At 44.1% G+C, this 72,089-nt stretch overlaps 2 protein-coding genes across 5 annotated transcripts in view; one reads left to right on the top strand and one right to left on the bottom strand.

The window, feature by feature from the left end:
- The window catches only part of SVOP (SV2 related protein), a 44,742-nt gene extending 21,720 nt beyond the window's left edge, over window positions 1–23,022 (top strand). The window contains exons 3-16 of the mRNA XM_066603851.1: window positions 3,943–4,028; window positions 5,048–5,146; window positions 6,550–6,621; window positions 6,754–6,878; window positions 7,725–7,788; window positions 8,596–8,721; window positions 11,511–11,639; window positions 14,524–14,597; window positions 14,834–14,910; window positions 16,131–16,238; window positions 17,592–17,703; window positions 17,900–17,981; window positions 20,776–20,865; window positions 22,191–23,022. Of these exons, the coding sequence (XP_066459948.1) occupies window positions 3,943–4,028; window positions 5,048–5,146; window positions 6,550–6,621; window positions 6,754–6,878; window positions 7,725–7,788; window positions 8,596–8,721; window positions 11,511–11,639; window positions 14,524–14,597; window positions 14,834–14,910; window positions 16,131–16,238; window positions 17,592–17,703; window positions 17,900–17,981; window positions 20,776–20,865; window positions 22,191–22,397 (1,451 nt within the window). The 3' untranslated portion in view covers window positions 22,398–23,022. The remainder of the gene's footprint in view (window positions 1–3,942; window positions 4,029–5,047; window positions 5,147–6,549; window positions 6,622–6,753; window positions 6,879–7,724; window positions 7,789–8,595; window positions 8,722–11,510; window positions 11,640–14,523; window positions 14,598–14,833; window positions 14,911–16,130; window positions 16,239–17,591; window positions 17,704–17,899; window positions 17,982–20,775; window positions 20,866–22,190) is intronic.
- Window positions 23,023–29,603: 6,581 nt separating this feature from the next.
- DAO (D-amino acid oxidase) lies at window positions 29,604–70,366 on the bottom strand. 4 transcript variants are annotated; one of them, XM_066603850.1, is made up of 11 exons: window positions 70,252–70,366; window positions 44,170–44,382; window positions 40,758–40,872; window positions 39,507–39,583; window positions 36,865–36,930; window positions 36,220–36,274; window positions 36,026–36,130; window positions 33,649–33,731; window positions 33,393–33,510; window positions 32,535–32,633; window positions 29,604–30,010 (listed from the first exon to the last, which is right to left on the bottom strand). In XM_066603850.1, the coding sequence occupies exons 2-11, from the start codon at window positions 44,361–44,363 to the stop codon at window positions 29,882–29,884; spliced, it is 1,041 nt and encodes a 346-aa protein (XP_066459947.1). In that variant the 5' UTR covers window positions 44,364–44,382; window positions 70,252–70,366; the 3' UTR covers window positions 29,604–29,881. The 4 variants fall into 4 exon arrangements, with proteins under 4 accessions (XP_066459947.1, XP_066459945.1, XP_066459944.1 ...); XM_066603848.1 differs by lacking the exon at window positions 70,252–70,366 and adding an exon at window positions 70,058–70,230; XM_066603847.1 differs by lacking the exon at window positions 70,252–70,366 and adding an exon at window positions 56,715–56,833.
- Window positions 70,367–72,089: the final 1,723 nt, after the last annotated feature.

Below are 72,089 nucleotides of genomic sequence, written 5' to 3'. Positions count from 1 at the left end.
CCTACCCACCCCCAGAATTGCGGGCCCCAGCTCGGTGCTGGTATCTGCGGCGGTGTATGCTTTCTCCACCAAACCACCCTCCTCCTCCTCCTACGCAACCTCTGTCTCGCAATCAAGATGTGTCAGCAGCAGCACGTCGCCAGCAGTCGGTGTCGCGCGGCGTGGCAGCACAGCGGTGGGCAAGCGTCAGCAGGCCGTGCTGAAACTACTCAGCTTAGGAGAGAAGAGGCACACGGCCCACGAACTGCTGCAGGGTCTGACAGAGCAGACCGACCGCTGGCTTGCGCCGCTGAGCCTCCAACCGGGCATGGTCGTGTGTGACAACAGCCGTAACCTGGTGGCAGCTCTGCAGCTCGGCAGCCTCACGCACGTGCCATGCCTGGCCCACGTCTTTAATTTGGTGGTTCAGCGCTTTCTGAAAAGCTACCCACACTTGTCAGACCTGCTCGAAAAGGTGCGCCGCCTCTGCGCACATTTCCGCAAGTCCCACACGGACGCTGCCACCCTGCGCACCCTGCAACATTGGTTTAATCTGCCAGTGCACCGACTGCTGTGCGACATGCCCACACGGTGGAACTCTACGCTCCACATGTTGGCCAGGCTCTATGAGCAGCGTAGAGCTATAGTGGAATACCAACTCCAACATGGGCGGCGCAGTGGGAGTCAGCCTCCTCAATTCTTTACAGAAGAGTGGGCCTGGTTGGCAGGCATCTGCCAGGTCCTTGGAAACTTTGAGGAGTCTACCCAGGTGGTGAGCGGCGATGCTGCAATCATTAGCGTCACCATTCCTCTGCTATGCCTCTTGAGAAGTTAGCATAAAGGCAGACGCATTGCGCTCGGAAACAGAGGCAGGGGAAGACAGTATGTCGCTGGATAGTCATAGCACCCTCCTGTCTATATCTCAGTGCGTTGAGGAGGAGGAGCATGAGGAGGAGGGGGAAGAGACAGCTTGGCCCACTGCTGAGGGTACCCATGCTGCTTCCCTGTCATCCTTTCAGCGTGTATGGCCTGAGGTGGAGGAGGAAGACGAGGAGGAGGATCCTGAAAGTCATCTTCCTAGTGAGGATAGCCATGTGTTGCGTACAGGTACCCTGGCACACATGGCTGACTTCATGTTAGGATGCCTTTCTCATGACCCTCGCGTTACACGCATTCTGGCCACTACGGATTACTGGGTGTACACACTGCTCGACCCACGGTATAAGGAGAACCTTTCCACTCTCATACCCGAAGAGGAAAGGGGTTCGAGAGTGATGCTATACCACAGGACCCTGGCGGACAAACTGATGGTAAAATTCCCATCCGACAGCGCTAGTGGCAGAAGGCGCAGTTCCGAGGGCCAGGTAGCAGGGGAGGTGCAGAGATAAGGCAGCATGTACAGCGCAGGCAGGGGAACACTCTCCAAGGCCTTTGACAGCTTTCTGGCTCCCCAGCAAGACTGTGTCACCGCTTCCCAGTCAAGGCTGAGTCGGCGGGAGCACTGTAAAAGGATGGTGAGGGAGTACGTAGCCGATCGCAAGACCGTTCTCCGTGACGCCTCTGCCCCCTACAATTACTGGGTGTCGAAGCTGGACACGTGGCCTGAACTCGCGCTGTATGCCCTGGAGGTGCTTGCTTGTCCTGCGGCTAGCGTCTTGTCAGAGAGGGTGTTTAGTGTGGCTGGGGGAATCATCACAGATAAGCGTACCCGCCTGTCAACCGACAGTGCCGACAGGCTTACACTCATCAAGATGAACAAAGCCTGGATTTCCCCAGACTTCTCTTCTCCACCAGCAGACAGCAGCGATACCTAAGCAATACGTAGGCTGCACCCGCGGATGGAAGCATCGTTCTCTATCACCATCAAAAACGGGGACCTTTTAGCTTCATCAATCTGTGTATTCTATTCATCCTCCTCCTCCTGAAACCTGACGTAATCACGCCGAACGGGCAATTTTTCTTAGGCCCACAAGGCTCAGTCATATAATTTTTGTAAACAATTTTTATACGTTTCAATGCTCATTAAAGCGTTGAAACTTGCACCTGAACCAATTTTTATTTTAACTGGGCTGCCTCCAGGCCTAGTTACAAATTTAGCAACATTAACCAAAGCGATTAATGGGTTTCACCTGCCCTCTTGGTTGGGCATGGACAATTTTTCTGAGGTACATTAGTACTGTTGGTACACCAATTTTTTTGGGCCCTCGCCTACAGTGTAATCCAATTAATTTTTTGCCCACCTGCATTAAAGCTGACGTTACATCAGCTGTGCTGGGCACTGCAATGGGATATATTTATGTACCGCCGGTGGGTTCCAGGGAGCCACCCATGCTGTCGGTCCACACAGAGTTGTAACTGCATGTGTCCACTTCTAAAGAACCCCAGTCTGACTGGGGCATGCAGTGTGGGCCGAAGCCCACCTGCATTAAACATGACATTACCTCAGCTGTGCTGGACACTGCAATGGGATATATTTATGTACCGCCGGTGGCTTCCTGGCACCCACCCATGCTGTCGGTCCACACGGACTTCACAATAGGGAGTTGTACCTGCCTGTGTCTATGAATTAAAAACCCCGGTCAGGTTGGGGCATGCAGTGTGGGCCGAAGCCCACCTGCATTTAATCTGACATTAGCTCTGCTGTCCAGGGCACTGCAATGGGATACATTTATGTACAGCCGGTGGGTTCCAGGGAGCCGCCCATGCTGTGGGTGCACACGGAATTCCCATTGCGGAGTTGTACCTGCCTGTGACTATGTATAAAAAACTGCGGTCTGACTGGGGCATGCAGACACCTTGACAGAATGAATAGTGTGTGGCACATAGGTTCCCCATTGCTATGCCCACGTGTGCAGCTCCAGATGGAGGTGGCACTGGATTGGATTTCTCATTGCTTCTGTACAGCATTGTGGGCTATCGCCCCGCCCCTTTTAAAGAGGGTCGCTGCCTAGCCATGCCAACCCTCTGCAGTGTGTGCCTGCGGTTCCTCCTCATGGCAGACGCACTTATAAATAGACATGAGGGTGGTGTGGCATGAGGGCAGCTGAAGGCTGCACAGGGACACTTTGGTGTGTGCTGTGGACACTGCGTCATGCGGGGGGGGGGGGGTGTTGGGCAGCATGTAACCCAGGAGAAGTGGCAGCGGAGTGTCATGCAGGCAGTGACTGTGCTTTGTTGGAGGTAGTGTGGTGCTTAGCTAAGGTATGCATTGCTAATGAGGGCTTTTCAGAAGTAAAAATTGTTGGGAGGGGGGGGGCACTCTTGCCGCTATTGTGGCTTAATAGTGGAACCTGGGAACTTGAGATGCAGCCCAACATGTAGCCCCTCGCCTGCCCTATCCGTTGCTGTGTCGTTCCCATCACTTTCTTGAATTGCCCAGATTTTCACAAATGGAAACCTTAGCGAGCATCGGCGAAATACAAAAATGCTCGGGTCGCCCATTGACTTCAATGGGGTTTGTTACTCGAAACGAACCCTCGAGCATCGCGATAATTTCGTCCTGAGTAACGAGCACCCGAGCATTTTGGTGCTCGCTCATCTCTAGTTAAAACCAATTACACATTTTTACTACTAATTTTTTATTAGTGGGCTAAGTGTGCAAACAAGGTTTTTGTTCTTTTTACTTTTTTAATTCACAATTTTTTGTTCTTTATTTGTTTTTCTCTGTCCCAGTAAGAGACTTGAATGAGTGATCTTCTAATTGCTCATGTAATACAGTGCTATACTTCTTTATTGCCACTGATACAGTCAGGAAAGATTGAATTGTCAGAGCATGTACTAGTAAGGACTTCAGTTGAAAATGCACAGAAACATGTTATTAGATTACAGAAGACATGATTAATGCTATTTAACCAACGTCTTCTGTGAAAGACTTATCTAATCATTTGACAGTGATGAATTATTTCAACCTCCGATTTAATTGTCAATGTGTTTGCTCAGAGTCTTCTTTATTCTGCTTTACAGACACATTTATGGTGGAAGATGCTGTGGAAGCAATTGGATTTGGGAAATTCCAGTGGAAACTATCAATCCTTACTGGACTGGCCTGGGCAAGTAACTCAGTTATGAAACAATGTAGAATTTAACAGCATTTAAAGAACCCACACACTACTACACAATATTATACATTGTAAATGCATGCTATTTTCTGCATCACAGAAGGGGAAATAAAAAATTAAAAACAATCACTATTTTCTGTCCCTGCCTATTTTAATGTCTACGATTTATTATTATTTTTAAGTAATAGAAAAAAAACTATCAAAACTGAATGTGAAGATCACTGCATTTTGGACACTGCGTTATTGAAACTTCAGTGCATCTGAGCCGGTCTACAGCTGAATAATTGTATTTAGAGGAATAGTTGGTTTGGGGCTTGGAGATGTTTCTCAGTGTGGCAACACTGCACATAGATACCATGTTTTCCTGAAAGTAAGTCCTACCCCGAAAATAAGACCTAGAATGATTTTTCATGATTTTTGAGGATGCTTGAAATACAAGCCCTACTCTAAAATAAGCCTTTAGTTACAGTTAATAAAAAAAGTCAATTTAAATAGTATCCAGGCAGCTATACATGTAAAAAAGTAAAATCTTTTGGAGCAAAAATTAATATAAGACCCTGTCTTATTTTCGGGGAAACCGGGTGTGTTCCAGTCACAATAGGGCCCATACTATTAGAATAATACGAGGTGCATTCAAGTTCTCCTAACTTTTTTCAAAAAAAATACTTACCCCAGAAAGCTGAAAGTAATGTCACTTCTCAACATAATCTCCCTCTTGACATACATATTTTTCACAATGTCAATGCCATAATCACATGGCTGCTGTGATTCCTTCTTTACGAGTCTGTTTTGCACGACTTGAAAACGCGCAACCACAGAGATTGTCCTTCATCGTTGAAGAAAAACTGAAAATCACTAGGTGTAAGATCAGGTGATTAGAGAGCATGAGGAACCACTTCAAAGTTGTTAAGATCATTAGGCTGTTGTTACTTTCTCTCGGTGATCTCCATTCTTTCCTTCTTGAGTTAAGCGATTTCCCTCTTTAATCCTTTACCTCTTGATTTGCTTAGATGGCAGATGCAATGGAAATGATGATTCTTAGCATCCTAGCTCCTCAGCTACATTGTGAATGGAGACTACCCAGTTGGCAGGTTGCTTTGCTCACGTCGGTAAGCAGTTGCACTGTCCAGTTCTTAGCCTGTGTTCCAGGTGTTGCATTGACGTACTGTGTGCCCAAGGACTTGCACTTATCCTGTGTAAGCACAAAGCTTTGCTGGCACAGTTATTGAATATGAAATTGTTAGCTGCAGCAGCTCTGTGATAAATGTATACCACAATGCCCTTGGTAATTGAATGTTTAGAGTTACCATGAAAGATTAATTTTTCACTGTGTCTTCAGACATTGTTATAAAAAATACAATATCAAGTTGTTCTTTCTACCTTGTGTCAGCCTTAGAGCTATAGGAAGCTAAACCTGTCACATACCTCCATAATTGGAGAGGAAAAAACGGAATTACCTGTGGCAAAACATTTTTGTGGTCACGGACACAGCATAGAGTAGATGAGACTTATTATACTGAAGGGCAACTTCAAATCATAGCATCACAGAAGAATTTGAGAGTATAAGTTTATGGCCATGTTTGACACCCTCAAGAATGGAATGAACCTCAGTCCGGGTTTCTTGCATAAGTGGGGAATATGAAAGGTCTGAAGGAGGTCAAGATGGGTATCCACTTCCCAACTTTTTGTTTTTCTCATAAGAATTCAGAAATTGATTGTAAGAATGTTTCCATCCAATAGGTGGTGCTGTTGAGGTAGTATTTCCATCTTCTTAGGCCGCCTGCAGATGGGCAGAAATTCCGCGGCGGGATTTCCGCCGCTGGAAGCCTGCATAGGATTGCGTTAACAAACGCAATCCTATGCAGACGGCCGCGGTTTGGCCGCGCAACATCTCGCGCGGCAAACAAACAGCGGCATGTTCTATTTCTGTGCGGGGTTCGCAGCTGGCACATGAAAGATCCGGAGCTGCGGGGCGCGGGTGAGTACGCGCTGCTCTCTGCAGGTGCTTGGGTCGGGTCCCGCGGCGAGAATTCTCGCTGCTGGATCCGACCCGGCTGTCTGCAGGCGGCCTTATGTGTGCATTAGTGATAGGAGACATCATAAAACTGTTGCATTCCTCAGCTTAGTGAACTGATTTAGTGTTTGTCTCTCTGCTCAGACTGTCTTGTGTTTTTTCAAGCCTCAAATTTCTGTGTGTGAACATTTATTTAGACCAAGAGGAATGTGTTCCCATCCCCTCTTCATCTGTATGTTATAATTATGTGCCATCCAAACTAGTTTCATTCATTAGCCTGATGAAGGGGGCGAGATATCCTGAAAGCTCGCTGCAACATCATATACTTTTGTTAGCCATTAAAAGGTATCATATCCACAAGAACAAGAACAATCACAGATTAGCAAATAAACAGCTGCTTCTTGTTTTCAGATCTTCAGTGGAAGGATGCCATCTTTAGGGACTGAAGGACACTGCGACACAGAGATTGCTGATGTTTCTGTTCTGTTTTCCCAACAGGTTGTATTTATTGGGATGATGTCCAGCTCCTCCCTTTGGGGGAATCTCTCAGATCAGTATGGTAGGAAAATGGTAAGTGATACAATGTCATGTCATTTAATCCTGCATGTATTGGATGCCTTGTATAACCCTTTTGGATTACAGTGCGTCACATTTTATTGACATTTGCTTCCTTTCACATCTACTGTTGCAATATCTTTCCAGGGTCTGAAGATCAGTGTATTTTGGACATTGTATTATGGAATCCTCAGCGCATTTGCACCAGTCTACAGCTGGATCATTGTGCTTAGAGGTCTAGTTGGTTTTGGAATTGGAGGTGTCCCTCAGTCGTAAGTTTCTTATTAATTTGTTTTCTACTTCTTATATATAATTCATGTTTGTTTATGGCGTGCATGTTATTTAGTAGAGATGAGCGAACCTACTCGTTTCGAGTAATTACTCAATCGAGCACCGCGATTTTCGAGTACTTTCGTACTCGGGTGAAAAGATTCGGGGGGCGCCGGGGGGCAGCGTGGCGGCGCGGGGGGTAGCAGCGGGGAACAGGTGGGAGCCCTCTCTCTCTCCCTCTCCCCCCCCACTCACCCACGGCGCCCCCCGAATCTTTTCGTCCGAGTACGGAAGTACTCGAAAATCGCGGTGCTCGGGCGAAAAAGGGGCGTGGCCGAGTAGGCTCGCTCATCTCTATTATTTAGCCCTTCATGATCTCCTTTTTGTTCGGAGGATTAGTCTACTATGAATTCAGACACGCAGCCAATGGTGTATCTGCTCGCTCACGTGGTTCTCATAGTTTCCTATATTTTTGTCAGTCGGAGAGCAAGCTTTATGGCATTCAGCTCCTCTTTGTCTGAATTTCCAGGTAAACATTCTTTTTAGACAGCCATGTCCTGGCCTATCAGAAGGGCAATAACCAAGGTTGTGAAATGACCCATGAGATCCAGCATCATATAATCCTATCTGCAAAGTTAATCAAATCACTTGATGATGAGGTTTTTCGATTTTGTATGTAAACCCCATGGGGTATATGCTATGTCTTAGGGGTACTCACACTGACTTCATCCTGTGCTTTAAATCAGCTGCACCCTGTACAGTCATAAACTGAGGGGTGATTTGGCCTAAATCTAGGCCTCACATGTACTATTATTTGCAGTGAATGTTTTTTCTTATTGTTTGTTTAGAGTGACCCTGTATGCAGAGTTTCTTCCTATGAAAGCCCGAGCAAAGTGCATACTTTTGATAGAGGTAAGACCATGCATTTGATTCTGACCTTTTCATTTTGAAGTTCTTCGAATTTAGGGCAACTTGAAAACTGTTGACTACTTCCAAGATTCACTCAAGTATACTCCAATCAGGGATGTGTTTTTTTTTAAATTATAATGCCCTGGTGAGTGTATGGTAGGCTTTCTGCTTCTATCTGAACATACAGAACTGCAGTAGGAAAGAGGAGCCGCCTGAGCGCTGATGAGAAGGGAGGCGCTCCAGCTAAGAGCCCAGTTACATGGGCCAAAAATCAACCCACTGTAATCATCAAAGCACGTCAATGAATGCTCACTGCCGTTCATATGCGGTATATGAATGGCTGAATGTATTTTCTGTGACAAGTTATATTAGCTCAAGCCATTGAAAAGCTATTGTTATCCTAACACCATACAACTGATGATAAAGCTACTGAAAAGGTAAACAAATGGTGGCACAAACAGTTACACGTTAAGAATCAAATTAAATTGGCTGCATCTGTAGCAGGAACATTTCCTTGCTTTATACGTGGTATAAACATGGCATTATACATTATCAATAAGTTATTTTTGAAAGTTATTCAGAGAGGAAGATCCTTTAGGGTCTGACCGCAAATATGTAAAAATGGCAAGTATATATAAAAAAAGTATGATTTTATGACAGATAAAGGTGAAATAATTTTAGAGTGATTTCCCATTATCAATTTGGCTTTATTATAAGAGTATATAAAGTTGAGGGATCTGTTTATGGATGATAGAGGGGTCATCACTTTTGCATATTTCCCAGACTCAATCATTTTTTTCTTATTGTCAGATATTCTGGGCAGTGGGCACAGTGTTTGAAGTTCTGCTGGCGATCTTTGTGATGCCCACATTAGGATGGCGTTGGCTCCTGATCCTTTCTGCCATGCCACTTATGTTGTTTGCGATTTTATGTTTTGTAAGTATTTAGCTCATATGTACTATCATTTTCATTGTTTGAAATATCTTTGCCCGGTTACTGTAAAAGGTATGAGAGAACACTCAATGTATTGGGCAAGATTCATCCGTTTAATAGCCTTAGGGCTCAGTCACACGGGCGCATTGGCACCTGTACACAGGCGTATCGGCGCCCGTGTGACTGAGCCCTTCCTGCAGGAAGAAGACGGCCATACTTCAAGACAGACGACTCACCGCAGCGCTGAAGAAAGAACACATGACTGACAATGAAGCCGGTCACATGTCACTCTGCACTGCAGAGAGACGTCCGTCTTGAGGTACGGCCGTCTTCCTCCTGCAGTAACACGGGCGCTGATGCGCCCGTGTGACTGAGCCCTTATGCAGTAATCGAGCAATATGAAAACCGTTTCCATATGAAATTTCCATTTTTGTTGGAAAGCTCTCCTAACATGTCTGTTATAGTAAATAAATGTATTCCTCTGAAATACCAGTTTTGGAGTATTTTCTATTAGAACACTTTCCTCTGTATTCTTCCTAAAATGTGTGAATAAAATGACAACTGGGTTTATGAGTTTGACAATATGTTATGTCCGTACACAGTCTGACACTGCCAGTATGCATTAGACTGTGTCAGAATGTGCACCCTATTGACCAGGGGAGTGGTAACACCCAGTTGTCAATTTAATAAAATACATCGGAAACAGACATTGGAAGCTCATCTGTTTTAATTAAAATCTTTCACACACTTTCTAGATTGACATCCTTGTTTGTGAGAATACTGTATGTTATTTAACCCTTTAGGTGACATCTGATGTACATGAGATGTGTGCAGGCTTTGTATGGAGCAGGCTTGGAAGTTGAACCCACTCCGTACATGGTGGTTATGGTGCACCCAGCTGCAGTGGCCAGAATCGCAGAAAATGCTTATCGCAACTGTTAATCATTGGGATGCTACTGTCATTTCTGACAGCGGCATTTTAATGTTCCAACAGAGGGAAAGCTCCCTCTCTCACTTTAACAACTTACCCAACGAGATTGTATGTGGTAATTTATTCGTAATGGCAGCCTGTAGTCTTGTAAAGGTCCCTAGAGCTGTCATGGATTTTTACTATTAAGCCATGCCTGTAATAGGGTTTAATAGAATGCCTGTCAAAATACAAGTATTGCAGTATATTGTATGAGTGATCACACAACTGCTAGTTCAAGTTCCTTACGGGAACTTAGGCAAAAAATTAAGAATCAGTTATATAAAGTAACTCATTAAGGGCGGACACCCACTGGCATTTTTTTCTCCACTGCACTGCGAGAGTAAAGCAAAAGTCTTGCAGCGCAGCGCGAGAAAAAAAACGGCATCACGGCGGGATATTGCCAGCCTTTTCAATGAGACCAGCGGCAGCAGCGCTAGCCCCATTGAAAAGAAATGGAGAATGCCGCGGACTTCTTCCACAGCTGTCACAGCTGTGGCAGAAGTCCGCGGCATGCTATACCTATGTTTTCAATGGGGCTAGTGCTGCTGCTGCTGGCCCCATTGAAAACACTAGCGATATGCCGGTTCTATTTCGGCGTCTTTCTTGCGCTGCGAGGCAAGAGTTTTCCCGTGCTCTCGCAGCGCAAGAAAGAAAATATCGCCAGTGGTGTCCACCCGAAAGGTTTAAAAAAATTCCCTTTCCTATTTTTAACATAAAGTCAAAGCAAAAAAATGTAATATAAATGCATCCATAAAAGTCTTTTTAAAAATGCATTAGTTATCCCTCACAGTTAAAGCCATAAAAAAATTACCCACTGCCAGAATCAAAGAAAATTTTTTATAAAAAGCGACCAAAAAGTCATATGTACCCCAAAATGGTACTAATGGAAATTACAGGTTTTAGAGTAAAAAACAGGCTTTCACATAACCGCATCGACGGGAAAAGAAAAAACTTATGATTAAATTTTATTTTTTAAAAGCGGTACAACAAAAACACAACCAGATTAATTTAGCATCATCGTAATCATATTGACCCACAAAATAAAGTTAACATGTCATTTTTACTGCTCCATGTATACTGTAAAAACACCCCCATGAATGGCAGAGTTCTGTTTTTTTCCATCTCACCCCACTTCTAAATTTTTGAAAGCTTTTAAACATAATATATTACATTAAATGGTATTATTGAAAAATAGAAATCGTTCAGCAGAAATCAAGTCTTCAGATGGCTATGGCCTCATGCCTACGGCCAGGTCGGATTCCAACAGCGAAATCTCGCAAAGGAATCAGACCCGGCGCCCCCCAGAGACTCTATACTCACCTATCCCGATCTGCCGCGAGTGTCTCGCCTGGCGAGCTGGCGCGCATGTGCAGTGCAGGGCATGGCGTGCCGGTGCTGGACTGTGACGTGGATTCTCACGGTATTTCTGCAGTGCTCACTGCACGAAATATCGCGGGACGGACGGCTTACATTGACTGCAATGGAAGCTGCCATGCAATTTCCCTCACAAAATAGAACATGCTGTGATTCTCCACTGCGAGCTGAAAATCGCAGCTGATTTCCTCTCGTGGGCAGGGGAGAATCTTTTAACCCAGCATGTCTATGGACGGACATTGCTGCGGAATTCGCGGTGGGCGTTCGGCCGTGAATTCTGCAGCGATAATCCGTCCGTGAGCATTAGCCCTATGTCTTCAGAAAAATAAGAAAGTTGTTATTTTTTGAAAGCCAAAAGAAAAAACAAACATGAAAAAATAAACTGATTGTTTCTCCAAATGGTTAATAGTGTTATATGACTTGATGAATGATTATTATTACCTTGTAGTGGTTACCAGAAAGTGCTAGATATGATGTCCTGTCTGGAAACCAGGAGAAAGCTCTTGCTACCTTAAAGCGTATAGCAACAGAGAATGGTGCTCCTATGCCTTTAGGGAAACTTATCTTATCCAGGCAGGTAAGTGCGTATGTTTGCCTCAATTATACTAGTTGTCGCTGCGCTGCTAGGAAATGGGGCTACCATTGTTTCTACCACAATGAAAATAGCCTCTAGAGAGGATTTTGGTGCAGCATTCCGTTACGTCAAATTCTGCAATGTTCATGCAGAATAATTCCACCCTGGGGAAAGTATCTTTATCCTTCCATTAGCTTCAGTGGAATTTAAAATGATCAAAAATGTAATGAAACTGATGGCAATGATGACAATTGACAACTCTTCTCTTCATTTCAATATTGATGAAAACAAGCTGATAGCGAAGTCCGTGTTCACACCTACGTTAATGGTTTTCATCACTTCTGGTGTATAGAAACGGAATTAAAATAGAATTAAATGTTTCACCATTTTTTGCCATTGATTTCAATGGGTTTCAGGAAAACGGAAAGCTTCTGTACTGTTATGTTTTCATTTTTTTCACAGAATGAACAGGGCCGCAGACTGCGCTATTTTGTCCATTTAAAAAAAAAACCAGAAAAATAACCCCTTAATGACCAAGCCTGTTTGTGCCTTAATAACCCAGCCAAATTTTGGACAAGTGTCACTTTAACATAGAATAACTCTGTTAAGGTTTTGCATATCCAAGTGATTCTGACATTGTTTTTTTCGCCACATGTTGTACTTTATTTAGGTGGTGAAAATAGACTGATAGAATTTGTGTATATTTATTCTGGATGCACATTTGAAAAACTTTTGTTTTTTTTAACCATTTAGGAGACGTACAAATTTAACATTAATTATTAACATTTCGAAGAACACTTTGTTTTCCTACACCAAGCCAAGATTGCAAAGGCTCATAGGTGTCAGAATGATAGATACCCCCACAAATGATCCTATTTTAAAAACGACAGTCCTTAATGTATTCACTGAGGGGGGTCAGGAGTATTTTGACCCCACAGTTTCTTTTCAGGAATTAATGTAATTTAGAGGAGAAAAAATAAAATTTAACATTTCTGAAAATATGTCATTTTAAAGACATATTTTTTTTCTAAAGTGCACACGAAAATCAGGATTTGCAACCAAAAATGGATCCCCCTGTTTGTCCTGTGTTCAGAAACATACCCGTTGTGGCCCTAATCTTCTGTCCGTATGCACATCGAGGCCCAAAATGAAAGGAGCAACCGGTGGCTTTCAGAACAGACATTTTGCTTGAATGTTATTTAGGCCCCATTGCACACTTGTAGAGCCCCTGAGCGGTCAAAACACTAGAAAACCCCAACAAATGACCCCATTTGAAAACTAGACCCCTTAACGAATTTATCTAGGGGTGTACTGCGTATTTTTACCCAACAGATTTTGAATGAATCTAAGCAAAGTAGAAGGAAAAAAATTACAATTTTCATTTTTTTGGCAAATATGTCATTTTAAAAACAGTTTTTTTTGTACAGCACACATATTAATGAAGACTTTCACCCCAAAATGGATACCCCTGTTTGTCCCGTGTTCAGAAACATACACATACGAATGTGGCCCTAATCTTATGTCCATATGCACAACGGGGCCCAAACTGAATGGAGCATCAAACGTCAACTGTCTTTTACATTTTACATGATCGGCATTATCCATTAGATAACAGTGATGACATGACTCGGGGGCGCTCAACGCGGCTCTCGGTCACTGCTCCAGGCTCTCTGCTACCTTTGGTATAAGGCTGTGGAAAGGTCCGCGGATAAAGATCCCGTCGGGACATTGCCGGAGGCCTTAGGTAAGTAATTTCACCTCCTCTCATGAATCCGATCCATGACAGGAGGTGAAACTTTAACTTCTTTTTACTTTTACGTGATCCACTGGATAGCGGCGATCACGTGACCAGGGATAGCGTACCGCAGCACCCCGTGAAAATTCCAGGCTCTCGACTACATTTGGTAGCCAAGAGTGGGGAGATTTTATATTATCTTGGCAATCTGCGGCTTCTGTGCATGCGTCCGCAGAAGCCATGGTAAGGTCCGCGGATAAGTTCGGGGGCCTTAGGGATGTAATTTCATCTCCCCTCACTGATATGATCGAAGAGGGGAGATGAAACAAACTTTTTCTTTTTTTTACACTGTTTTTTAACTTTTACATAATCACTGTTATCCATTGGGCAACAGCGATCATGTGACCAGGAACCGCATGCAGCTCTGTGCTCTCGGCTACTCATACCAGCTGGGAGCAGGGAGTTTTTGAATTTCCTGGGCCTGCCGGGCTTTTGCGCATGATGTAATGACGTCTAGGGCGCATGCACAGACGCTGGCGTCAGGTCCTGGAGGACGAAAATGTCGTGGGACATCGCAGAGGACGGGGGTGAGTATCCTCAGCTCCCCTTACGGATCCGATCCGTAAGGGGAGTTGAAACTTTAACTTTTTTAAAGTTTCCATTCACTTTAATGCGATTGCCGATATCCGATTGATATCGGCGATTGTGTCACCGAGGGGAACTTCCCCCATGACAGCTCCAGGATGTCGGCTACCTCCAGGAGCCGGCAGACTGGAGCTATCACGTCCAAAGCCTGCAGGGCTTTAATCCTCAGAGAATGCATGTTTTTACATCCTTGGGGATTAAAGCCCACTTAGGCAGGACATAAGAACACTATGGGGTGGTCACTAAGGAGATAACAGAATGGAAACAAACTGAAAGCTTTCCAGTTTTTATGAAAACCCATTGAAATCAATGGGGGGGGGGGGGGATTAGACTTTATGTATCAGGTTTTACAGCATTTCTGCAGCAGGACATAATTTCTAGTATGAACCTCACCAAGTGAGCAGACCTATCAGCAACATACTGCTATAATACGAATGCTGCAAAGAATAACGGAAGGTTGTGAATGGATATTGAAGTTATTAAATGTAACCTATTGCATCCTTACAGGAGGACCGTGGTAAAATACGGGACCTTTTTTCACCCCAGTTCAGATGTACAACTCTATTGCTTTGGTTTATATGGTAAGTGGTTATATTACCGATCTACATTAATTGGATATTGATCTCTAAATCATTGACTAGCATATATGACATATATATACAGCACTACGTAAAGATACCTTAATTCTTCAGAAATTAAATCTTGGCATTTCTTTTTACAATCACCTCTCTACCTAGAGATGTAAATTAACATTGAGCATCAAAAATTAGCTGTTTTGAATACTGCCTAATAAAATAGATGTAATTTCATATTACAGGTTTTCCAATGCCTTTTCATACTACGGACTGGTTCTCTTAACGACAGAACTTTTCCAGGCTGGAGATGTATGCAGCAGTAAGTAGAACAATGGCTCATTTATCTATTTCAGTTATTGGATCCTCTAATATGGAAGGTCGCCAGCTTGTAATGGACATGCTATGGTTTTCACCAGATACAAACATATAAACATAGCATCTCCTAGCAATCACTATTCATATTACCAGGCAAGAAATGATGATTTCTTGTTATGGTCAGTTCTCTTTTACCAATCATAAGTAAAAGCATGTTTGTTGATTGATTGATTAATTGATTGTTTTGCTACGATAGGTGATCAAGTGACAATTCAACATTGTGTGGGGAAATCTTAACTAAGGCCCCATGTCCACGGGCAAATTTGATTTGCCGAATCCACGTGGGAGATCCACAAATCAAGCCACCGGCCGCAAATTGATTAAAACATGCGGATTTGATTTGCGGATCTTTTGGTCTAGAAAACAAATCGCAGCATTCTCCATTTTTGTGCAGTTCACGCATGGACGGCCTCTATTGAAGTCAATGGAAGCTGTCCATTCCGCGGCACACCTGCAACTGACACTGCAGACGAGGCGTGGATTCGTGGGAAAGCAGGAGATTAAAAAAAAAAAAGCTATTTAAACTGGATGATAAGCGAATGAGTCGATGATGATTTTTATGCCTCCATAAAATGAACAATGAATGAATAGTGAAGGATTCGTTCATCGTTTGGTCGTTGGCTGCATTTAGACTCAACGACTATCATTCACTTTCACTCATTTGAACAATTGTTTGAGCGATAATTGTTCCATCTAAAGGGGCCCTAACCTTGTAAGTAAATTTGTAGCTGATATATTATCATTAGTGATGAGCGAGTATACTCGCTAAGGGCAATTGCTCGAGCGAGCATTGCTCTTAACGAGTACCTGCCCGCTCGAGACAAAAGGTTCGGGTGCTGGTGGCGGGCAGGGAGCTGCGGGGGAGAGCGGGGCGGATCGGAGGGGAGATCTCTATCTCTCTCTCTCCCTCTCTCCCCCCCCGCTCCCTCCTGCTGACTGCCGCTACTCACCGCTCCCCCGCGCCGCCAGCCGAACCTTTTGTCTCGAGCAAGCAGGTACTCGCTAAGGGCAATGCTAGCTCGAGCAATTGCCCTTAGCGAGTATACTCGCTCATCTCTAATTATCATTAATTCATGATGAACTCTGACCTTATCACACAGCTATATTGTTGTGGTTACTGAGAAGCAAATACTTTTTATCTCATATTCCTATTCTCTTTCCCAGTTTCCAGCAGGAGGAAGGTAGTCAAGCCAAAATGCAGTCTCTCCTGTGAATATTTAACTGTGGAAGATTACACAGATTTATTATGGACCACATTATCTGAATTCCCAGGTTAGTAGACCTAATACAATCACAGATCTTGATTGAGTGTACATAGGCAATATCCATGGTTATTGCATTTCACAGCTTTTAGGACCTCTGTCTTCTCATCTGCCTTGACTATTTCAAAGTTATTTTAAGGATTGTTTTACAACAAATACTTTAAATATACCGGTACATTGAATATCTAAATCATTTACAAGTACTAGCACTGAGAAAACATACAATTAAAATTTAATTTTAAACCAACATTGCCCAAAAAGTTTCATTAACCATGAAGAATACTAAAGATATACAATCTGACTTAAAGGGAAAATATTTGATCAGCTTGGGTCTGTCGCTTGATTTCAACGAGAGCCAAACCTGTAGTTACAAGCGCCGGCCACTACACTACACATCAGCTGCTGGGTTGGGGTTGCGAACAACAGACCCCAGTGATCAACTATTGATGACCTATCCTGAGGATAGTCCAAAATATGAAGTAGTCAGCAGCAACACCACATAACCAACACCAGATAGGGAAGCTGAAAAGGTGCACATTTATCAATCAGACCCCGACTCCCACGGATCCACCTATAGTAGACCAATAGTGGTGTAGTATAACCAGCGCACAGAAATCTTCTTGATGAAAATCACATCTTCTGATGTTCCTTTATTAAGTCCACAAGTTAAAATAACATTTCAACCATGACATGTGGTCTTTGTCAAGCTTGCAAAGACGACATGTCGTGGTCAAAACATCATTTTAACTTGTGGACTTAATAAAGGCGCATCAGAAGATGTGATACTCGTACTATGCCACTGTTGGAGAATACTAGTGATGATGACCTATCCTGAGGATAGGTCATCACTAGTATTCTCCATGTCAAACCCCTTTAATAAGACTGGTCCTGCACTTTCAGTAGGGCTCTGGTTTCTTTCTCTTTAATAACTGGTTAGTCTTTCTGTAGACTTACTATAACTAAGGTGATTGCCCTGAAAAGGAAAGCCCTGAATCCAAAACTAGAAAACCGGGCCTATATGCACAACATCAATAAATTAACTGTGTGTAATGATACAACTAGAGATGAGCAAGCATGCTCGTTTAAGGCTGATGCTCGAGTGAGCATCGGTCTTCTCGAGTAACTGATTACTTGTCTGAGCAAATGCGCGCGGGGGGGGGGGGGAGAGTGAGTGATCTCTCTCTCTTACCCCCCACTCACCCCCGCCCCCCCCCCCCCCCCCCCACACACACACATTTGCTCGGACCAGTAATCAGTTACTCGAGAAGACCGATGCTCGCTCAAGCATCAGCCTTAAACGAGCGTGCTCGCTCATCTTTAGATACGACTCATCTGATATTTTTCCTGTCTTTTTTTATACAAGGTGTGTTGGTGACGTTATGGATCATTGACAGACTAGGCCGGAAAAAGACAATGGCCATCTGTTTCTTTGTTTTCTCTTTATGTGCTCTTCTTCTTTTTCTCTGTGTTGGAAGGTACGTGAGATACGTTTCACATTTTTCAAATAGATGTGAGAATTAAAACCATTCTTTCCTTGTACAGATATCTAATGACAAAGACTATTAACCAGATCACCAGCTTCTAAAAAGATTTTAAAAGTAGCATTGATTCTCGAAGTAAAACTATTCTCTTTGCCTGGGTGAACACCTTTGTCATTTTGTACCATTTCAGGAATGTCCTTACGGTTTTACTCTTCATTGCAAGAGCCTTCATTTCAGGTGGATTCCAAGCTGCCTATGTTTACACACCAGAGGTAGGTCTATAGTCATAGCATGAAGACTGCTGTGTATAGCTATGTGCTACTGGGAATACTTAGATGAATAGGGGCATAACTTGAAGTTCCTGAGCCCCACTGCTAAATCTGTAACAGGGTCTCCACCTACCATCTGCCATATATAATACTGGTGTTGCCTTATGTGGCAGAAGAGTCTATGTTTCCCCTCTGGCAACAGGGCCCCTTAGCCACTGTCACCTCTACACTCCATATAGTTAGGTTCCTGAATGAATGGAAGGATGCCCCTAAATAAATGGAAGCTTGTACAGTACCAACACCCTTATATAAGTAAATACTGTATAGTCAGTCACATATTTGAAAGGATTGGTTGCACATTTAAAAAAGTTCATGTGAAATATGTTCCAGAATGTGACCCCATGTCCCCCCCCCACCCACCTTCCCTGCCCTCCCTACTCTCCGTACGAAATGATAATGCAGGAAAGGTATAGTCAAGTATTAATGACTGAATCTATTGACAAGGATAGAGGAAATCTCTTCCTAGACGATAAATATGTACTAGTTTCTATGCAACTGTATATTTATCAATATAAGCTCTGTAAAAGTACGGAAACCCTATCTAAGGCCTAATTCCCACGGGCGGATTTCCGCCGCGTATCACGCGTTGGAAATCCGTGGCGTTGCCCCGCAGCTATTAGGTTCTATTGAACCTAATAGTGCAATGCTCACGGTGCGAAATTCCACCATGGAATTCCACAGCGTGAAATTACCTGTAATCACCCGCGGCATGTTCTATTTGCCGCGGGCATATGCGCGGACGGCTTCCATTGCAGTCAATGGAAGCCGTCCGTCACGCTATCTTCCGCTGTAGCACAGTGGTAGATAGCATGAAAACACTTCCCCGCCCACCGACGCCCGCTTGGTTAGGTGATTAATTAGAGTGTCACTATTGTATTTGGAGCAGATATCTAAAAAAAAAAGCCTACAGGTCTCTGTCTGTTTTTCTCTCGGTCTATCTGTCTCTCTCTGTCTTTCTGCCTCTCTCTGTCTGCGTCTGTCTCTCACTCTGTGTCTTTCTCTCTGTCTGCCTCTCTATCTCTATTTGTTTCTCTATCTGTCTTTTTCGTTGTCTGTCTCTCTGTCTGTTTCTTTCAGTCTATCTCTCTTTCTGTCTCGGTATCGCTCTGTCTCTCTGTCTGTCTCTTTGATTCTCTTTCTGTTCCTGTCTCTCTATCTTTCTCTTTCTGTCTCTATTACTCTCTCTCTCTCTGTCTCTCTATCACTTTCTCTGGGTCTCTCTATTGCTCTCTCGTTCTGTCTGTCTATCGCTATGTCTGTCTATCACTCTCTCTCTGTCTGTTTCTCTCTGTCTCTCTATCGCTCTCTCTCTCTGTCTATCGCGCTCTCTGTCTCTCTATGCTCTCTCTCTGTGTCTCTGTCTCCCTATCGCTCTCTCTTTGTTTCTGTCTCTCTATCGCTATCTCTCTATTGTTCTCTTTCTGTCTGTCTGTCTAATGCTCTTCCTCTGTCTGTTTCACTATCACTCTCCCTCTGTTTCTCTATCCCTCTTTCTGTCTGTTTCTCTATTGCTCTCTTTCTGTCTGTCTCTCTATTGCTCTCTCTATGTGTCTGTCTCTCTATCGCTATCGCTGTCTGTCTGTCGCTCTCTGTTTCTCTGTCTCTATTTCGCTTTCTCTCACTCTGTTTCTCTCTGTCTCTCTATCATTCTCTCTTTCTGTCTGTCTCTTTATTGCTCTCTCTCTGTTTCTCTATCTCTCTCTGTCTGTTTCTCTATTGCTCTCTCTCTCTGTCTCTATATCGCGCTCTCTGTTTATCACTGTCTCTCTATTGCTCTCTGCCTGTTTCACTATCTATCTCTTTCTGTCTATCGCTTTTTCTCTGTGTTTCTATCACTCTTTCTCTCACTGTCTCTCTCTCACTCTTTCTGTCTCTATCGCTCTCTCACTCTTTCTCTCTATTGCTTTCTCTCACTGTCTCTCTATCGCTCTCTCTATCACTCGGTCTCTCTATTGCTCTCTCTCTATCGTTGTCTCTCTCTCTATCACTGTCTCTCTATTGCTCTTTCTCTTACTGTCTCTTTCTCTATTTCTCTCTCACTCTGTCTCTCTATTGCTCTCTCTATTGCTATCTCTCTCTATCGCTGTCTCTCTCTGTTGTTCTATCGCTTTCTCTCACTGTTTATTGCTCTCTCTCCATCTGTCTCTCTATCGTTGTCTCTCTCTATCGCTCTTTCTCTCACTGTCTCTCTATCGCTCTCTATGTCTCTATCGCTCTTTCACTGTCTCTCTATTGCTGTCTCTCTCTATCGTTGCCTCCCTCTTTATTGCTGTCTCTCTATTGCTCTTTCTCTCACTGTCTGTCTATCGCTCTCTTACTCTGTCTCTCTATTGCTTGCTTTCTCTCTATCGCTCTTGGTTGGGCAGTGTATGGTACAGCTTAGCAGTGTATGCTGTGTTGCTTAGCAACGCTTCACTCATTCCAGCGCATGCCTGAAGCCCAGCAGCGCCACCCATAGACTTAACATTGTAACTTTCACCCCGCCTGACAGTCCCTGAATGCATTAAACTCACATTTGATTATTTTACGGCAGCAGTGAGCATGTGTGCCATTAATGACACCGACATCATCCACCAAAGTTACAGCAAAGGGGTTAAAGTGTGGTGCAAGAAAAAGCATGTAGGCTTATTTATATTAGATTTCTTTATTGCTTGCGGAGACTATTTTAAACAAATTGAATGAATCTATTAATCTATGATTTATTATTATTCACATTTGCGTCTTTGACCTTTTGCAGGTTTATCCAACAGCTACTCGAGCGCTGGGTCTAGGGACATGCAGCGGGATGGCTCGTGTAGGGGCATTGGTTACACCTTTTATTGCACAGGTAACATTTTAAAATAGAAGTAAAACGGCAATGTTTTAATTTTTCAATGTTTTACTAATGGAGCAATCTGAAAAAGTATCAGTTTAAATGTATAGTACGTTGGTAAATATAACCTTTAGTGTCTGGTTTAGAGGAGGCTTCATTGAATAAATCAGCAGTGATTTGACTGATTTGTTGTCCATGTGCCCCAAATCCTTTATGTACATTCTTAAGTTTAAGAAAGAAAAGACAGCTGAGCAGATGTACATATAGTATATACATGTATACATAGTTTGGTGGGGAAAGATTCAGTATAACTTGTATTAATTTACATTTTTGCTCATTCTGATGATTGTGCCTTACGTGTGGATGCTCATACTCAGAGCAAAGTTATAATAACTCTTTAACCATTTAAGGACCAAGCACCATAAATATACAGCGCTTGCTCCTGGGCTTTAATGTTGGGCGATATCAAAAGTATGGTGTGGGATTAAAGCTCCTGCAATTAACGTTTCTATGAATATTCTTAGCAAATATTTGGGCCATGTTAAAGGCCCTTACAGTTATCTCCCCTGACCGGTTATTGCAATAAGAAGAGGGGAACAAGTGGTTGCCAGACACATCTGGTGGCACGTACCACCAAGAGTAACAATATTCATTAATAGCACCTGATCTGGGACTGCTTGGGTGTCATCCTGTCTTGACAACTCTACTACACATCATGTTATTGGAGTCTCTCCTATGTAAAGGACCCTTTACACGGGACGACTGTCGGGCAAACGATGCCTAATACTCGTCCCTGTGTCTCCGCGCTCCCATGCTCCTGCACGGGAACTAGCAGAGCTGGCTGATGGGGAAGCGAGAGGAGAGAAATCTCCTGCACTGCCTCGCCCCCCTGCTGGCCGCTCCATGAACCAGCCAGCTCCCGTGCAGGAGCACGGGAGCGCGGAGACACAGGGACGAGTGTTGGGCATCGTTTGCCCGACAGTCACCCCATGTAAAGGGACCTTAAGACTAGGTCAAAGAGTGAAGTTACAGTCAGACATTTCATCTTAATCAGAGTTTGGCAGCAGTTTTGCTGATGCAAAACTGCTAAGAGTACAAGATAGAGGCAAAAGAGAGGGGTTTATGCATTCTTTTTTCGATGGTTGTATGCCATTCTATCAAGTAACCTGATTAATAATTGTAATATGGAGTTATCATTAGAGGAAGAGGTTCTTCACTTAAATATGATGTAACTATTGCATGTTGTATATAGTTTTTATTTGCCAAGCTTTACCTTAATTTGAGGTTAGATAAGTCACTTACGCCCAGTACTGACCATGCTTCTTTTTACCTGCCTCTAGGTGATGCTCGAGTCTTCTATATATCTCACAGTGTTGGTATACAGTGGCTGTTGTCTGCTGGCAGCAGTGGCTTCTTGTTTCCTCCCTATTGAAACCAAAGGCCGAGGTCTTCAAGAGTCTAGCCACAGAGAATGGGGTCAGGAGATGGTGGGAAGAGGTGCACAGAACTCTGGGGTCACGCCTTCAAACTCTGGCTCACAAGAGTGACCCCTCACTTTACTCATTGCTCACTCACCCACACATGGATAGCCTTCCAGTCTCACATCTACCATTACATGGATGAATTAAAGCACGGACAGCAATGCTCGATTTGCTTGAAAAACAGCACTGCTATGGTAATGGAATAAGGATTTGTCTGGATTCTTCTAAAAGAATGAAAATGTGCAGTACTGATGTTTCAGGGATATAAATGGACTCGGTTAATTACTATTAATTTAGGAAAACAGTCAAATAACAAGTTGTATTTTTAGCTCTAACAACAAAAGCGCTAGTCAGCACTGGATGTGATCCTACCCTGAAATTGGCTCCGTTGCTTTGGAAGTGCCGTGGCTTCGGGATGCTTATGCGTTTGAGGTCAACAGATTAGTCACAGAGAAGGCTCATCCACACTGGCGTTGGGCTCAGTTAAGCATTTCCAATTTCTCCGTTCCGTTTGAGAAGCAGAGTAGTGGAAATAAAAACAAAATTAAACGTTTCCATTTTGTTTATAGTTGATTTTAATGGGTTTTCATTAAAAATGGAAATATTTTTGTTTGTTTACGTTCTGTTTAACCCCTTAATGACGCGGCCCTTTTTTTTTTTCCATTTTGGGTTTTTTCTCCACCCTTTTAAAAATTCGTAACTCCTTTATTTATCCATCAACGTCGCTGTATGAGGACTTGTTTTTTTGCGGGATGAGTTGTAGTTTTCAATGGTGCTATTTAGTGTACCATATAATGTACTAAAAAACTCAACATTCCGTGATCTTTCATTGCGTCTTGTTTTTACGGCGCACAAACAAAAATGACATGATAACTTTATTCTATGGGTCAGTACGATTACCATGATGCCAAACTTGTATAGTTTATTTTTTGCTGTACTACTTTTATTTTTTTTCAAAGACATTTCATTTTTTTAAATAGTTTTCTGCCACCATCTTTTCCGTCGATGTACTTCTGTGAGGGCTCATTTTTTGCGAGACGTCCCGTAGTTTAAGTTGGTATCATTTCAGAATACATACGACTTTCTGATCGCTTTTTATTGCATTTTTTCTGTGACGCAGGGTTACCGAAAAGTCTATAAAAGAAACTTGAGCAGCAAATAGGTGCAAAAATGGATTCTCACATCCAAGGGATGCTTGCTTTATTAAATCTACATGGAGACAACATTTAGGCTAGCATCTCTTTCAAGTCAAACACCTATTTGCTGCTTGAGTTTCTTTTATGGACTAATTTGGTATGTTGATCCGTGGTCTGGATCTGAGATCGAGCGTGCATCTAAACTGGGCTTCCCACACTAGTTGTGGTATGATTGTGTGCTACTGAGAACTTTTTACATAAGGGACCGAAAAAGTGCATTTCTGGTGCTCTTTAATTTTTTTCGGATGACGTTTACCTTGCGTGGTAAATAATGCGCTACTTTGATAGATCAGACTTTTACGGACACGGACACGGATACCAAATATTTATTTTAGTTTTATGACTTTGATTTTTTTATTGCAGATATGGCAAAAGGGGGGTGATTTAAACTTTTATTACTTTTTTTAACAATTAGTAAAATTATATTGATCTTATTTTTACTTCTTTTTTTAGCCCCTCTAGGGAACCACAGCTAGTGATGCTTTGATCTCTCCTGCAGTATGATGTAATGCCATAGCATTACACTATACTGCAATCTGACAGGCAGTCTATCAAGCCACCCCAAGGGGATGGCTTGATAGGCAGCCTGCTAAGGCAGCCCTGGGGTCTTTCAGAAGGCCCCTTGCTGCCATGACACCTGCACGTCTCCCTGCGATCTCATCGCTGGGGAGCTGTACTGGACCCCCGAACATTGTTCAGGGGATTTAAATGCCACCGTCAGAATTGACAGCGGCATTTAAAGAGTTCATAACGCTGATCGGCCGCGCGGCTGATTGCAGCTATTGCCAGTGGGTGTCAGCTGTAATTAACAGCTGACGCCCGCGCTCTATAAAGAGAGGTAGCCCCCACAATCTCTCTTCATACATAGACCGCTGATACAGGCCGTCAAAATACGTATCGTCGGTTGTTAAGGGGTAAATTTCCATTTTGCAAATAGAACAAACATCGAAGCTGACTGTGCTGTTTGTATTGTTTGAAAAACAGAAATGAAATTGACTGGAATTAAGTGGAAATAAATGGAAATATTTCCATTTTTAATGAAAACCACATTGAAATCAATAGGGAACAAAAGGGAAACAAATGGAACAAAGAAATGGAAATGCTTTACTGAGCCCACCCCAGTATGGATGAGCCCTGACCTAGAGAGAACTGCTGGATGCAAAACAATGGGAGAATTTATTAAGACTGGTGTTTCATATACCAGTCTTAAACTGAAGTGCGTTAAAGTAAAGTGCACCAAATGCACTTCATTCGATGTACCTTACGTTGAAAAATGTCAGCCCTGCCCTCTTCGAATAACCCCGTCCACTCTTCTTATCTTTTTCCAGACAATAATTTACAACTTTTCCACACCTTAAGGGTGCGGGCAGACGAGCTCATAAACGGCACGTTTTTGCGACCAAACGTATATACGTGACCATCTGAGGCAATGGTTTCGAATGTATTCGTTCACATGGGCGATTTTCTGGCGCGTAAAAACGGCAATTCGAAAAAAAACGGAACATATGCGACCGAAATACGCGCCAACGCATATTCGATCGCCGAAAAGACCGTTTGCAAAGTAGGAACAAACGAAAATACGCTTTCTAGCTCTGGTCGTGATCGGTGAAAAACGATCGCTCGGGCGATTATACGTTGCGCTCGTGCGAACGTAAATACGCCTACGCTCGTCTGCCCGCACCCTAAGACTCTGAATACATTCCCCCAATGCCTTTTGGAGACATAAAAAGGTCCTTTTACACGGGATGATTGTTTTTGGCACTTAAGCACCTGACAATCGTTGCAGCAAATATGGAGGCGGCCGGAGATCTCTTCTGGCCGCCGGCCTCCATTCACAGTAAACAAACAGTTGTTCATAGATGCACAACAGCCGGTTTACACGGGCGGATCGTCATTTGATTGTTATGCCGAACAACAAATGATAAGTGAACAAATTAGTTAGTTGTTCAGTCGCCGGCAGCATTTACACTGGACAATTATTGTTCAGATTTGCCCCATCCAGCTAGATTCTGAACTATAAAATAGTAATGGGCATTTACCCAACGAGACTGTCCTCTCATTTATGATCTCTACTAATTTTTGTGCTAAAGAATTCATTTGAACATAAAAAAGACTTGTAAAACATATTTTTTTCAGTCACATTTGATGGAAGGCATATCAAAAATGTAACATTTCTTAAGACTGATCTGGTCCATCTTACCAAAGGTTATCATTTTTATATATGAAGGTCACCTGTTCCAGAAGTACTTGTAGAGCATCAGATGGAATCCCAGGACCGGATCTCTATAGATTATTTGTGACAACCAACATATTCAGGTGACCTTGCCAGTGTTTGGTGCAATGACCATCGTATGGTTTCAGCATTCTCTGCAGAACTCAAATTCACTTGCCAACTGGATGCTAAGATCGCAAAACGTCTCACAGGAAATTATGATGCTGACCATATAAAGAAGGTGGACCATACCATTTCATACTAATGGTCTAACCCACGTTAGCTCACTGGGTTTGAATCCTTGCTTGTCTCTGCTTGGCTCTGTAGGTATGATATCAGCAGATGCAACAGAACAGACAGAAAAGTGAATGTTAGTGTGTCTGAATGTACAGACTTTTGATGAATGCATTTCAATGTTTGAACGTCTCTGTGTAAGATGCTTGTTGTATGACCTCTTCTGTCCACAATGCCTTGTTGACTTGGATTTTACTGTAAGTTGAATATTTTATGTTGAATAAAATTTTTACATTAACCAGGGTGGTTAATTAGCGTCTGTTGTTTTCATATGTCAGTTTGTTTGTTTTACAGCTGAGGGTCTCTGTTCAGGAACCATGTGTGGTTCACATACCTCAAAAAAAACTTACAAACTTGCATTAACTCATATTAAAAAGAAAGAGTTTAAATGGGTTGTCTGGGACTTTTCGTACTTTTGCTATTGATGACCCATTGTCAGGATAGGCTATCAACAATGGTCTGCTGCTTGGGATCCCCATCGATCACCGGATTCCCAGGCTGCTGTCAGTGCAGACGGCGCGGTCTGTATTGCAGCTGATGGTTTGGTACTGCATGCATAGCTCCTGACAGTTGATGCAGAGGACATGGGAACACGGCGCTGGCCAAGACTGATGGATGGAGGAGGTAGGGGATGCTATCAGCCGTGACCAACTGCCACAACACAAAGCCTGTATGTCAGTGCATCAGGGCTGTACAACTGCTAAGTACAGAGCCAGATCTCTCTGCTAGAGATGAGCGAGCATACTCGCTAAGGACAATTACTCGAGCGAGCATTGTCCTTAGCGAGTACCTGCCTGCTCGGAAGAAAAGATTCGGGTGCCGGCGGGGGAGAGCAGGGGGCGAACGGAGGGGAGATCTCTCTCTCCCTCTCTTCCCCCTGCTCCCCCCTGCTCACTCCCGCAACTCACCGCTCACCCGCGCCGCCACCCGAATCTTTTCTTCCGAGCGGGCAGGTACTCGCTAAGGACAATGCTCGCTCGAGTAATTGTCCTTAGCGAGTATGCTCGCCGATCTCTACTCTCTGCACTTTTGTTCCATTGGGCATCATATGCACAAAGAGATGCTCTTCCAGAAGCAAAATCTTTGTAAATACAAAGTCACAATTTTTTTCTGACAGATTCATATGAAATTCAACAGAAAAAAAGCTCCACATGAAATAAAAGGCATTAATGGAGAAGAGGCCCCCATGTATCTCTGGAAGCTCTATAAAATATCTCCATACAAAATGAAGCATAATGTCCATGAGCTCTGAAGGTAGTTATATTCATACAATAAAACTCAGCCGAACTCACTGAATTGACTGAATCAGCCAAGTTTCTCATGAGCATTGCGTCCTGCTCACCGATTTCTGACTTGAAATGTTGTGTGTGAGAAAGAGGAATATAGCATGTTAGATTTCATTATTTCTGATCATTTGTTCATGAGGAGATAAAATAGTTATTTTTTTCTTGGCAGAAATAGCAGTTGGCTGAGCTAACATATTAGGCCAACGGCTGTTTGTTGCATGTATACGGCCAGCTTTAGACAGAAAATGCTTGATGTCCATCTTAACATACTTCTGAATTAAAAAATACATTTAAACAAGTAATTCTGTGGAATGCTGTTGGTAAGAAAATACCAGATTTTAACATTAAGCACAAAATACTCTATGTTGACAATTATTCCAAGTATTGGAACCCCCACCAATCCTGTGCTGTCAGAATAATCAGCATTAGGTATATAGAAGAGTTTCACATGAGCATATCCCAGTGTGGGAACCATCAGAATGATGGGAGGTGAAGAGCTGACAGACTTCAAACGGGGTATGGTGGTGGGATGTCACCTGAGCAATCCATCAGTATGAGACATCACAGCACTTTGGATCTTCCAAAGTCCACTGTTGGCAATGTTATTCAGAAAAGGAAAACATTTGGTGTGTGGGCAGTGTAGCCATGTTCAGGGAGACCTTGTAAACTGATGGAACGTGGACAATGATGCCTTGTCCAAGCTGTGAAGGCATCACACACATCGTCTGCTGGAACACTCGCTCAGGAGGTCTCATAGACCACTGAAACATCCATTAGCACCAGAACCATCCGTAGAGAACTGTATGCGAAAAGTTACCATGGATGAGTGGCTTTCCCCTAAGCCCAACATCACAGCAGTGAATGCACAGAGGCGCCTGTGATGGTGCTTGGAGTATTGTTCTTGGACTGTAAATGAGTGGAAGCAAATTTTGTGGACAGTTCAATCACAGTACACCATATTCTGATCGGATGGGCGCACTTAGGTGTGTTGGTTGCCTAGAGAGCAGTTTCTACGTGACTGTATCACTCCAACAGTGAAATTTGAAGGAGGTTTTTTATGGTGTGGGGGTGTTTCTGCTGGGAAGGACTAAGGCCATTGATTATAGTGAAGTCCACCCTTAACGCCCATAGATCCAGTGACATTCTGGAAAATGTGGCATTATCTACCCTGTGGCAATACTTTAGTACAGCTCTGTGTCTCTACCAACATGACCGAGCACCATGTCATTCAGCACATAGTGTTGAGGCTTGGTTTGAGGAGCAGAACATCTGCAAACATCATTGGCCAGCCCAAAGTCCAGATCTCAATCCCATCGAGCATCTATGGGACAAACTAGAATGCTATACCCAACAAAGCCATCATCCCCTGCCTCATCTGAAGCTCTCCTCAAGGAATATAGGCAAATTCTTCCACACATCTATTGTAGTTTGGTGGAAAGCATACCTAGGAGGGTTACTGCAGTCATTGAAGCTAATCGTGGCCCAACATCATATTGGAAAATGTGAATAAAATCGAATTTCGTCACCTTCTATGTGTGTCCCAATACTTTTGTCAACATAATGTAAACAAGCTTTTAATAAAATAAGCATATTTATTAATCACCATACATTCTGAGATTTCAACCTTAAAAAATTAGGTAGCTGTTTGTCAGTTACTCAATAACACCATTGAAGGCATTGAAATCTTGTTTGTTGCATTCTCAGCAGAGGACTAGTTGATTCTTTAGTTAAGTAGTTAGGGCTCAGTCACACGGGCGCATCGGCGCCCGTGTTACTGCAGGTAGTAGACGGTCGTACCTGAAGACGGACGTCTCTCTGCAGCGCCGGAGGAAAGAACATGTGACGGGCTTCATTGCCGGTCATGTGTTCTTTCATCAGCGCTGCAGAGAGACGTCCGTCTTCAGGTACGGCCGTCTTCTAACTGTCAGTCACACGGGCGCATTGGCGCCGCTGTACGGGTGCCGATGTGCCCGTGTGACTGAGCCCTTAAGTAGCAGTTTTATTGTTTCTACCAAGTGAAGTGAAAAGATTTATGTTTAGGGATCAAAAGATGAAGCTAAAAGAAAAGCGATTGTTCTTTTTCAGATACAGCATGCTAAGGGAAAATAGAGAGATGCAGGATGCAAATATCCTGGATTTAGTAAGTTGTCGCAGATCCGGTACAAAATAACGAAAGAAATAGTGTGCGCGCAGCACATCTTCTTCCAGGAAAATGCCGCACAGCTGAGTGGGAACTGACCGAACCTTTTCAGCTCATGTGAGATAAGTAGTGGGGGTGGAACATATATAAAGGCTGGCAGTTTTTAATTCATGGACAAAATTTAAAAACATTTTCTGTAGCACCATCAGTATTTAGGCACTGAAGGAGACCCTGAAAAGTTTTTCACATTGATCTATGAATGAAGGGAGACAAATGTTCTAGTCAGAAGGTGAAGTGCTAACGATAAACCAGCAACAGAGTCATTCATCTCATAACCCAGATTTGTTTTTCAGTTGTAATACAGGTTATCAGTATTATCCCAGATCTAATGGGCATTTCCTAAGTATTCATGCTGATCATGATCACAGAGAGGATTTAGGTATTCTTCCTTCCTTTTCTTTGACAATTTGCCCAAAAATGTTGGCTGCTTCCATAGCACACCCCCAGTGGATAGTGAGGCCAAAGCCACCATGGCCATAGTTGTGTATGATCTGTGGAGACAAGAATACACTATGCTAGTGGACAAGTTAAAAAAAAGTACGGATAAAATGTAGAAAGGTCAATAAATAAACCTAAAGAAAAAAAGAAAAAAAAACACAAACGGTGACATACACTGAGGAGAAAGAGGTCTTTATACAGGTTTTTGCCAGCCAGGACAAAAGGGGCCTGATGTTTGTTTCCTCTCCACCCTCTTTCAATGACCGCTGGTGCCATGCCCTAGCTTGCAGTTCCTCTGAAGGAGGAAGGTCTGTACGGGTTCATACTAAAAGCCTATTTAGACTCAATGATTCTCGCACAAAAATCGCTCAAAGCCATCTTTTGAGCGAGAATTGTTGGGTCTAACTGCATGGACTTCGTGCAGTTTTTGTTAACGATTTGCTCATCGTTGTCTTTCAGCTATCTGAAAGAGAACGATGAGTCTTATCAGTGCCGCTCTGAGTTCTCAGCAGGATACCGCTGATACTATTGTTTCAGCTGGTATCCCACTCGGAGAACACAGCCAAAGTATGAAGAAGCCAGCTCTCCAGCTGTGTTCTGCATACCACGCTCGGAGCGCTCAGCTGTATACCAGCTGAGCACTCCATGAACACAGCAGGAGTATGCAGAAAACAGCTCTCCAGCTGTGTTCTGCATACCACGCTCGGAGCGCTCAGCTGTATACCAGCTGAGCGCTCCATGAACACAGCAGGAATAGGCAGAAGACAGCTCTCCAGCTATCTTCTGTATACCCCACTCGGAGCGCTCAGCTGAATAACAGCTGTATGCAGACGATAGCTGTCCCGCTTGTCTTCTGCATACAGCGTGAGCCTTCTTTTACACACTTATGCAAAGTGAACGCTCAACACTGTCACTCAAACTGCCGTTTGAGTGAATTTTAAGTGATCATCTTGTCATGTAAATGCACACAGTGATTATCGCTCAAAAGATGTCTTTTAAGCGAATTTTGAGTGATAATCTTTGTGTCTAAACGGGCCTTATCCAGTAGCAAAGGAAGTGGGCACCAAACAAAACTGCCCCTCATAGTAAACACATGATAGGCCATTATGGTATATAGCAGACCCAAAAATAAATGTCCAAGACAGGATTGCAAAAAAAGGTAAATTGAGAATTACAAATATAATAAAAGCACTTCAAAAACTGAATATAAAGGAAATGCATCACCAAGGTCACACATATAAGAAGTTCCCAAAGAAAATCATGCTTATATCAACCTACAATAGGCGCAACCAATCTCAATGTCATGCATATAGTAAAGTGTTACCACATAACCGAGGATCTGGAAATCTCTGCGCCCCAACACACAAATTTTGCCCTTAGCTTCGTCCAGGGATTTCCAGACCCTCGGTTACATGGTAACACTTTATTATGTGCATGACATTGAGCTTGGTTGTGCCTATTGTAGGTTGATATAAGCATGATTTTCTTTGGGAACTTCTTACATGTGTGACCTGAGGTGATGGATTTCCCTTGTACTGATGCTGCATTTCGTTTATGTTCTGTTTTTAAATGCTTTATTATATTTGTAATTCTCAATAAACAATTGTTTAATGATGGATTTCGGCAGTCCTGTCTTGGACATTTATTTTTGGGTCTGTTATATCGGTTGATGTATGGGTCTGATATTTTTTGGTGGGACTATATTGTCTTCATATAGGATTCACATTATGTTATATAGACCATTGGCAACAAAATTTGCACATGCACAACAGAAAGACTTAAAATAGGGGTCTGAACTACTGAGCTGGAGATAATAAAACAGTGTCATAATCAGAAATAAGAGAAAATGTGAACAGAAAGAAAAATCCAGAAATGTTTCTGTTCTTCCCAAAGTTTAATTACAAGGCTGTCTCAAGATATCAGGCTTTACTACATATGGCCGCCTGCAGACAGGCAGAAATTCCGCAGCGGGATTTCCCGCGGAATTTCTGTCCCTGGAAGCTGCCATAGGATTGCGTAACAAACGCAATCCTATGCAGACAGCCGTGATTTGGCCGTGCGAAATCTCACGCGGCAAACAAATCGTGGCATGCTCTATTTCTGTGTGAGGCTCACAGAGCCCCGCACAGAAACGTCCCTCACCCGGCCGCCGGCTCCGGTCTGCGCATGCACCGGCAGCCGACACATGAAATAGCCAGGGGGGAGCAGGTGAGTGTCACGCTGCTCTCTGCAGACGCTCGGGTCGGGTCCCGCTGCGAGAATTCTCGCAGCCGGATCCGACCCGGCCGTCTGCAAGCGGCCTATACGCTATCCCTAGTGGCATTCTTGGAAACATTTGTTGATTATATGTATCCCTAGTGGCATTTTTGGAAACATTTGTTGATTATGATACTGTGGCAAGTGATGTTGTCTCTGCCAGTTGACATAACTGAAACAAAGTTGACATGAATAGGTGAAGTGGCCATTAACGTTATCTACATCTTCAGATTATTAGATGATGGGCATACAAAACATAGTGAGCCTAATAATGTTGGTGATCTCTTTGTCAGTGCATTATTGGCGGCAGTGGTTACTTACATCACTCCTAACAGTTCCACACACCAAGGGCTCTCTCTCCAGCCGTACTTTGCTGCGTGATGGTCTCAGTCCTGCCCAGTCATGAACAATCGTTGCATTCTACAACAGTGACAGTGATTAGCACTCTTACTAGTCATCAAATTAAACTTATAGTCTGCTAACCGTAAAGCTAGCCATACAAAGTACTTGCCCAGATTGGCAAGGTCAATCAAAAAAGTCTACATATATTCCTTGACCCTGCACATCCCCCAACACATGCATAGGGGGGGCATGCTAGATTTAGACATACTTGATGCTTGGCTAAAAGTTTAGCAATGTCAGGAGTATCTGGCAACTGCTTATCTAACCCCAATAGCAGTGCATATGATGCTTGACTGATCCAGACATATCTATTTATGAGCTGGGGATACTGTATGACTGTTGGCGAAGCACGTCTTCTATGTATGGTCATATTTAGTCTTACCATATACATTGTATATAAGTACAGACCTAACGTTTATTCACAGGCAGCTTTTTCTCCCTTTCGCCATCTCTAATTACATTCATATTTATTTCTGATGATTGCATATGTTATGTCTATGGATGGAGGAGAGGGGCTACTGGGCACCTTTGGATGCATTCAGCCCCAGAATGAACAAAAGAGAATAAGCCTAAAAATTCTACCATGACTGATTCCATTTTTTCTTCTGCCAGTGGAAGACTAGAGGGATCTGCTGGTGCCATACATATTAGATATTATGGTAATTATCCCATGGGTAATAGGTTTCCACATGCGTTTTGATGAACCTTACTCTGAAGAATTAGATAGGGTACATATAAAGCTAAGGAAACAATAGTGATCAAGCCTATTTCTCTCACCTGTAGGCTAGGTACCAGTTTACAGCACTGTTCCCAAATCCAGCCATGATCACTGGACACTTCCTCTTCATTCCAGTTTCCCAGCTGATAAATGCCTCCTAGTGTCACCAGCTGAGACCTGCATGCACATAAGACATGGGAATGGGAAGGATCTTATATGCATAAAGTCATACATTAAAGCCTACACATAGGATTATGGGTCTCAGGATAGGTATTATAAATGGAAAATCCATTATATGTTTCTTATAGAACTCACCCTGGAATGATATATGGTGTGGTATATACTCCGGTCTTCAGATCATGGGTCAGTATAAAATGTTTCATCCAAGGAGCAATCACCTACAATACATAGTAAAGTAATAAAATGATTACTTTCTACAGAAGTTACTTTTCATAAGCACAAATGTGTAAAGGTGTTTGAAACGTAATACCGTATACCATATTACGCTTGTGGGTTTGCACGCGTAATAGGCGGTACCGATCTTTACATTGACTTTCAACTGTGCCTCTCATACACAGCATGCGAAAAAGATCATAGCATGCACATCTTGGCACATATTACGCATACATACAAGCCAAGATAGTATATGGGGATTGTTGGTACGCAGCAAGAATGCGGGTCATTGTGTCCTTGCTGCGTGCTCCCACGTGGGGGATACATCCCCAGTATGCTGCAAAAAACGACCATGTGTTTTATACATTGACATTGTCATATTATTTCATATAACTGTTCATAGCATCACCTGTTGCAGCTGTCAGCTTTTGAAGATAATCCTCTAGACTCTAGATCTACGATTTCTATAGCTCCTCCCAGAGGTTCAGCTGGTTTGGGGGTATTTTTTCCAATGATACACAATCACCCACAAGAACTCAAAATGGTTGAGAATAACCATCAAATACACTATTCTGGCTGCTCCCTGTTTCTTTATTAAAGGGATTGTCCGGTTGTGAACAAGTAATGACATATCCTCCGGATTGGTTATCAATAGTAGATTGCGCGTGTCTGTGGCCTGGAGCTCCCGTCAATCATCTGTTCACCAGGCCAGGACATTTGTGTACTGAGCTGATTTCTGCAAGAAGCAGACAGTTCTGTTCTTAATGCAGTGGCCAGGTTCAGTATTGTAGGCTGAAATGAATGGAAACTTTGCCTGCAATACCAATCTTGGCCACTACAGTTTGAATGGAGCTGTCTGCTTCCTGCAGAAATCGGCTCAAGGCACAGCAGGCTGACCCGGTGAACAGTTGACATTCTGGGCAACCGATCCATGCTAATCTACTATTGATGAGGATATGCCATCAATATTTCACAACTCGACAACCCCTTTAAGTAGCTTTATGTTGCTTTTAAGAAGGATGATCATTACCCTGCAGTATTATGAAATGTGCATTGATCAAGTGTGCATTATACTAAATGTCAACATGAAATGTATCCTAAAGAAAGCATACATTTAAAAAAAGCTATGGAAAATAGGGCAGACAAACATGAAAAAGATCATTAGGTCTTTATGGAAAAACTGGCTAGGCTCCCAAGGGGTTAATATTAGAAGCTACGAGGAGCAGCATATTTTATCAAAATAAAAAAATAAAGTATACATATACATATATGCTGTAGGTTAGCAAAGTGGACAAAGCATGGAGGTTGGAATAAGAGATGACTTCAGGATCTGACTACACATAGTTTCCCTGAAAGTTACAAAAGAGCTTTTGAAACAAGCATACAGGATAGTTACCCAGACTTAAGTAATCGAAATGTTATAGAAGATGCTGTAAAACTCAACTTCTTGTGTTTCCACAATCTACTAACTGACCAAAGCCTGATATTCCCATCTTTATGTGTGGTACTACCATGATTCCCAGGCAGCATGTCCTTGGTCTTGGGGTCATATCTGACTCTGATCTTCCCTTCATTCTTAAATACTCCTTCACTTACTATGTTCAATTGCTTGCACACTCGCGTCACTTGCACCTCAAAAACATCTCCAGGATCCGCCCTTTTCTCACTGTAGGTACATCAAAAATGCTCATTGTTGCCCTAATCCATTCTTGTCTTGATTATTGCAACTCTCTACTGATCGGTGTTCGTCTCACTGAACTCTTCCCTCTCCAATCCATCCTGAATGCAGCAGCCAGGCTTTCTTTTTGCCCAGCTGCTAGAGCGATGCCTCAACCCTGTGGCAGTCACCGCACTGAGTGCCCATCTACTATAGAATACGATTTAAACTCATTACTCTCATCCAAAAGGTGTAACTTGAAGCAACTGGGCCCCAATGCAAAACCTGTAACAGGGTTCCTAATGATAATGCTTTATTCCTCGCACTGGGCTTCATATATGGAGAAGAGAGGCCTTATGGGCTGCCTAAGGCTCGTGGGCCCGGGTGCAACCGCATCCCCTGCACCCTCTATAGTTACACAAGTGCTCTCATCCATAAAACTCTCCACAGTGCTGCACCACCCTATATCTCATCTCCATCAACCAGCCTACACATGCTGCCCATTTCCCAGAGGTGGTGCCTTCATCTATCACACATTTATGGCATATCTTGTGTATTTGCTAAAAATGACTGAGATGGGAATACCCCTTTAAGGAAAAGGTGAAAAGTGACCTTTATCATTAAATCAAGCATGAATCCTACCTTCATAATCTGTCCTCTTCCGGGTTTTAAGTCTGGATCAGGTTGTAGCTGCCCTGAACGCATTCCTGTACAGTTAACGATGACATCCGCCCCTAGGGCAGCCAGCTGGGGATTAAACACAAGACTCAATGACATTTTCATCTTGCTGCTAAAATCACATTCCTTAATTTTATACGGACCATGTGAGTACTTACCTCATCAAAACTTTTGACAGTCTTATGGATAAACTTGACTCCTCGCTCTTTTAGTCTGCAGACAGAATAAGACACAGTCACATGACTAACTCTGCACCTCTACAGTAAATAGTAAGTTAGTAAGAGTCACTTTGAGGTATATTTCCACAGTCAGAAGATGAACAGAAATACATGCTGGATCTGAGCTGGGTCGACTCAGTTTTGTATCAATGTATATATTTATGCTATATCTCAGTGTTTAAAATTTAAAGAAATCAACTAGGATATGATGAAAAAATACAGAATCTGAAAATTGAGTCAAATATTAGAAAATATGGTAGAAGTCTTTGAACTGTAAATTATTCATGTTCATGAGCAGAAGCCTCTATAGAGGTATCTGATGTAGTTGTATGAACCAAAACAGGCATTCAAAGCAATTTTGGCATACACACTGCTTTGGAACACAATAGAAATCATTGTGACAAAAGAATTGACACAAGTAATTGTGCATTGCAACAAACATTTCACCATCAGGATGTCAAAAAGGTTCAAAGCTGCAGAGCACACCAATGCACTGTGGGAACAGGGACGTATTATCTCTACATTGCCCCATGTGGAAATGGTCTTACAACTACATACAAGTCAGCGTTAGTGATGACGACTTACTTTTTGGTTAGCCATGGTAAATAGCTCTTCCCCTCAATCATCAATGCGGTGTTGAACCACCCAAAGCTGTAATAATAAAGATATAAAGACTGAGTGTACATTGTGTCCCATCTACTGCGGCAACAACATGACATGTCCCTCCCTGCTTGTGCGGTCACTTCACATACTGTAGTGCTGAACTAGTAAACAATAATATACAACTTTTCCCACCCAAAGTGCGGCAATCAGCCCAATGCAAGGACTAATGTGCCAGCGGTAACAAAGTTTATGAAGTCTGGAACCCAATCTGTCTTTAATATCTGATTTCAATTATTATTGGCAAAACGTCCTCATTTATTCACTGGTTTTCCTAACTACCCAGTTCTCTGCACCCTTATGCAGGAAGTAATAAAGTGCTTATTTATTTTGATAAAAGAGTACATAATTATAATGTTCTTATTTTTAATACAAAGATTGGTTCTTTCCCAGAAAGCTATGCAAAAAAAAAAAAAAGAACCATCAGATTGTCCATTAGATGGCGCTGATTCTTAAAGGAGATGTCCCGCGCCGAAACGGGTTTTTTTTTTTTTAAACCCCCCCCCCCGTTCGGCGCGAGACAACCCCGATGCAGGGGTTAAAAAAACCACCCGCACAGCGCTTACCTGAATCCCGGCGGTCCGGTGACTTCAATACTTACCGCTGAAGATGGCCGCCGGGATCCTCTATCTTCGTGGACCGCAGCTCTTCTGTGCGGTCCACTGCCGATTCCAGCCTCCTGATTGGCTGGAATCGGCACGTGACGGGGCGGAGCTACACGGAGCTACACGGAGCCCCATAGAGAACAGCAGAAGACCCGGACTGCGCAAGCGCGGCTAATTTGGCCATCGGAGGCCAAAAATTAGTCGGCTCCATGGAGACGAGGACGCTAGCAACGGAGCAGGTAAGTATAAAACTTTTTATAACTTCTGTATGGCTCATAATTAATGCACAATGTATATTACAAAGTGCATTATTATGGCCATACAGAAGTGTATAACCCCACTTGCTGCCTCGGGACATCTCCTTTAAAACTGGACTAGATCTACAGTGTTAAACATTGAGGCTTGACACAAGACATGCTGAATCACAGTCATTGACCATGCATTGCATCCAAAGCAATAAACAATAAGCAAATACATATTACCAGCCCTGGAGGCATTTGTATTTCCGCATCATGAGAAGCCTTGTGTTTTCAATATATTTTCCGTGTAGCGATTTACACACCACGTACTTAAACTATATGCTCTCTCTCAGGTATACGGCATCTAGATGAGGAATGGGGTTTGCAATATGTACAGTGAATCTGAGGACTGTGCCAGTTAGATCCCTTTTACATCTGCGTTGGAACCTCCGTTCAGAGGTTCTGCTGTAGATCCGACTTACAATACCGGAAGAAGATGCGCTGTATGCAGCATTCCTTCTTCCGGCTAACAGCCGGGCAGCTGAGTGGAGACTGAAGGAAGCCCATTATAGTCAATGGGGTCTGTTTGGCGTGATTCGGTACTATCCTGGCGTGGAGTCATTCAGCCGTGGGGATTCCCCTTTCTTGCTCCCCGAATGGAGTGGGGATTCCCCTTTCTTGCTCCCCGAATGGAGCAGGAAAGCAGAGCCCCGAGTGTACGTATGAAACCACCCCTATCCAAAGCATGGTTGTACTGTTATACCTATCTATTTATTTTGGGGGTTTATGTATATAATTGAAATATATAATAGTATGTGTGTGGGTGTACCAATAGACACATGAGCATCACAAGTGGGCCATTAAACAATGTAAGAAGGTGGCCTGGTCTGATCAAACAATTATATTGTTACAAAGGTACCTGTCAAGGAGTGAGATATATTAGGCTGCAACCAGGGGCATTGTTAGCACTCGGCCACCAGGGCACATGCCCCAATCTTCTAACATAAATGTAGGGGTGAGCTACTAAATCAACATTATCAACTGTAATACATCTGAATCCATGTCCTGCTGTTCATCCTCATAAACATCAGGTCACTTTAGGCTTGTAACCTGTGAGAGCACAGACCAAAGGTGCAGGCAGCAGATGGCGTCATCGTGACAGCCGGCATCCGGTCACAGACAGCTCCAGCCACAGGCCAGACGTATATATACACACAATACTTTTTCATGGCATGCAAAGGAAATCCAGGGCATCATAGGAATCTAGATAAAATATCAACTTCTATTCATCTCATTCTTAAAAACCAAAGAAGTAGGACAATTGCCAAAAAGATGCAGGAGGAGCCAATATCTTCAGATCTCCCAGTAAGTAACCTGTGACGGTACTGGTTTGGGACTGATTTTATTTATTCCCTATCACACTGAAATTGCTATGATATGGAACAAGAGATGAGATCTGTCATGAGAAGCCAACAGCCTATCATATTGACTATATTTACGTTGGCAGGTAAGGAACAACTGAGTGATTATTTGTGGTTATATGTAACTTGTATCTCCTAATTGGAGTATATGCTCTGGCTAAAAGAGTATAATAATATCTAACTATATAATACTACATTATAAAAGTGTAATGCTGGTCACAAAGAAGCAAACAAAGATGCTATAAATGGGAAGAAGCTATTTTTCTTAGCAATTCCATGAGTTTTATATAAGACTGACAAACCTGTATCCTGGAAATAATTCTAATTCTCTTGCTGTAAGTTGTCGAAATCCAAGGACATCATCTTTCCATGAAGGATCCTGTAAGAACACAAATCATAAAGATAATAAGCAGCTTGGAAAATTACATTTTAGTCATAAAGAGTACATTTATATTGTATCATTTTGGAGTATATATATATCTACATAGAAAGTTCCAAATACTGTATATTGCATAAATACCCTTACACCCGTGTGAAGCCGGACCTATAGGGGATGTGTAGCGAATACGTATCCACTTAGTAGCGTTCAGTAAATATAGCAGAAAGTGATTGTGTTGACTAGCCTACATGGTATTAGTAAATGAACCGTGCAGCTAGGTGCCAACAATATCCTGACTATACTATCCTCTACCATGTCAGCCGTACAATATAAGCAATTGGATGGCCTTGGTATAAATACAGAAACCTCTTATTACAGTTGGTAACTGTTGACAGGGATTAGATATTTTCTATCTTGACCTCTAAACATGCAAAGTCTGCGGTCTCACATGACCCATTTATGCAATCAGATGTCAATTCCAGCTATGCATATGTTTGGATTACCGTCTCTTGTTTCTTACAAAAGCTAGATTACACCACAGATTCCATATTAGGACTCAGATATGGTTACGTGTGCAGTAGAATGAACCCATTCAAGCTCATGTGTTTATTTTACAATTACATGCAATAGATACACAAATCTCAGTGAGTGATACAACTTAGGCCCATTTAGACAACGATTATCGCTCAAAAGATGTCGCTCAAGCGACTTTTGAGCGATCATCGTTGAGTCATTTACAGCGCAACATGATCGCTTAAGATGAGCGATCACCTTGCACTGCCAGCGAAGGATGCAGAAGACAAGCGGGGTCTCCCCGCTTGTTCTCTGCATCCAGCTGTTCCCCCGCTCCAGCGTCTGGCTGTTATACAACCAAGGGCTCCCAGTGGAGGATGCAGAAGACAAGCAGGGTGCCCCCGCTTGTCTTCTGCATCCAGCTGTTTCCCCGCACCAAGCGCCGGCTGTTATACAGCCGAGCGCTCGGAGCGGAGGATGCAGAAGACAAGCGTACAGCATACAGCTATTCCCCGCTCCGAGCTCCCGGCTGTTGTGTCTAAATGGGCCTTTACTGTCAGGACTCTGATGCATTGAAATGCAATCAGAAGAATACGTCCATAGAATGGAGAAACCTAGCGGAAAAAGAAAGGCCATTACAGAATGCTGTCTCTTTACATACAGGTGCAGGTTCAGTCAGCAAATTGTATCCAGACTGTAGAAATATCCCCATGTCCTGGGCTTCTGGACAATGAACAGATTTCAGCAGGTGGTCAAAAGTTTCCTTGTTCCATCGACTAAAGAAACAAAAAAAACATTAAACATGTTAGATACAGTGTAATGAAACATTTCATACCAAAAGACAACATATTATCAAAGGGAATGTCCAGCCTTAAAGGAGATGTCCCGAGGCAGCAAGTGGGTCTATACACTTCTGTATGGCCATAATAATGCACTTTGTAATGTACATTGTGCATTAATTATGAGCCATACAGAAGTTATAAAAAGTTTTATACTTACCTGCTCCGTTGCTGGCGTCCTCGTTCCCATGGAGCCGACTAATTTTTGGCCTCCGATGGCCAAATTAGCCGCGCTTGCGCAGTCCGGGTCTTCAGCAGTCTTCTATGGAGCCGCTCGTGCCAGAGAGCGGCTCCGTGTAGCTCCGCCCCGTCACGTGCCGATTCCAGCCAATCAGGAGGCTGGAATCGGCAGTGGACCGCACAGAAGAGCTGCGGTCCACGGAGGTAGAAGATCCCGGCGGCCATCTTCAGCGGTAAGTATTGAAGACGCTGGACCGCCGGGATTCAGGTAAGCGCTGTGCTGTTTGTTTTTTTAACCCCTGCATCGGGGTTGTCTCGCGCCGAACGGGGGGGGGGGTTTAAAAAAAAAAAAACCCGTTTCGGCGCGGGACATCTCCTTTAAAAATTGATGGCTTACTTCATGATAGGCTATTAATATCTGATCAGTGGGGGTTCGCTGCTCAGGACCACTGCTGATTAAGGGGTCGCGGCGCTCGTACAAGTGCTGCAGCCTCTTCAATGTTAACATCTGAGCACAATCTTGTCAGTGCTCACAGCGCCGTATTTTTTATAGCTGCCATTTTGAGTATTACAAGCTTGTCCCATTGTAATGAAATGTTTTTCTTCTCTAGAGAATATTTACACTAGAGCTGGCCATATACTTCAGATTGATAAGTCAAAGGCTTGCTTGGCTGACAGGTATTCTTCCTGCCCTGTACATACACATGTATGTTGAGCTCAGCCACGTGTGCATGTATTTTCAATAGGAAGAGGAGAGCAAGCCGCTGCTAGACTCCTCTGCCCTCAGCTTCCTTACATTTACAACTAAAGGATTGTGCATGTTGGATTTCAACTTATTTGACCCTTCTTACTTTCGACATTTGAAATTGGGGAGAGAGTCAGGAGACCTCCATACACATTAGATGGTCGTCTAATATTACTCTATTGTGTATGGCCACCTTTAGGGTATGTTCACATGACGAAGTACGTGTCAGAAAAATGCATTGTGGATTTTAATGGAAAACTGCAGCAGTAATCCCCATGTTTGAACACGGATTTTAGCCATGGATTCGCATACTGGCTGCTACGGAGCTGAATGTGAATCAGTCTCATTTAATGGGGCTCATCTGCATGCGGAAAACAATGTAGATTCCGCACTTTTTTGCACGTGGGGAAAAAAATCCAAGCTGTGTAGAGAACAGTGCAGATTACCATTCTGATGCAGATTTACGCCAAAATCCAATTCAGAATCCATACCATTTTAGCATTCATGTGCTTTGGGAATTAGCACTGTAGTTCAAAAAAGATTTAAAGTATCAATTCTTTATGCAGTTTCTGCATGGAAACAGCGTCAGGCAAACGCGCCCAGATTTTCTCCATAGCACGGGACTAAATCTGCATACAGATCTGCGGCAAAACTCTGAGGCTTAACCTCAAATTCTGTTGAAATTAGTGTCCGATACACACCAGAAAAAATTCAATGTGGTCTGACATAAATTTAAGCCATGTGAACATACCTTTATGAACATAGAGTGAATACGGAAATACAGACAATTGCTGGGGTGGCTATAAGGTCATGCAGAAGTAGAGAAGTGGCAGTTGCAACTGGGAGTCTATGCTCCTACAGCCAAATTCAGAAGTGGATCCAAAAGGAAATATAAAGAGAGGACTTATGTTTCCTTCCCATTGGATCCATTTCTGACTATGGCTCCAAAAACTGCATAAACAACTGCATGTGTGATCCTAGCCTTAGAGCCGAGCATTATGACTAGAGATGTATACTCGCTAAGGCACATTACTCGAGCGAGTAGTGCCTTAGCCGAGTATCTCCCCGCTCGTCTCTAAAGATTCGGGGGCCGGCGGGGGGCAGGGAGCGGCGGGGGAGAGCGGGGAGGAACGGAGGGGAGATCTCTCTCTCCCTCTCTCCCCCCCACTCCCTGCCGCAACTCACCTGTCACCCGCGCCAGCCCCCGAATCTTTAGAGACGAGCGGGGGGATACTCGGCTAAGGCACTACTCGCTCCAGTAATGTGCCTTAGCAAGTATACTCGGTCATCTCTAATTATGACTTATGGTAATAGCACGGAGAAGTAATCCGTGTATACATAGCTGTCTCACTACATACAATTCTATTTCTTCATACACACGCAGTGGTCCCCCGACATGCAATGGTCTTGAGTTGCGATATTTTCAAGTTCTGAGAGCCTTGCAGTTCATCCTAACTAAATTTTCAGTATGTGATGGTTCTTGCAGCGCTAATCTGAGAAGCACACCATTGGCTGAAAGATGCATATACCTTTTAGTCAGCACATACATGCAATTGCCTCAAATCAACAGCCAATCGTGTGCATATTCATTGGGGGCAAGTAGAGCCAATCAGCAGGCTCTACACCAGCAGATTGGTTGACCGTTCCCAAGGAGCAGAGAAACTTACAGTAGCTCCAATGTGAGTTACAAATCATCTACGAGCATGGCTGAAAGTTACTATCAGAACTACAAACACTACGAATTCATAGTATCAAAGCCGGCATTATCCCACTCTAATCCCATGATCTGACGGTGAATTGATCTTCCCTGAGCAGCTACTTCTTGATCGCCAGCATCGGAGTAGTGATATCTCGAAGATTATGGTGCATACTCTACAATTACTCCATCATGTACTGTACAGCCTGCCCAAAAACATCCCCTGAAAGGTATACCCAAACCCTGATGATGTCCCCATCCCTATAGAAAGTGATTAACCAGTTGCTCCTTCATATATAAGGACTTACTTTATCTGCATTATTTTCTAAAATCAGATCATTCTTTATTAAAGGTTTTCAACAAAAGTGAAGACAAAGTACTAAGAACCTCTTCCCAGCCGTCAACATCTGCATTATTTTTGTGCTTGTTTTTCGTCAATCCTCCATATTTTCTTATTTGGGGTTGATGTTTTGTGGGCTTCAGAACCAATTATAGGTTCAACACACAATATTTACAACATATAATGGCCACTCTAGAACCAATTAATATTGTAGGTTTAGGATAGTAGAAAAATATAGGAATGAGAGGTCAAAAATAGAGTTGAAGAACTTACGTCTCCTGCTTGTTTCCATTGTCATATAGATATGGCTGCCACAGGCCCGCTGCTCCATCACTTGTGGTGAGTGGGGTAAACTTGTCAGCATATACCTCGATCTTGAGAGGATGTAGTGAATGGTGGTACTGGTCATGGATGCAAAGGGCGGTGGAGAGTCCGATCACTCCAGCTCCTATTACAGCGACGTGCATATTCCTAGCTATTACAACCCTTCAGGACAAAGCAAAGGATCGGTAAAAGATGGGTAACACAGGTCCAAAAACTCAATATATAATGAAGTAACTGTACTCGTGGTCCTCACAACTGGGACACACGCACTAGCAGATGGTTCAACGTCTGCATGTCATTATATGAATTGTATTCTGGCAAGCCTCTTCTTTATGAAGCACTGTATGGCATCTAATGAGACAACCGTCTTAATAGAACTTCTGCATATTTTCCGTTGCAATCATCTTTGCTTTCAGTAATCAATGTATAGTGTGACCTATCTATGTGTATTTCCTGATGGGAACTAAATACTTGTGATTATCCCCATGTTTGGCAAGCTATAGAAACCGGTTCTAAACAAATGCCTAAAGGTAGAGGATGTCAGGAAGATTTCCCCAACTGACATTTACTAGCAGAACGCGGTCATTATGACAGGCCTTGCAAAACCTTCGCATTTTGACATCTGCATTATGGTATTATCAACTCATGCAAATATGTTGTGAAATCCGTTCCTTGTATTCATCACACAGTCAACACTGCAAAGTCTTCCCATCACATGGAGTCATCACGCATTTCATGAATAGATTACTTTGGCTTTAAGACTTCACTACATCTAACATACATCTATAGTAAGCTTTATGGAGTCCACGGCTGGAAGCTGAATACTGCCAAGGAATATAGACAGGCGGATCCTTGACCAAACTAAGGTTTCTCTTCCATGCCGTATGAGCACACTGAAGTATACATTTTTGGACATAGTATGAGAAGACCGAGCTAATTGTAGCGTATAGGGTGCATTCACACGGACTATTTTCATCTGATTGCAATATGGATGGAATTTGTGCATGAAAAGAGCCTATTGATTTTTATCTGTTTATTTAGAGGAGTGATTTTTCTCTCGGGCCAATGGTATGAGATTGAAAAATCACCGCATGTCCTATTTTTGGTTGTTTCCTGCTTTAGGCTGGATTCAGATGACCGTATATCGGTTTTCACGCCGAGCCGATATACGGTGTCCTCATCTGCAGGGGGGGGGGGGGGGGGGATGGAAGAGCCAGGAACAGGAACTGAGCTCCTGCCCCTTCTCTGCCTCCTCTCCGCCCCTCCGAGAATTAGCCCTGCCCCTGTCCCGCCTCTCCCCATTGCAAATAGTGCAGAGGGGCGAAGAGGAGGCAGAGAGGGGGTGGGAGCTCAGAGCACTGCTCCCGGCTCTTCCAGGCCCCCCCCCTGCAGAGAGAGACGACGTATATCGGCCGGCGTGAAAACCCAGCTGATATACGTTCCTCTGAATCCAGCCTAAGAATCACCCATTAATTCCTATGGGAGCAAAAAAAAAAAATTCACAACGCGCTCACATAAGAGTGCAATGTGAGTTTTACCATTTTAACTATTGGAAGCACATGCAGTTTTGTCACTCATGTGAAAATCGCATGGACATACATGCAATGTGTTTTTTATGCCAATCACAGTTAAATAGAGTGTGATGTAGTTCTGATTTTTTCTGGCCTACATTGTACTCGCCTGTGTGAATGCACCTTTATAGGGAAACAAGAGAGCCTTGTGTGGTGCAGAGTGTTAAGACAGCAGAATACAATCCTAAACTCTCGCTCACGACCTGAAGGTTGTAAGTTCAATTCCTGCTTGGTTCAGGTAGCTGGCACAAGGTTGACTCAGCCTCCCATCCTTACAAGGCTGGTAAAATGAGTACCTAGCTTGGTGGGGGTTAATAAATAAATTACTTGAAAGGGCTGCAAAATAAGTTGGCGCTATACAAATAACAAGATTGATTTTATTTATCAAGCAGCAAGATGGATAGCGTCAAAACTACTGTCCAAAAGGTAAGGCTTTCTGAAGACATACTCCTTATGTAAGAGTCACACAGTGCAATTTTGGCGAAGTCTTTTGCAGCTACTGTGTGATATTTCTTTTTTTACCAAGAGTGAAAATTCCATTGACAGCTTGCCATAATAAATTACTTGTGATATGCAAATAAGGATGTAATCATACAAAAATGTGAAGAATTGGTGTGACACGCAGTTTTGCTGTACTGCGTAATGGAGAAGTTCTTGCTAACTTTATGGTACTCTACCTAACTATTACTAAGCAGGCAGCAGCTTATGCCAACTTTTTTTTTTGTAGTAACATGATATGGATAAAAACAAATGCAGTATTTAATAAACATATAATGTACTCTACTCGTTTACCCTCACACCAGCTAAATTAGCCCACATTACGCACCAGAACATGCAATAAATTCCACACAGCTCTGTGCAGATTTTGATGAAGAATTGAAAATGGCTTAATTCTGCCACGAATGACGCATCAAAATCTGCAGTGAAATTTTTGGGGTTTTGGTGTGAAATTCTACTGCAGTAGATTGAGAGGTGTTCTGGGAGCTGCCGGAAAAGGGAGGAGGGAGTTCAGCACCGGATTGTGTCCAGCCGTTTCCGCCAGCTCCATGTAAAGCCAGAAATCCCGCCCCGCTAGCTTCCTCGGATGTGGATGATGCCTAATACGTCATCCACGCACCTCTCCAAAAACCCCAGTGCCTGCACCCTGAGCTCTGCGATTCTGCCCACAGAAAAGAGTATCTGCGCATGTGCCAGTATCTGCAGAAGTGGGACTTCGGAGAGATGTGTGGATGACATATCAGGCGTCTTCCAAATCTGAGAAAGCCAGCGGGGTTGGATCTCCAGCTTTACATGGATTTAGCAGAGACATTCTGGCCAGCCCTTTAGACAGCATTCTAAGACTAGTTTCACACAGGCGATAGCAAAATCGCTGTAAGAAAATCGCGGCAAACTCAGTTTTGTTCAGGCAATTTTTGAGCATCAGCAATGCTGTTTCTGGGGGGGGGGGGGGGGGGGGAATAAAAAAAATAAAAAAAAACAAAAAAAAACGCACAAGGTATTGCTGCCGCCCGTGATTTTCTCGTGCAAAAGTCAGTAGGAATTTCTAATGTTAAAAGTCGCATCGCAAGTTTGTGCTATGTGATAAAAAGGAGGCTCTATTGGGAACATGGGCTAGAATTTTTTTTTTTAAACGCAAAACCCAGAATGATAGGACATGCTGCGAGTTTCAAATCTCGCAACATCGCATAAGTGACAACATCGCAAATGGGAATGAAGCCATTGAAAATCATTGGTTTCATAATTCTGCATCTTCACTCACTCTCGCATCGCGAGATTTTATCGCCCGTGTAAAAACAGCCTAAGGATAAAACAAGGAGAAAAGACAAAATAAAAGGAAAGGACTCACCTGGAGTAAACGCCCAAACCTCAGGTATGTATTTGGCCACAGTCATAGCACATACAGTGTTGGAAAGGGAGAGGCTTCGTACTTATAACGCTGGTAATAGTTAATATAGAGAAAAACTACTGATATGTTCCCTTTAGCTCCAGTGGGACAGGACTATGATCAGTAGCTGTAGATTCACTACATTACCTACTATACAGGAAGTCTGAAGTAGCTCTAAGAAAATCCCATCAGAAGTTTAGACTGTTGCTCTGTCCCTCCCCATGCTTTACACTGTAGCTTTGCTTGATCAAGTAATTAAACAACATGCAAGTTATGAGGTTATTGCCTGACACACTGAAGGAAATGTTGTTCAGTGGGGAAATTCCCCATTCCAAGTTTCACAATATATTTTGTAAGGCAATTTCCGAAAACATATACATTTTATATGTATTCAGTTGACCCAGAAAAAAACAAAATAAAAAAGAAGTCATTGTTAACTATAATTACATTAATTAATTCAAATAATTAGTTTCATTGATTTTCCAAGTTCAAACTATAAGAAACGAAAACACAATAGATCACCTAAGAAGCGCTGTCAGCTCCGCCGCGTGTCTCTTTTGCAGCTCCGGCAGACCTGCTGGTAGTTTTTAATCAGAACTTCCTGGTTTGGAGGTTCAAAATCCCAGCCTCCAGGAAGTGCTGCTGTGATTGGTTCTCAAGCGCCGCGGCTCAGCCAATCATTGCAGCGCTTGATGAACCAATCACACCCATCGCATTGAATGGCTGTGATTGCTTCATCGAGTGCTGGCTCTGATTGGCTGATCCGCGGCACTCAAGAACCAATCATGGCAGCCTCAGCGCATATACGCCGGGTCCCATGCCATCTGAACGGGTGCACAAACATTAGATTTGTGCACCCTTTCACAAGGTTTTACTCCTCACATCGTAGCGTATATCAGCCGTGAAAACGGCAGCCGATATACGCTTGTGTGAAAGAGCCCTAAATCTTGTAAAAAATGGGGTGTGAAGCCATCAGGATCAGAGCCTTTACCAGTCTTCAACAGGAAAATAATGGCAGTCACTTCAATCTCAGAAAACCCTCCCTACATTTGTCAAACAAAATGAGAAGGGAGGGGTCTTCCGGACAACAGGCTATTTTATTATCTATGAAGGCTACAGCTATATAATCAAAGTGTTCCTTGAGGTTAGATTAGCTCTTCCAATGCTCTCCAAAAGACATCTGCAATTTGCTGAGAATTGTGTTTTTACTAGAGATGAGTGAGCACCAAAATGCTCGGGTGCTCGTTACTCGGGACGAAATTATCGCGATGCTCGAGGGTTCGTTTCGAGTAACAAACCCCATTGAAGTCAATGGGCGACCCGAGCATTTTTGTATATCGCCGATGCTCGCTAAGGTTTTCATTTGTGAAAATCTGGGCAATTCAAGAAAGTGATGGGAACGACACAGCAACGGATAGGGCAGGCGAGGGGCTACATGTTGGGCTGCATCTCAAGTTCCCAGGTCCCACTATTAAGCCACAATACCGGCAAGAGTGGGCCCCCCCCTCCCAACAACTTTTACTTCTGAAAAGCCCTCATTAGCAATGCATACCTTAGCTAAGCACCACACTACCTCCAACAAAGCACAATCACTGCCTGCATGACACTCCGCTGCCACTTCTCCTGGGTTACATGCTGCCCAACCCCCCCGCACGACCCAGTGTCCACAGCGCACACCAAAGTGTCCCTGCGCAGCCTTCAGCTGCACTCATGCCACACCACCCTCATGTCTATTTATAAGTGCGTCTGCCATGAGGAGGAACCACAGGCACACACTGCAGAGGGTTGGCACGGCTAGGCAGCGACCCTCTTTAAAAGGGGCTGGACGATAGCCCACAATGCTGTACAGAAGCAATGAGAAATCCAATCCTGTGCCACCTCCATCAGGAGCTGCACACGTGGGCATAGCAATGGGGAACCTATGTGCCACACACTATTCATTCTGTCAAGGTGTCTGCATGCCCCAGTCAGACCGCGGTTTTTTATAAATAGTCACAAGCAGGTACAACTCCGCAATGGGAATTCCGTGTGCACCCACAGCATGGGTGGCTCCCTGGAACCCACCGGCTGTACATAAATGTATCCCATTGCAGTGCCCATCACAGCTGAGGTAACGTCCGATTAAATGCAGGTGGGCTTCGGCCCACACTGCATGCCCCAGTCAGACTGGGGTTCTATAGAAGTAGACACATGCAGTTACATCTCACTGTGGACCCACAGCATGGGTGGCTCCCTGGAATCCACCGGCGGTACATAAATACATCCCATTGCAGTGCCCAACACAGCTGATGTAACATCAGCTTTAATGCAGGTGGGCAAAAAATTAATTGGATTACACTGTAGGCGAGGGCCCCAAAAAATTGGTGTACCAACAGTACTAATGTACCTCAGAAAAATTGCCCATGCCCAACCAAGAGGGCAGGTGAAACCCATTAATCGCTTTGGTTAATGTGGCTTAATTTGTAACTAGGCCTGGAGGCAGCCCAGTTAAAATTAAAATTGGTTCAGGTGAAAGTTTCAACGCTTTAATGAGCATTGAAACGTATAAAAATTGTTTACAAAAATTATATGACTGAGCCTTGTGGGCCTAAGAAAAATTGCCCGTTCGGCGTGATTACGTCAGGTTTCAGGAGTCGGAGCAGGAGGAGGAGGATGAATATTATACACAGATTGATGAAGCTAAAAGGTCCCCGTTTTTGATGGTGATAGAGAACGTAGCTTCCATCCGCGGGTGCAGCCTACGTATTGCTTACGTATCGCTGCTGTCCGCTGGTGGAGAAGAGAAGTCTGGGGAAATCCAGGCTTTGTTCATCTTGATGAGTGTAAGCCTGTCGGTACTATCGGTTGACAGGCGGGTACGCTTATCTGTGATGATTCCCCCAGCCGCACTAAACACCCTCTCTGACAAGACGCTAGCCGCAGGACAAGCAAGCACCTCCAGGGCATACAGCGCGAGTTCAGGCCACGTGTCCAGCTTCGACACCCAGTAGTTGTAGGGGGCAGAGGCGTCACGGAGGACGGTCGTGCGATCTGCTACGTACTCCCTCACCATCCTTTTACAGTGCTCCTGCCGACTCAGCCTTGACTGGGGAGCGGTGACACAGTCTTGCTGGGGAGCCAGAAAGCTGTCAAAGGCCTTAAAGAGTGTTCCCCTGCCTGTGCTGTACATGCTGCCTGATCTCTGCGCCTCCCCTGCTACCTGGCCCTCTGAACTGCGCCTTCGGCCACTAGCGCTGTCGTATGGGAATTTTACCATCAGTTTGTCCGCCAGGGTCCTGTGGTATAGCATCACTCTCGAACCCCTTTCCTCTTCGGGTATGAGAGTGGAAAGGTTCTCCTTATACCGTGGGTCGAGCAGTGTGTACACCCAGTAATCCGTAGTGGCCAGAATGCGTGTAACGCGAGGGTCACGAGAAAGGCATCCTAACATGAAGTCAGCCATATGTGCCAGGGTACCTGTACGCAACACATGGCTGTCCTCACTAGGAAGATCACTTTCAGGATCCTGCTCCTCCTCCTCCTCCTCAGGCCATACACGCTGAAAGGATGACAGGCAAGCAGCATGGGTACCCTCAGCAGTGGGCCAAGCTGTCTCTTCCCCCTCCTCCTCCTCCCCCTCCTCCTCCTCCTCCTCAACGTGCTGAGATATAGACAGGAGGGTGCTCTGACTATCCAGCGACATACTGTCTTCCCCCGCCTCTGTTTCCGAGCGCAAAGCGTCTGCCTTTATGCTTTGCAGGGAACTTCTCAAGAGGCATAGCAAAGGAATGGTGACGCTAATGATTGCAGCATCGCCGCTCACCATCTGGGTAGACTCCTCAAAGTTTCAAAGGACCTGGCAGATGTCTGCCAACCAGGCCCACTCTTCTGTAAAGAATTGAGGAGGCTGACTCCCACTGCGCCGCCCATGTTGGAGTTAGTATTCCACTATAGCTCTACGCTGCTCATAGAGCCTGGCCAACATGTGGAGCATAGAGTTCCACCGTGTGGGCACGTCGCACAGCAGTCGGTGCACTGGCAGATGAAACGTGCTGCTGCTGACACATCTTGATTGTGAGACAGAGGTTGCGGAGGAGGAGGAGGGTGGTTTAGTGGAGGAAGCATACACCGCCGCAGATACCACCACCGAGCTGGGGCCCGCAATTCTGGGGGTGGGTAGGACGTGAGCAGTCCCAGGCTCTGACTCTGTCCCAGCCTCCACTAAATTCACCCAATGTGCCGTCAGGGAGATATAGTGGCCCTGCCCGCCTGTGCTTGTCCACGTGTCTGTTGTTAAGTGGACCTTGGCAGTAACCGCGTTGGTGAGGGCGCGTACAATGTTGCGGGAGACGTGGTCGTGCAGGGCTGGGACGGCACATCGGGAAAAGTAGTGGCGACTGGGAACTGAGTAGCGCGGGGCCGCCGCCGCCATCATACTTTTGAAAGCCTCCATTTCCACAACCCTATACGGCAGCATCTCCAGGCTGATAAATTTGGCTATGTGCACGTTTAACGCTTGAGCGTGCAGGTGCGTGGCGGTGTACTTGCGCTTGCGCTCCAACACTTGCGCTAGCGACGGCTGGACGGTGCGTTGACAGACATTGGTGGATGGGGCCGAGCACAGCGGAGGTGAGGGTGTGGGTGCAGGCCAGGAGACGGTAGTGCCTGTGCCCTGAGAGGGGGGTTGGATCTCAGTGGCAGGTTGGGGCACAGGGGGAGAGGCAGCGGTGCAAACCGGAGGCAGTGAACGGCCTTCGTCCCACCTTGTGGGGTGCTTGGCCATCATATGTCTGCTCATGCTGGTGGTGGTGAGGCTGGTGGTGGTGGCTCCCCGGCTGATCTTGGCGTGACACAGGTTGCACACCACTGTTCGTCGGTCGTCTGCACTCTCAGTGAAAAACTGCCAGACCTTTGAGCACCTCGGCCTCTGGAGGGTGACATGGCGCGAGGGGGCGCTTTGGGAAACAGTTGGTGGATTATTCGGTCTGGCCCTGCCTCTACCCCTGGACACCGCACTGCCTCTTGCAACCTGTCCTGCTGCTGCCCTTGCCTCCCCCTCTGAAGACCTGTCCTCAGTAGGCATAGCAAACCAGGTGGGGTCAGTCACCTCATCGTCCTGCTGCTCTTCCTCCGAATCCTCTGTGCGCTCCTCCCTCGGACTTACTGCCCTTACTACTACCTCACTGATAGACAACTGTGTCTCATCGTCATTGTCCTCCTCACCCACTGAAAGGTCTTGAGACAGTTGCCAGAAGTCCCCAGCCTCATCCCCCGGACCCCGGGAACTTTCAAAAGGTTGGGCATCGGTCACGACAAACTCCTCCAGTGGGAGAGGATTCGGAACCCTTGCTGCCCATTCTGGGCAGGGGCCCGGGAACAGTTCCTGGGAGTCTGCCTGCTCCTCAGAATGTGTCATTGTAATGGAGTGAGGAGGCTGGGAGGAAGGAGGAGCAGCAGCGAGAGGATTCAGAGTTGCAGCAGTGGACGGCGCAGAACTCTGGGTGTTCGATAGATTGCTTGATGCACTTTCTGCCATCCACGACAGGACCTGCTCACACTGCTCATTTTCTAATAAAGGTCTACCGCGTGGACCCATTAATTGTGAGATGAATGTGGGGACGCCAGAAACGTGCCTCTCTCCTAATCCCGCAGCAGTTGGCTGCGATACACCTGGATCAGGAGCTCGGCCTGTGCCCACACCCTGACTTGGGCCTTCGCGTCCTCGCACGCGTCCACGTCCTCTAGGCCTACCCCTACCCCTCAGCATGGTGTATTACCAGGAGTGCAGAAACAGAACGCTGTAATTAAATGTGCCGCTTATTGGCCTGTGGTTGGAGGCTGACTTCGCTTACGGAACGCCAGGAAATAATTTTGCGCAAGCCTGCTGTAACACTTAGCTGGCTGCGTATGAATTAGGAGGACAACTACACCCAGCACAGACCCAGAACACTGAGGACAGTCACAGGCAGCCCAAATAGATTTTTTTCCCCAAATGTTCTTGGAAAGGCCCACTGCCTATATACACTGTATATGTCTTCTGTCCCTGCGTCACCACTACTGGCCCTGGAGTATGTAAAATAACTGCAGACTGTTGCACTGTGGACTGGAATGTGATGTAACAGCCAACACAGAGCCAGGAAATAATTTTGCGCAAGCCTGCTGTAACACTTAGCTGGCTGTGTATGGATTAGGAGGACAACTACACCCAGCACAGACCCAGAACACTGAGGACAGTCACAGGCAGCCCAAATAGATTTTTTTCCCCAAATGTTTTTGGAAAGGCCCACTGCCTATATTCAATAAATATATGTCTTCTGTCCCTGCCTCACAATATATGTCTTCTGTCCCTGCCTCACCACCACTACTGGCCCTGGAGTATGTATAATTACTGCAGGGCGCAATGCTCTGCACGGCCGATATACCAAAAAAAAAAAAAGTGCAACACTGCAAAAAGCAGCCTCCACAGTACTGCACACGGTTAGATGTGGCCCTAAGAAGGACCGTTGGGGTTCTTGAAGCCAAAAATACTCCTAACACTCTCCCTATAGCAGCTCCAACACGATAGCACTTTCCCTCAGCTATGTCAGAACGCATCTGTGGCGAGCCGCGGGAGGGGCCGATTTTTATACTCGGGTGACACCTGATCTCGCCAGCCACTCACTGCAGGGGGGTGGTATAGGGCTTGGACGTCGCAGGGGGAAGTTGTAATGCCTTCCCTGTCTTTCTATTGGCCAGGAAAGCGCGCTAACGTCTCAGAGATGAAAGTGAAAGTAACTCGAACATCGCGTGGTACTCGTCACGAGTAAAGAGCATCTCGAACACGCTAATACTCGAACGAGTATCAAGCTCGGACAAGTACGTTCGCTCATCTCTAGTTTTTACAGTAAAAACACATTCCCCAGCAAATTTGGACTACCCTGTAAATACCACATGTGAACGAATAAAAGTCTAGCATGGAATGCCATACTTGTCAGAAAATTGGCTGAAGTAACTCTTGTGTCTGTCTAAGGGTGGACACCCACTGGCGATATATTCTCTCTTGCGCTGCGAGAGCACGAGAAAACTCTCGCTTCGCAGCGCAAGAAAGACGCCGGTATAGGACCGGCATATCGCTAGTGTTTTCAATGGCGCCAGCGACAGCAGCGCTAGCCCCATTGAAAACATAGGGAGAATGCCGCGGACTTCTGCCACAGCTGTGACAGCTGTGGCAGGAGTTTCCTCCATTGGGGTTCATGAATGAATAGCTAAGGGCAGTGTGTCATTGGCTGAGCGCTCAGCCAATAGCTAAGCAGTAGCTGCTATTGGCTGAGCCCTCAGCCAATCTGCACAGCCCTTTCAGGAGGCGGGGAGTTTTAAATCCCCGACTGCTGAAAGAGCTTAATAGCAGTGCCGGGGAGCCACCAGGAGGACAGCGCAGGAGAGGCGAGTATAATTTTTTAAAATGTTTTTACACACTTTTGGCAGATTATCGGGGAAGGGCTTATATTTCAATCCCTTCCCCGATAATCATTCAATTCAACCATTGAAAGCAATGGGATAGAATGCCGGGGACTTCTGCAACGCAGTCGCCGCGGGGATGAAGGAAACTCCTGCCACAGCTGTCTCAGCTGTCACAGCTGTGGCAGAAGTCCCCGGCATTCTTCTTCTCTTTTCAATGGGGCTAGCGCTGCTGCCGCTGGCTCCATTGAAAAGACTGGCGATATGCCGGCGTCATGCCGATATCCCGGCGTGATGCTGGCTTTTTTCTCGCACTGTGATGCGAGACTTTAACTTTAGTCTTGCTTCGCAGTGGAGAAAAAAAACGCCAGTGGGTGTCCACCCTAAGTTTTAGCAATGACATTTCTCGGCTTGTCGTGGTCGTGGAATGCAATTATACTAAGAATGGAACCTTTGGGGTTGTTAGCTCATTGGATCGCCATCTTTCCTCCACCTAGATGGGTGGTGGCACCTCAGTAACCTATGTCCAGGCCAGAATTGGTGGTAAGACTCAGGAAGTCTATTTATTTTGGTAGCATAACAGACATCGAAAGTAACAATCTTCGCATTGTTGTTCAGCATCACAGTGCACATGCATTAAACAACAGAATTCCTAGCAGTCTGGCAACTAACTCACGTCTCCTGTCTATCACATTGACCTAGTTCCTCACAACATAGCAATGTTTATAACACCATACCCTTCCCAGGTGTCAGTCTGGGGGGTCATGGTATTCAGCCACAGCAGCTTGGTCTGCAACAGACCTCTCACAGAAGGGGGCCCTGAGCTCCCCAGCAGCCACAGTGCTCCATGTGGCAGGAGGTTTTAACGCCTCCAGACACACCCATACAGCCATCCCTGCTGATTAGCACGCAGAATGCCTCCTTTACAGCCCTCTGCAGGCCATTTTGTGTACTGCATTGCCACATAAGTTAAAACAAAAAAAAAATCATAAAATAGCTGATCCTGTTACTTTCATCTTGTTGAGAGACAATGCATCAGCTATAGAGTACAATGACTTCCTTGGTATTATTGTATCTTGACACCACCAGGAAGTCCTGGTGGCATCAAGATTGACAGGGAGTTGACGCCTCCTGTTCCTGATTGACTGGAGAGCAGCCTGGAAACTAGGTCCTGCAAGGCCACTAAAAGTAGCTGGCAAAAGCATGCAGCACTCCGTGGTGTCGGCCGATGTAGGGAGGCGACAGGGCCGGGGGAGAGAGAGTGTAATGTAGTGATCTCTCTAACTCTCCTCCCTGCTCCCCCTCGCTGCCCGGCGCCGCCCCCGACCCCTGCGCGCCCCCCCCCCCCCCCCCCCGAATCTTCAGGGACAAGCCAGCAGGTACTTGAAAAAGGCAATGCTCTCTCGAGTATATCGCCTTACCGAGTATGCTCGCTCATCTCTACCTGTAAGTATGCTGTTAGCTGTGCAACTAAAATTCAGCTTTTTTTACAAATGCATTTCCAAATTACGATCTCAAGTAGGGTAACTTACATTTTAGTTGTACCGTTCCTTTAAATTATAATCAGCAACCTAATATCGTAAGCATACAGTGTGGCATCAAACAATATAAGAGAGCAGTACCTGGTGGTGCAAACTAGAAATGATGTTGCGCCTTTCCAGAACATAGTTCAAATTGAACACGTTTGGTCCCCTTGCAAGCATGCATCTGGCAGCCTACACAAGGAAGTGTCTGTAAAGTTTCGTTTTCAGTTGTCTAACTCTATGGTATGCATACAGAACACGCGGATGTCAGTGTTTGCAGCACTACAGTGGCCAAAAGGAATATTACAACCTGTTTTCAGCTATGGGTTTACACTACTAGCATTAGGAGGAATGTGTGGCTGTAAAGAGGTCATGTGGGGAGATTTCTGGGGCAAGCACTGAATGGGAGCATTTGTTTCTTGATAAGTACTTATTTTGCGCTGATCCTGAATTGCAGTCAGTATTAGAGTCTAACAAAGAAAATTCTGTTAGTCACCAATAGTAAAAAGTTTCCAACCTTGCCATTAGACAAGTTTTAATAGTTTAGATGAACTCTTGTAATCAGCAGAACAGATAAGTTTTCCAGCATATGATTATTGTCCAAGGGAGGAATGTCAATTCCTTTTTTGATGAGCCTGTCTATACATGGATAGAAGGACCTTTAGAGACAGAGGTCACATGATTGTGACATATCTAAGGACCTGCAAGTCATTAGGAATAGCTCTGCATGCTGGGGCTGTGCATGAGGACTAAACCCTGCCCCCAGATTATGTCATAGTGGCCATCTTGGCCCATAGATTTGAGTGTTGTGTGTTGCAGCAGGAGCTGCTTTACAGAGGCAGAAAGAGACAGACTCCAGACCAGCTGTATGCAGGGCTGTGAAGAGCATGGCGTCAGCCATTACCAGAGACCCAACAGAGATGTTAGCGAGAGAGCCCGATAATAAAGGGGCCAAAAGATTACAGACTGTATGGAAGGAGAGGGAGTCTCCCTTCCTGTAGGGGATGTTGTTCCTGAAGAAGATGACGGCACCATGGACAGGTCATTGATGAAAGCTGCAAGAAATGTATGACTGGTCCAATGACTGTGGTGTGCACACATTAGGGATAGGGACTATGACGGACGAGCTCAGACTGAGGCTTCATTCAGACAAGCGTATATGGGCTGCAGTTTCACGCCTTCAGACGGACGTTTTTACGTCGGCCTGGAAAGATAGCTCAGGAACTATCTTTCTGACCGAAATACGGTGGCAGCTCCCATAGACTCCTAGCCTGTGGCAGCTGCCGGAGAATGTGCTGCCAGTGTGTCTGCTAAACTCCCAACCCCTTCCCTCTTTCTCTCCGCCACTTGCCGGCTGTTTGCAATCGGAGGGGGTGGGAGCTAGGTACTAAGCTCCCGCCCCACTCCCTCCCATTGCTGGCAGCCAACAAGGGGAGCACACTAGCTACCGCACCATCCCGCCCCCTTCCCTTGCCAAGAGCCAACGAGAGGGCGGAAAGGAGGCGGCAGTTTAGCAGAGCTAAACTGTCTCCCCACACCCAACGTATATGGATCCGGGCCGTATAAACAGGCGCACAAACGGCTGTAATTGATTATTCGAGCTCTGACTGATTGGCGGCCCTCAGCAAATCAGAGGCAGTGCTTCCTGGAGGCAAGGATTTTTCAATCCCCGGCCAGAAGAGATGCTGAAGACAACTGCCATGGACTGGGGAGAAGATGGGCCGAAGCTGACAGCGCTTCTTAGGTGATGCATTCTTTTTATTTTTTTCTGCAGCCAGGGCTTATTTTTGGGGTAGGGCTTATATTTCAAGCCCCACCGAAAAAAAAAATTCCTTGCAAGCCGCGTGACTTTGTAGCACCACTTGCAGCTTTGTAGCACTACAAAATCTCAGTATCACCACGAGAAACAGCAGCAATATCGCACAGACCACTGATGCAATATATTGCTGCTATTTTCTCACGCCCATATCCTGTCACCTGTGTGAAGGAGGCCTAAGGCCTCTTTAACATGGGCTACAAAATCTCGCTACAGAACGATGAATGTGAAGCCCATAGTTTCCAATGGGTTCTTTCACATGAGAGATGTTTTGTAGCCTGAAAGAACCCATTGGAAACCATGGGCTTCACAGACATGCGTTTTGTAGCGATGATTTTGTGGATTTGCCGTTTGGTGCAAATTTTGAAGCATATCTGCTGCAGTTCCATCCTTTTAATTGAAGTGCTAAAGTCTGCTGTGGATCCATGTCAAAATCCACACCAGTGGTACAGATTGTGATGCAGGTTTTGGTATGGATTTTCAAATCCACTATGTGTGAATGCACCCTTAGCTTCATTCACATTACAAATCTGCTGTGCATTTAGGTGCCGACAAACACCACACCAACATCAGCATATAACACTCGGATTTTGACACAGATTTTGCCCCCTCATTTGAAGGTGCACCATTTGCACCTGCGCTGCAAATCCGCATCATACATAGACATGCTGTAGATTTAAAATTAGCACCATGTGTCAGTTCTGCATGGGATTTTTCCACATTGCATGTACTGTAAATGAAAAGCTGGAGTGTTGGTCCCAAGGCAACACAAAGAAAATGGGAACAGAAAATGTGCGTAAATACACCAGAACTGTAGAAGAAAGGACATGGACCGCACATCCAATGTATCAATGTCTCTTTTGTACACAGAATGTACTAATAGCTTTGTAAAGGATGTGCTGTTGACAAGCAAGACCCAGATATTAAATAAAGCACTGGCCAACAAGAAAACTGGATGTTCTACTAAACACAAAGAAATGGGATGCTAACTGTACAGTAGAACATATGGGACCACACAATGGGTAGAATCCAGATGTTGACTTTAGAACTGATCATCACTCAATGTTAATATTTACTGACCCCCATACCCCACCCTCTGAAAAAATTCTCTCTGATTTGTTGCTTTTTGTTATTTCTGCCAGACTGACACCGGATACAGAATATAGCACAAGGCAAACAGAATGTGGAGTTGGCTGCACCACTAAACATCAAGGACCATGAAATAGGAGGAGATTATATGGCTGTTTTTATGAATAATGTATAGTTCCCATTTGTGTGGTGGCATTGCAAATAGCTGTCCAAGACAGCAGCTCTAGGGCTCTTTCACACGGGCTTGGTTTTAGCGCAAAATAGGTGTGTCAAAAAATTGCGGCTAAACTGCATTTAAAAATCACGTGAACGGACAATTTTTCACGCGCAGAAGACCTGAGTTTCATGCGCGTGAAAATTGTGCATTTACTGGAGCAGCGTTTACTTTAAAAAAGGGCAATTGCTCCGGGAGGAGAGAGAGATTAAGCCCAGCGGGTCTTCAGGATTTGCCCATAGCAGGAAGAGAGAGTAGGGCTATGTGGATCCCTGAGGGATATCCCCATAGTGCAGAGAGAGCGTGTGGGCCTAGAGGGTTTCTCACAAGTATTTCCCCCGCTAACCCCCACCTCCCTCTCTCGCCCCGCTATGGGGTAATCCCTTGGGGAGCGCACTGCTGGGGAGAGAGGTGGAGGGAGTCCCCCGCTGCCGCCCACTGCTGGAGGAATTCCCCACTGCTTACAGCAGGACATTTAAAACTTGCTGCCCAGAAGCACATTTTAAATGTCCCGCTGTAAACTCCAGTTACTCCCTGCGTGGATTAAGGGAATCCCCGGGAAGATGAATGGAAAATTCAGGGCTTCCTCTCATCCCCGCAGTGACTAACAGCAGTTTTCTGCGGGACATTTAAAATGAGCTTCTGGGTGTAGCGGCACTGCTGCTGTTTGGCAGAAATCCTCCTAATGACTTGTACTCCTCTTTTCGGATTGTCGGACACAGCTACACTCCAGCTCCCATAGGAGTCTATGAAGACTCCTGCACAGCATGCACCAAAGATAGGTCAGGTCCTATCTTTCCATGCACCACGGATCTTAGATGCGAGCGTTGCAGTTGCATGTACCATCTTTTTAAGGCGAGTTTTTTGCGTGTCTAAAATTTCTTCATCTGAACGCCTCTATAGAAGACCATTGGATTTTTTGATGTGCCTAATCTGCGTGAAAACGACGACCGTGTGAAAAAGCCCTTATGGTGTTTTTGGACTCATACAAGATAGCAGTTTCAAGGTAAAAGGGTTTGTTTGCCTAAGAAATCCAAGGACAAGAAGTGACCAGAAATGTGCAGGAAGTGAACACTGCTTTCCCAGCAATAAAAAGACAAACTGTACAAACTGGAAAACCCTTTAAAACACTTGCAAAATAGTGTACTGCACAGGAAGCAAGACAGTGCAATCACTGTGGAGAGGGGAGATCTGAAATAAAAACTTCAGGGTACTTTTATACAGGATGACTGTTGGGCACTTAAGCACCTGACAACCGTCCCAGCAATTATCGCTCATGTGCTTTCACACAGTAGCGGTAATTGCTCACTAAATGGAGGCTAGCAGCTGAATGAATGACTACCTGTTTAAGTCGCTTGCTTTTTAGGTGAGCTGAGTTTCCCAGTCGGATCCTTTGATTACGCAGGATGACAATTGCCTTTAATCGCTCGTTAGAGCAATTATTCAGGGGACTATCAGCCACGTATAAAAGTACCCTTAGGCCTCTTTCACATGGTCGTTGCAATTTTCGGCCGCCCCTGTCACGGCTGAAAATCACATGAACGAGAGAAAGCTGCAACCAATTTGCAGGTAAATCTTGCGTTTTCTCACCCATTCAGACGCTGCAGCCAAAATTCCAGTCAGCTGGGGAGAAAGAGTTTAGCAATACTAAACTCCCTCTCCCTCCCTTTCCTGGTTGATCAAAGCAATAGAAGCTCCCATAGAAGCCTATGGGAGCTATCGGCAAAGGAAGGAGGAGGGAGTTTAGCAGCTCGAGCTACTGGTAAAATCCCTCCCCCTCCCCTTGTCGGCAGCTCCGTAGGCTTCTATGAGAGCTGCCAGATGATCAAGACCAAAAGATAGGGCAAGACCTATCTTTTCCAGCCAACCAGAATCCACAGCATATATGCTATCTATTCCGACGGCCGATTTTATATACTGGAAAAATCACCCATCTCAACGAATGTATTGGAATCCAATGCTTTAGATGGCCCCAATTCGCAGCCGACGTTTTACCAAGCCAAAATAGCCGCAATGAAACGTTTGTGTGGATAAGGCCTTACTCTGATTGTATTTTGGTGTCCCTGGTTGCTGACTGAAACCTATGGAATTGTCACAGTCAAAAATGGTGACTAGTTAACTGCCAAGTATTTGTTATGGTGATGTCCTGACACCTCTCTATCACCAATCCTTTGTTATCATGAAAGCTAAGCTGCCACCAGAGGAGTATTCTGCCGTCAGCTACCTACGGTGTATGACCGCCATAGGGGATATTTGTACCCATACTGCACAACTATAATATATATTCCATTAACTATGCCAGGAATCTTGTTTTTATTTGCATGCCATTATTGCATACATAGATGCACACCTACATGGGAATTTCCCATGTCTAATTCTGTTTAGTGCACTTTCGTATAGTAAGTGTGGCTGGAATTACTGAAACTCTTTGGCACTATTATTTATTATTTAGTTTCTAGTTTTTCTTTTGGATTTCTCTTAGATATCCTACAAGTTTCGCACAGTCATGGTGTTATATAGTATGAAATGTTTTGCTGGCCAACCACAAATTTCAACTATTTCTTAATGATACTTTTCAGGACTTCCCTAAAAATGTCCCACATTTTCAATATGGTAAACGCTGTTTGTTTTTTTGCTATGTAAGGGTATATATATAGTTGTGCTGATAAGATCACATGACCCCCCGCAGAATTTGTAATATACTGTAGTGCTGTTTTGTTAAGAAAGCATGAGTGAGGACACAAAAGGCATTTGTTACATTTAATGTGTCAGATTAAATTATTATGCACCACAGAATAGAACAAGCATTAAACAAATATAGCCGGAAATAAAAGGCTCCTGTTCAAAAGTTTGCATTAACCCCTTGAAGATCAGGCCATTTTATGCCTTAAATGGTTTTACCGGGACTTTAATACTGATGGCCATCAATATTAGCTCAGTGGGGGGGGTCTGATCTCCGGTATCTCCACTGATCAAATGATTGAAGGGGTTGCTGCATTCAAGCAAACTCTGTCTCCTATTCATTGTTTATTAGGTATAGTTCCATCCAATTTTTAGCAGCTTTACCTGGTTTTGCAGCTTACTGCAGCTTAGTCCCACTCAAGTGAATGGGACTAAGCCACAGTGCCGTACCAGGCACAGCTGTGACCAAATGTACAAACTGACAGTGCTAGGGTCCTTCAATAGATCCTAGGCTACAAAGTATGAGTATAGATTTCTTGTGGTGCTATCAAAGGGGGATCCCCACTTTACTTTCCCCTTTTATGCTGTGGTCAGCAGCATTCAATGGGACAAACAATGGAGTTTAGAGCTTTCTCTAAACTCCATCACTAAAGCAGAACCACGGCTGTGTATTATAGCCACAGTCCTTCTACTGTTGGCACAAGTTCATTGCCCAGGCAATCATAACACTTCAGTAGTATAACGTAGGTCTTCTGCAGACTTCTGCTAGTGCCAAACTATTATGTAGCTGATCATCAAGAGGTTAAAATAAAAGTTGGATGACATACTATGCAATATACACTATTCTTTGCTTATATTGTAGTATATTGTATTATTGTGCTATTTATTTCTAATAAATGTTACGTTTATATTTGTATTTAAATCAAATATCATGCAAAGAAATGAAAAAAAGTTGAACAGAGAGCAAATTAAATAAAGTCCAGTCCATAAAGACCCGGCATACAGTACTGTTCGAGAAAATGTTGTAGGCATAGTTTAAAAATGAACAGATCAAGCTATGTTGTAATCGTACAACTATTTTGCACACCAAGAACAAGGAGAATATTAAGAGGACACAAAGTACACCAAGGCACATGACGCCACTTTTTAGTCTACAAGGTAATAACACTGTACTCTCTGCTAAGTAAGGATGCTTTGATACAAAACTGTGCCGCTGGATGTTATCTCTTAGGACTTAGTCACACAGGCGTTTTTTCATGAATGGGTGAGCGAGTGCTGCCTCTGATTGGCTAAGCGCTGTGACCAATCAGAGGCAGCTCTCAGCTGTCATTCAATAGCTGAGTGTTGCCTCTGATTGGGCACAGCGCTCAGCCAATCAGATGCAGCCCATTCTGCAGGAGGGGATTTTAAATCCCCGCCTGCTAATTACTACTGAAAGCAGTTCAGGAGAAGAGCCGCATGGATGCGGCTGAGCCCCGGCAACTGCAGAGAGGTGAGTATTGATTTTTTTTTATTTTTTACACTTTTTAAGGATGGTTTTCAGGGAAGGGCTTATATTTGAAGCCTTTCCCCAAAAATTAATACAGCGCTTGCCGGCAGCCCATTGCTTTCAATGGAGCCGGCTGTATTGCCGGATCCATTGAATTTAATGGGAGAACATCGTTCTCCTCTGCCACAGCTGTCACAGGAGAATGATCTTTAGTAAATGTTCATAATGGGGTTGGCGCTGCTGTCGTGCCATGCTCTTCTAGTAAATAATAGGAAGATGTGAAGGGGATGCGGCGCTGTGGGTGCCAACCTCTTCAATGTCAGCCATGGGTGCCAGCAGTCAGGGCACAATTAAAGGCTACGTTCATCTTAATACTGATACTATGCCTAGCTCTACTAACATTGTTAGAAATGTACACGTGACTGTCAATGTCATCACATCAGAAAATTTAAGTTTCTGTGTTAAGTCCGGAAATTCAACATGTATTAGTTTTCATATACTAATCAATGCAGAACATTGGCACATATGTTTGGTAATCTATCATTTACAAATGTAATAAGAAAGGTGCGGCGCAGTTACTATTTTATACAGTGTGATCTTGCCAAATGTACACACAGCTGTGCATTGTTTGAACAAGTTTGTCAGAGTAGGACTGGTATGCCACATCATTTTTTATTTTCACTATGTATAACCTAGTCCAGACTTGAGTTGCTCAAAAAAAGCATCACAAAACTCAAAAACTGCAAAAGGCAAATGTGCAACTACCAGTGGGAGCCATTTATCTATGTGCCCAAGGCAAAAAATACCCATAGGTAATATCCCATAAAATATAAATGCTTTATTAATCAAAAACAGACAAGAATGTCTAATTAGGTGGGTATGCTAAGAACTTGCCTAATGTGGACAGCCTATCCAGAAGCACAGGGTCCCACACCCAATACACCTAGTTTGCTTCACAAATGCAGGCACAGCCACAAACAGCAACACCTCATCCTAACAGGATATCCACCAAAGGGAGAGCATCAGGGGAGATTCCAAGGCACACGGGTAACTCAGTCACAGGATAGAAAAGCAAAGAGATAAAAAGTCCCAGTGCTCCAAGTGTAGAAACTGTCCCAAGTGTATAAAAGGACATCATTCCTTACTTCAATGTGGGGTCATGATCCATACGAGTCATCCTAATATCCAGGTTTGCCTCATGTAATAGTACCCCAAGGTCACCGGAAAGGACTCGGATTTTTTCAGCATCCAAAAAAGTATGTAACCATCTCCAGTTTATTCAGAGTATACAGAGCAAAGATAATGCAACGCGTTTCAGAGCACTTACTATGTGCTGAGTGCTGACCATTACACATATGTAAGAATTATTTTACTGATTGCTACCAATTACCTTCATTATAGTCACTGATAGTGGCAAGCACAATAGGGTCATTTACTGAATGATGGCATGACTTATAAACAAACTTTATTTCTATATATATAAATATAAAGAATCCCCAGTAATGTATCCCAAATAGGGATAAACAAGCAAAAATACAAACTGATAGGCTACCCTCACACAAGCGTTTGTAAAAATACTGCATTTTTATCCCATTTTTTCCCCCTTCCCTGTGGCATAGTAAGCGACGTTAAAAACGCATACACAGCGTTTGTAACGCACCCCATTCATTTCAGTGGGCGATGCAGGGTGACAAACACGCGCTGCAACGCTGACAATGGCATATACAGCATTTGTTTAAGTGAGCGTTAAGAGGCCCCATTGAGATAAATGGAGGCTTAGTGTAGCATTTTTAGTGGGTGTTAAAAACTCTTGTGTGAGAGAGGCCATAGAGGTGGAAAGTTTGTATTTTTGTTTATTTTTTTACCCTGTTTGTGATACATTATGGTTCAAAAAATATTTTATTCACTGCCACATTAATATCGAAGCATAGAGAATGAAAATACGATTACAATAAAGAAGTATCAACACAATAGCCATTCTGTTTTGCTATTCAGCTACCCCACATTTTAGACAGCAGTTATAATATAGATCCCCAGTACAACTTCCTTCGAAAGAACCAACCGCCTGGGGAAAATAAAGAGAAAAGGAAAAACAACAGAAACAACAGACAGAGACAGGAAAGAAAAAGAAGGAAGGGGAAAACATAGGGTGGAGTGGGGTAACGGAAGGGGATAGGGATAATCTGTCCCCATTGACCATGGTGACAGTTTGTACTCTCAGTCCTATCATTGTCTAGTACATTTAGCAAGGGGTATCTCAAGCCAATCAGGGAATAAGGGCACCATTATCCAACCAGGTGTTCAGTTCTGGGGAGGAACGGAACTGAAGCCACACTGCCCATACTGAGTAAAATTTGGTGAAACCACGCATCTCGTCCTTAGCACACAGCTCCTCCATGTATTTTAGATTGTCTAGGGACTCTAACCACATCAATCTAGTGTGGGGAGTCGTGGACTTCCATTTCCTAGGAATGATTTGTCTCATGGCTAGCAAGAAAAAGCGCAACAAGGAGCCTTTTATGTGGGACATCGAGCCCAGGATCATAAACAACAAGGCTATTTCAGGGGTAAGGTTGATAACCTGTTTGCAGACCGCTGTGTACAGAGCTCCTACCTCCTGCCAGAGTGGCTGAATTAGCGTGCAGGACCACCACAAGTGTACTAAAGTCCCTCTTTCTCTAAGGCATCTCCAGCACAGATCCGGATACTGGGGATACACTCTGGCCAACCGTTCGGGTGTTCTATACCATTGTGTCAGGATTTTATAGTTAAGTTCCTGCATCCTGCTGGATATATTTATCTTATGTGTCATGACGTAGGCCTTTTTCCATACCTCACCCGAGAGGCCCAAACCCAAGTTCCTCTCCCAAGCCAATGTTTGTGATACATTACTGAATCTGGGGATTCTTTATATTTTAAATATATACAAAGAAAGTTGTTAATTAATGCCACTATTCAGTGAATTACCTTCATTGCTGAGAAGGTTGCTGAGACATTCAGTCTTCTGATACCGGACGAACCCAAAGTCATGGGAATGGGGGAACGCTAGTTTTGCCTCCAGCTTGATGTCATATGGGACAAGAGGTGTTTGGCATTAACTCTAATTTGAACATACATAAATGGGCTGCAATCGAGACAAATCGGGTACACAGCGAGAAAATAAATACATGTAGAAATATGTGATCTCAAAATCAATTATTCTATGTCAGAATCAATCAATAAAAATCCATGTAAAAACAATGTGTAGGTTGTCTCACTTCAATTTAATTATAAAAGAATGAAATGTGCATATGATACAATGAAATACAATAGAATGAAACGAAACACAATAAAATGATTCACAACACATGCACTGCACCCCAATAAATCCAAACAAAATAATAAACTACCGAAAATACAAAAACATATAAATATACAAATATGTATGAATAGGCATAAAAGGATAATAACCAATCAATGATCCAACGCAAAAACCCAATTAGAGAGAATAAAGAAGCCGAACAGATAAATCAGTCAAGTGTGGTCATTTTGAAAGCATGAATGGTATAATTAATGACTTTTATGATAATCTTAATGATCAAAGGTCAATGTGAAGTGTGGCACAGCCTGCCAGGGAGGAGAGAAAACCAACAAAAGTATATAGTAGATTACTATTATAAAATTACTTGCAGATGGAGAATCGGGAGGACAAACAACCAGCGCACAAAGAAAACCCCATAGGGTCCTCTCACATGTGAAAGCAGCAAAGTGCTGCGATTTTACTTTTGTATTTTAGCGCACCCCATCATTGTGATGGCTGATGAGGTGCGCTAAACGGCCAAAGATAGAGCAGACAGCAGTCGAAAATCATGGGGCTGGAAAGCGCCATCCAGTGACGTGATTGAACGCGTGTCTGCGAGGCTCCATTGAACTCAATGGTAGCGTTATACCGACGGTAAAAAGCACCTGTGTGAGAGAGGCCTTAGACCTGCTTCAGAACTTCATTTAGGCCCCTAGGAATAGTATGGAGACAAAATATCCAATAGATCTCTATAGCTTGCAATCTGGGAAATTCCCCATAGTGGGATGGGGCACATTTGGGTAGCATTTTTGCTATGGAAGTGTAGAAAACGTCTAGATACACAATGGTGGACAGAGCTATCAGATATGTTTGAACAATGTTTATCGGCCTGAATCTTGAGGGCATTTATGGTAAGGCCCACATATTTAAGGCCGCATAGACATTCAAGGGAGATGGATTACATAATTGTGCCACACCTGAGAAAATCTCTCGAAGTGTAGCACATCTCTTCATTATCAATGGGGATGTTTCTTCTATTATGGCAAATATTGAAACAGCGCTTGCAGTTCCAGATTCCACATCTGATGGAGCCCTTAGTGGGGATATTAGTGATTGTTGAGGCTATAGGCAGTGGTGTTCTTTGTTGATGAGGACGGGAAGAGGCTAAATAATTTTTGGGTTTTTTTTTCCTCCTGAAGATCAGCTGAGGGATCTCTGCAATGTCTTCCCATAATAGGTCCCAATTAGAGATGAGCGAACACGTTCGGCCCCGCCCCTTTTTCGCCCGAACACCGAACTTTGCGAACACTTCAGTGTTCGGGCGAAAAAGTTCGGGGGCCGCCGTGGCAGCGCGGGGGGGTGCGGCGGGGAGTGGGGGGGGGAGAGAGAGAGAGAGGGCTCCCCCCTGTTCCCCGCTACTGCCGCCCGCGCCGCCGCGCATCTCCCCGCCCCCCGGCGGCACCCGGACCTTTACGCGCGAACACTGCAGTGTTCGGCAAAGCCGGTGTCCGGGTGCGGATGTGTCCGTAATGGACACGTTCGCTCATCTTTAGTCCCAATCTTAAGAAATAATATTTCTTAAAACAGAGTGCCCAGAGTTAAAGCCAGTCATAATGGTGATCTTCAAGAGGAACAAAACCCTTAAAAATCATTTAGCCCCTTCCTTCGGATGTGGAATCTGGAATTGCAAATGTAGTTTCAACATTTAGACAATTTCTACATCTGGAGCTCTGGGACTTTTTTTTTTTCCTTTCCTAAGAACAAAGGTGTATTTGCTTTATCACTCTGCATCCCCGGCCCCAACAAAATTCATAAAATAATTAATATCTGTACCCCAAAATGGTGCCTTTAAAAATACAACTCGTCCAACAAAAAAAACAAGTCCTCATATGGCTATATTGACAGAAAAATAAGAAAGTTATGGCTCTTGAAATGCAGAGATGAACCCCCCACCTCCCAAAATTGCCATGTCATTAAGTACCAAACTGGGCTACATCCTTAAGGAGTTAATGCTTATTTCTTCCTGCTATTTAGTAGCACTGATATATTTCATGATATTGTTTAGAGAATGCATTCACATCATAATATAATTCCCTTTCTCATGCAAGTACACATTAAGGGTATATTTACACATCACTGATTTGCTGCGGATTTTGTCACAGATTTTGGTGCAGATCTGCAGAAAATTTCACTCTTTTCATTTGAATTCAATTGGAAAGAGATTTTCCTATCTTAGCTATTAATACCCTATCCACAGATTTAGACCATAAATGTCTGATAGGTCCATTCCCACTTTGGGAAGCCTCATCTCTTATATTGAGCTCACCTCTCCATTTATTTTCAGCCTGGATGCTGCACCACCTTACCTTGCAGAGTAAGCATCAGAGTCTAATGATAGGTGGGAGTTCCAAAGATGCCCCCCATTCATATTAAACATTTATGGCATATATGTGCAATAACATGTGCCATAGCTCTCTAAAATTGGAAAATCCTAAACTCAAAATGAATCTGAACAAGTTTGTGGAGAGTGGAAAGAGAATGGAGAATCCACAGAAACCCCCATGTGAATATAGAAAAGCACAGTAAAAAGTTACTCATGTGTTAACTGTAGGAAGTTTGAAAACTTTCAGAACAGCTATTTACAGCCTTGAGAATGGTAGTAAAGTCTACTCAGCAAATATTTAAAGTAGTGTAAACCAGTCTGATTAACAATGTGTCGACAGCGGACTTTTTCCTTTAACACTAGGCACAGTATGAGTATAAGTACACGTCAGACAACCCTGGTTAACTAGTTCCTTAGGAATAGTGTTTATAAGGCTACATAGTAAACAACATAAAAGCAGAACAAAGTAATAGCCGTAGATTTACTCACTTATTTCTTCATGTTCTTTTAACAGTGACCAGAGGCCGCGCTGGCGTAAGAGTGCCAGCCACACTGCTGTCTTAGGAGGAAGTTATTGGCTGTAGAAAGAAGTCTGACAGACCGGCCAACCAATAAGATCTTCTTTGTCAACAAATGTTCTCTGTTAACTAACTCAGTGCCAAATGATTTAATATTACACTTACTGTGAGATACAGAAAAACAGTGGGCAGATCACATGTCAAAGCTTAGAAATCTCTTTGATTTACACAGCCTCACAGAGAAAATACCACGGCAGGAAGACGTCAAAGCGTTATGCAATTTTCAGGGCATGTTCAGAGAAACAAGTTATGCAAATTGATGCAGTTTCAGACTTATCATGTGATCTGGGAGCGTGATGAAAGGAGAAAACTAATCTGGGAAGATAACTTTGGCAACATCATGCCCACTGTCATTGTATTTCATGTAAAGATGTATTTAAGACACTGCCAAATGTCATTTCATCCAAGGAAGAGTTTAGAAAAGGATTTCATCCCAGGGCTACATACAGCTGGTTGGTCTTGTGTTAATAAGTAGGCGCTATACAAATAAAGATTATTATTATTATAATGCAGGAGAAACTCAACAGGATGCCACAACTATGGATTGGATTTGGAGATGATGGTTAGCATAATGAAATGTGCAAATGTACACATCAGGGGTACATTGACAGCATGTCATTATGTTGATGAGGTGCCCTGGCCCTTCACAGTACCATATCTTCAGGGCATACCTAACGCCATTTTCCAGCAAGATAACGTGTGGCGCCACACAGCAGGCATCAGCAGGCATACTTTGCAAGGTGTCCAGGTGATTCCTTGACCAGTGCGATCCTCAGATCTCTCTCCAATTGAGAATCTGTGGGGCACAGTTAGAAATCAAGTGATTGCTCCCACATCCTCATTAAGAGGATGAACTGTGGACTATGACCAATATCACATGGACAACACTACCCCAGGACAGTATTCAAGCACTTACTGAATCAATGCCAAGTCACTTGAACAATTATATCACCCAACATGGTGGCCCTACTACTTACTCCTATCATCCTGTTTATTGGCCATAGGACACATGTAATTGTTTGAAATTTAAATTGATTGTTTTCTCAACTTAATTCTCCCTATATATGTTAAAGGGGTTGTCCTGCGAAATCAAGTGGGGTTATACACTTCTGTATGGCCATATTAATGCACTTTGTAATATACATCGTGCATTAAATATGAGCCAAACAGAAGTTATTCACTTACCTGCTCCGTTGCTGGCGTCCTCGTCTCCATGGTGCCGTCTAATTTCAGCGTCTAATCTCCCGATTAGACGCGCTTGCGCAGTCCGGTCTTCTCCCTTCTGAATGGGGCTGCTCGTGCCGGAGAGCTGCTCCTCGTAGCTCCGCCCCGTCACGTGTGCCGATTCCAGCCAATCAGGAGGCTGGAATCGGCAATGGAACGCACAGAGCCCACGGTGCACCATGGGAGAAGACCTGCGGTCCACCGTGGGTGAAGATCCCGGCGGCCATCTTAGCAAGGTAAGTAAGAAGTCGCCGCAGCGCGGGGATTCGGGTAAGTACTATCCGTTTGTTTTTTTTTACCCCTGCATCGGGTTTGTCTCGCGCCGAACGGGGGGGCTATTGAAAAAAAAAAAAACCCGTTTCGGCGCGGGACAACCCCTTTAAGTTTGATCTTATTTCGTGCATTTCCTTATGGTGTGGCATTTTCTCTCTTAGGCTTCTTTCCCATGACCGCATATCGGCCGGCCGTCATACACGCTACGTCAGTTGAGAAAAATTTGGTAAACAGGTGCACAAATCCAACGTTTGTGTGCCCATTCATATGGCCTGATGAGGCCAAATGCATCGAGCTCACCAGGCCATCGCCCATTTCCCCTTCCTCCCCATTGCAGGCTTACCTGTCTTCCTCCCCTCTCGTTCTGTGCAATGGGAGGGGGTGGGATGGGGCAGAGCTAAGCGTCGGTCCGCCCCGCCTCCTACCATTGATGGCTATGGACAAGG

This window comes from Eleutherodactylus coqui, chromosome 5 (assembly GCF_035609145.1).
Source record: "Eleutherodactylus coqui strain aEleCoq1 chromosome 5, aEleCoq1.hap1, whole genome shotgun sequence".
Classification (NCBI taxonomy): Eukaryota; Metazoa; Chordata; class Amphibia; order Anura; family Eleutherodactylidae; genus Eleutherodactylus; species Eleutherodactylus coqui.
The sequence above is the reverse complement of the archived record's forward strand: the minus strand, read 5'-3'. Positions and strand labels throughout refer to the sequence as shown.

Excerpts from the sequence above, each read along its gene's own strand:
- DAO (XM_066603847.1), bottom strand. The coding sequence starts at position 56,758 with ATGTTCTGGAAAGGCGCAACATCATTTCTAGTTTGCACCACCAG. Across the intron at positions 40,873-44,169 it reads AATGGAAACAAGCAGGAGAC|TCGATGGAACAAGGAAACTT; the intron begins GTAAGTTCTTCA and ends TTGTTTCTTTAG. Across the intron at positions 36,131-36,219 it reads CTGTCAAAAGTTTTGATGAG|CTGGCTGCCCTAGGGGCGGA; the intron begins GTAAGTACTCAC and ends TTTAATCCCCAG.